At 38.9% G+C, this 65830-nt stretch overlaps 3 protein-coding genes and 1 pseudogene across 4 annotated transcripts; 2 read left to right on the top strand and 2 right to left on the bottom strand.

Annotated features, from left to right (window-relative positions):
• The first annotated feature begins 23785 nt into the window (after nucleotides 1-23785).
• Nucleotides 23786-28948, top strand: LOC130738048 (MA3 DOMAIN-CONTAINING TRANSLATION REGULATORY FACTOR 2). Of its 2 annotated transcripts, none has more exons than XM_057589953.1 (4): nucleotides 23786-23978; nucleotides 25312-25742; nucleotides 26705-26799; nucleotides 26929-28948. In XM_057589953.1, the coding sequence occupies exons 2-4, from the start codon at nucleotides 25505-25507 to the stop codon at nucleotides 28756-28758; spliced, it is 2163 nt and encodes a 720-aa protein (XP_057445936.1). In that variant the 5' UTR covers nucleotides 23786-23978; nucleotides 25312-25504; the 3' UTR covers nucleotides 28759-28948. The 2 variants fall into 2 exon arrangements, with proteins under 2 accessions (XP_057445936.1, XP_057445935.1); XM_057589952.1 differs by having other exon boundaries at nucleotides 25307-25742.
• Nucleotides 28949-31052: 2104 nt separating this feature from the next.
• Nucleotides 31053-33800, bottom strand: LOC130738049 (uncharacterized). The gene is made up of 2 exons (XM_057589954.1): nucleotides 33354-33800; nucleotides 31053-31536 (listed from the first exon to the last, which is right to left on the bottom strand). The coding sequence occupies exons 1-2, from the start codon at nucleotides 33699-33701 to the stop codon at nucleotides 31324-31326; spliced, it is 561 nt and encodes a 186-aa protein (XP_057445937.1). The 5' UTR covers nucleotides 33702-33800; the 3' UTR covers nucleotides 31053-31323.
• Nucleotides 33801-41366: 7566 nt separating this feature from the next.
• Nucleotides 41367-42464, top strand: LOC130736460 (uncharacterized). The gene is made up of 2 exons (XM_057588291.1): nucleotides 41367-41602; nucleotides 42161-42464. Exons 1-2 carry the CDS (start codon nucleotides 41367-41369, stop codon nucleotides 42462-42464), a joined length of 540 nt encoding a protein of 179 aa, XP_057444274.1.
• A 7608-nt stretch (nucleotides 42465-50072) lies between these two features.
• Nucleotides 50073-50658, bottom strand: LOC130736459 (uncharacterized; annotated as a pseudogene).
• Between the last annotated feature and the right edge of the window lie 15172 nt (nucleotides 50659-65830).

Raw genomic sequence — 65830 nt, 5'->3', positions numbered from 1 at the left:
TTTATAAAAAAAATCTATCATAAAATTTCGTGCAACGCACGAGTTATTGCACTAGTTATATTCCATTTTCAATATGAACAATAATATATCGTATTCTATTAAAACGTATAAATGGGGAGTGAACGACCCATTTTCACCATTTTCAAACCCACACCTTTCCCTCCCCAAATCGCACCCACTTGAAATCGCTCCCAATCGTTCGTTCCTGCACCAAAACTCCTTCTAAGCTTTGTTCTCATCATCATCAAATCTCCATCAAAGCTCCCTCTGTTCTCATTCCATTCAACACGTAAGTTTTGATTTTCACCATGTTTCATCATTTAAGTTTAAATTAGGAGAATTATTCAGCCTTAGGTAGTCGATTGATGATTAATTAGAGGTTATGTTGGCTGAAATGGTATTAAGTGTGTATGGGTATGAGTCTTAGTTCAGCCTAGGTCGTTAATGGAGGTTCCCTATAAATACAGTTTATCATTGTTCGTATTGACTATGAAATATCATTTTCGGTATTCAAAATGAAACTTTATTATCCGTATTCAAAATGAAACTTTATTAACCGTATTTAAAACGAAACTTTAAAAACCGTATTTAGTGAAAATAGATAATTTATTTAGAAAATATTAAAAATGCATAATTAATTAGTGGAATATAACTTAATTAACGGAATATAGATCATTTATTTAGTGAATTATTTAATATTGAGGTAATTTAGATAATCGAAATTACTTAGATAATTGAGATAAATTAGATAATGGAATATTGAATAGTTCATGTTGAGATAATTCATTAATAAGTCATTCATAATTGTTGTTAAGGCTATTAAATTTGTTTGCTTTGAATAGATAGCGAGAATGAAGAACAGAAAGAGGTCTCGAACTATCAGTGAGGATGTAGGGGTACAAAGGATCGACACAGGAGCTTACACGCTTCTAGTAGGCGCGGCGAGCATGGTGCAGACCCTCATGTGGTCGAGTCTTCTGCTCCGGTTGCTACTGTGTCGTCTCTCATGGAAGAGTCTTCATCTCCGGTTGTTACTGTGCCCATGGGAGAGTCTTCAGCTCCGGATGCTACTGTGTCGTCTCCCGTGGCCGAGTCTTCTGATCTGGTTCCTACCCTGCCGTTTCCCATGGTTGAGTTATCTCCCCACACCATTCCTCAGCGTTTCAGCGAGGAGACATCCGACCATGAGCATGAGACTAGTGAGGAGGAGAATATTCCTGAGGTTGATTCCGTGCCAGAGGAGGAGGCGATACAGGGTGCGGATGATGAACAAGATCAGGGTCTCTGTAGGAAACATACCTACCATGCTTCTCACACCCCAACATAACATATTCTTTTCTTCCCTTCGCACCATTATCTGACTTTGTGATCACCACAACATATCCATTTCTAATCGAAATTTCGTGAACCCAATTGAGAAAATCAACACGTGTAGGGAAAAGTTGTTTAATGATAAACAAGGCATAAACAAGGCATAAACAAAGCATAAACAAGACATAAGGCATGATATATAATATTTTTAAAAACATGCAAAAATCTGTTCAATGAATACCTGATCAGTTGCAAATAAATGCGAGATATCTATACTTATACACGGGGGTACAAATGGTGGTGGTTGCTCCCCTTTAATGGCCTCTTTAGCATGACCATTGTCAATTCAGCTTTAATCAATTGTGATTCACCAAAGCAAAATGAATCTGTCATCCCTGGAAGTGAATACGGGAGTTTAAATTTCATATTAAATACGATATTTTAATATTCGTATTCAATACGCCATTTTAAGTATCGTTTCAAATACAGAATATAAAGGTTCATATTCAGTATGAAATATTATTTTCCGTTTTTGTTCGCGATACAGAAGTTTTAAACTAACAACTTAACTACTTAAACTAACAACTAACTACTTAAACTAACTATCTAATAAATACACTACTAAAAACTTACAACACTTACCAGGAGATGGTGGTGATGGTGGTGGTGGTGGTGGTGATGGGAAGAAGAAATGTGGAGATGGTGGTGGTGGTGGGAAGAAGAAATGTGGGGGAGGAGAGGGTGGTCTGGAGGTTAATGGCTGTGTAATGAAGTTTTGGGGCCTGGTGGGGGTTGGTGGTGGAGGAGTAATGATGGAGGGGTTGGTGGAGGGAGGAATAATGAAGGAAAAGGTGATCAGATACAATATGGAATATAATATTCCGTATTGTATATAGAATACGGAATATAAAATTCTGTAGGGTAGTTCTGGGTTTAAAAAAAAAAAAGAGGAAAAGTGCCGAGTTCCATAGGTGGGGCGGCAAACCCAATTCCCCGCACTTCCTTGTCTTTAACGCACAACAGCTTCTTTTGGTTTTTTATAAGCCGCACAACAGCTTCTATCTTTAGTTCTTTACACAATGCATATCCAGGCTTCCAGCACATAATATTTTTCTTCATGAAAGCCCATTTCACAAATCTCCGCCACGGATCCAGTATATAACTTATTGCGTAAAAACTTAAGTGTTAGGGTCACAAAATTGATAATTTCTTTGACATGTGTGGGTGACAAAAACTGTTCAATCACCGTTTTTCCTGGTAACTCCTCCACCAGAGTGAAATTACGAAAGCAGACCTCCACCCATACTGAGAATTGAACTCCCCCAATCACCATTCTTTCTTTCTGGCGACACCTCCACCGAAACTCCTCGGACCAGCTCTATGGTTGATCCACAAATACCCTATCCACTAACTTTCTCTAGTTACAGACAAGCAAACAAGGACACAAGAAAAAGGCACAAAAAGGAACGAGTTGCATGCAAGTGAATGAGAGGCACTTGATGTATCTATCTATGTGAGTGAAGGTTTAGTTCACGTTTTATAAAAGACTTCGAAACTTTTTCTAAATCGCTCATGAGCGACCTAAGGTGAATGTATTATAAGATCAAGTTTTGATCTAGTAGTACAACTCTATGTTTTGATGATTACAAGTTAACCTTTTGATATGAACAATTATGGTACTCTAACGTGTTTTTCTGAGTGTGCTATTTACAGGCTCTGACCTCAATTCAATTCCACACAAATCAGAAGCACTGTGCATAAAGAGTGACCCAAGCAACGCTTTCGCATTGACCATGTTCAATATGAACAGTGGAAAAGCTTCAGTAGTTCTGAAGCTACACAAACTCTGATGTGGACTCAGTCACTAGAAGCTCTGAAGATCCAGAAGTTCTGATAACCAAGAAACACTGAAGGTTCAGATGTTCTGATGGTGTAGAAGACTCTGAAGATATAGAAGCTGAATAGTGGAAACTCTGAAGTCCAGAAGCAAGAAACTCTGAAGACCATGTACTTCCCTCTGAGTTTAGAATCAGAAGATACAACGGTCAGAGGATCTGTGCTTTCCCTCTGACTCTGATCAACTGGCTTCACAAGTTCCAACATGAAGCATTCCCCTGATCAGAAGTCTCCTAGGTTTAAAGGTCAAGTCGCTATCCAAGTACAAAAGCATATGTACTATCCTGACGACCTACCTAACATCCTCAGCCACAGCAGAAGCTGGAATTTCCAGAACTGCCCTCCAACGGTAGCATTTCCATGCAACGTTCAACCCTAATCCTTGGAGTATAAATAGTGACTGAAGATTGAAAGAAGCGGCTAGAAGCATTCACACACGCGCAAGAAATATTCAAATCCTTCTAAGCTTTCTTTCATCCTGAATTTCATTGTGTTTACTATAAGCTTTTTAGAAGCAATTTCTTTGTAAACAAGAACTTCATATACAGTTGTAAAGTTTTCCTTTAGGAGATCAAGGTTGATCAGATCCTAGAGAAGACTAAGAGAGTGAATCTTAGTGTGAGCTAAGTCAGTGTATTGTTAGTCACTTGTAGGTTTCAAGTGTAGTTGTAACACATACCTGATTAGTGGATTGCCTTCATTCTAAGAAGGAAGAAATCACCTTAACGGGTGGACTGGAGTAGCTTGAGTGATTTATCAAGTGAACCAGGATAAAATCCTTGTGTGCTTTTCTATCTCTCATCTTTAGCACTTAGTTCTCGAAAAGATTTGTTAAAATCTTTAAGGTGGAAGTTTTATCTTGAAAACGTTATTCAAACCCCCCCTTTCTACCGTTTTTCATACCTTCAATTGGTATCAGGGCGCAAGTTCTGATTACCACACCTAACAGTGTTCAGTGATCCGGGCCGGTGTGAAAAACAATGGCTACCACCAGTGAAACACAGAAAGATGGATACAACGCAAAGCCTCCTATGTTCGACGGTCAAAGGTTCGAGTATTGGAAAGATAGACTCGAAAGTTTCTTTCTGGGTTTTGATGCAGATCTCTGGGATATTATTGTGGATGGCTACGAGCGTCCAGTTGATGCAGATGGCAAGAAGATCCCAAGGTCAGAGATGACTGCAGATCAAAAGAAGCTGTACTCACAACATCACAAAGCAAGAGCAATTCTTCTAAGTGCTATTTCTTATGAAGAGTACTAGAAGATTACAGATCGTGAGTTTGCAAAAGGCATTTTTGAATCTCTGAAGATGTCTCATGAAGGAAACAAGAAAGTCAAAGAATCAAAGGCATTGTCTTTGATCCAAAAATATGAATCCTTCATCATGGAGCCAAATGAGTCCATTGAAGAAATGTTCTCCAGATTTCAGTTGCTTGTAGCTGGCATACGACCTCTCAACAAGAGCTACACAACAAAAGATCATGTCATAAGGGTCATCAGGTGTCTTCCTGAAAGCTGGATGCCTTTAGTGACATCAATTGAGCTCACAAGAGATGTCGAGAATATGAGTTTAGAAGAACTCATCAGCATTTTGAAATGCCATGAGCTAAAGCGTTCTGAGATGCAAGATCTGAGGAAAAAGTCTATAGCCTTGAAATCCAAATCTGAAAAGGCTAAGGCTGAGAAGTCAAAGGCTCTCCAAGCTGAAGCAGAAGAATCTGAAGAAGCATCAGAAGATTCTGATGAAGATGAGCTGACTCTGATCTCCAAGAGGCTCAACCGCATCTTGAAGCACAGGCAGAGCAAGTACAAATGCTCTAGAAAGGCAAAAGGAAAGTCTGAATCCTCAGGCCAGAAGAAGTCCTCACTTAAGGAAGTCACATGCTTTGAGTGCAAAGAATCAAGGCACTACAAAAGTGATTGTCCAAAGTTGAAGAAGGACAAGAAGCCAAAGAAGCACTTCAAGACGAAGAAGAGTCTGATGGTAACATTTGATGAATCAGAGTCAGAGGATGTTGACTCTGATGGTGAAGTCCAAGGACTCATGGCTATTGTCAAAGACAAAGGAGCAGAGTCAAAGGAAGCTGTTGACTCTGGCTCAGAATCAGAAGGAGATCCTAACTCAGACGATGAAAATGAGGTATTCGCTTCTTTCTCTACCTCTGAACTGAAACATGCCTTGTCTGATATCATGGATAAGTATAACTCTTTATTGTCTAAGCATAAGAAGTTGAAAAAGAACTTATCTGCTGTCTCTCAGACTCCTTCTGAACATGAGAAAATTATTTCTGATTTGAAAAATGATAATCATGCTTTGATCAATTCTAACTCTGTGCTTAAGAACCAGATCGCTAAGTTAGAAGAAATAGTTGCTTGTGATGCCTCTGATAGTAGAAACGAATCTAAGTATGAAAAGTCTTTTCAAAGATTCCTAGCTAAGAGCGTAGATAGAAGCTTGATGGCTTCAATGATCTATGGCGTAAGCAGAAATGGAATGCATGGCATTGGCTATTCTAAACCAATTAGAAATGAGCCCTCTGTGTCTAAAGCTAAATCTTTGTATGAATGCTTTGTTCCCTCTGGTACCATATTGCCTGATCCTTTACCTGCTGAAGTTGCAAAACCCCCTCTCAAAAAGGGATCTTTCTCTATGTCTAAATATCATGCAAAAATTCCTTTACATTATCATGTTGAGAAAACCAAGGTGATCAGAACCTCTGGGTAACTAACAAGAGAGGACCCAGAAAATGGGTACCTAAGGATAAGATTATCTATGTTGCAGATATCCTTGATAGCTCCACTGAAACACCAATCATGGTATCTGGACAGTGGATGCTCGCGTCACATGACGGGAGAAAGGCGTATGTTCCAAGAGCTAAAACTTAAGCCTGGAGGCGTAGTTGGCTTTGGAGGAAATGAAAAGGGTAAAATTGTTGGTACTGGTACTATTTGTGTAGATAGTAGTCCATGCATTGATAATGTGTTATTGGTAGACGGCTTAACTCATAACTTATTGTCTATAAGTCAATTAGCTGACAAGGGTTATGATGTTATATTCAATCAAAAGTCCTGCCGGGCTGTAAGTCAGATCGATGGCTCTGTTCTGTTTAACAGCAAGAGGAAGAACAACATTTATAAGATCAGATTATCTGATTTGGAGGCTCAGAATGTGAAGTGCCTTCTTTCTGTTAATGAAGAGCAGTGGGTATGGCATAGACGGTTAGGGCATGCCAGTATGAGAAAGATTTCTCAGTTGAGCAAGCTAAACCTTGTCAGGGGCTTACCCAATCTGAAGTTTGCTTCAGACGCTCTTTGTGAAGCATGTCAGAAAGGCAAATTCACTAAAGTCCCTTTCAAGGCAAAGAATGTTGTCTCAACCTCAAGGCCGTTGGAACTTCTGCATATCGACCTTTTTGGACCAGTGAAAACTGAGTCTATAGGTGGCAAGAGATATGGGATGGTTATCGTTGATGACTATAGCCGCTGGACATGGGTAAAGTTTCTAACCCGCAAGGATGAGTCTCATGCTGTGTTCTCTACCTTCATAGCCCAAATGCAAAACGAGAAGGCTTGTAGGATTGTGCGTGTCAGAAGTGACCATGGTGGAGAGTTTGAGAACGACAAGTTTGAGAGTCTGTTTGATTCCTATGGAATTGCACATGATTTCTCTTGTCCCAGAACTCCTCAACAAAATGGTGTTGTTGAGAGGAAGAACAGAACTCTTCAGGAGATGGCTAGAACCATGCTCCAAGAAACTGGCATGGCTAAGCACTTTTGGGCAGAGGCAGTAAATACAGCATGTTACATTCAGAACAGAATCTCTGTGAGACCAATTCTGAATAAGACTCCCTATGAATTGTGGAAGAACATAAAACCCAACATTTCCTATTTTCATCCTTTTGGTTGTGTTTGCTATGTTCTTAATACTAAGGATAGATTGCATAAATTTGATGCTAAGTCATCTAAATGTCTATTACTTGGTTATTCTGAAAGATCTAAAGGTTTTAGATTTTATAACACTGATGCTAAGACTATTGAAGAGTCTATTCATGTTAGATTTGACGATAAGCTTGACTCTGACCAGTCAAAGCTAGTTGAGAAGTTTGCAGATATAAGCATAAATGTTTCTGACAAAGGCAAAGCTCCAGAGGAAGCTGAGCCAGAGGAAGATGAACCAGAAGAAGAAGCTGGTCCCTCTGATTCACAAACTCTGAAGAAGAGCAGAATCACTGCAGCTTATCCTAAGGAATTGATTCTGGGCAACAAAGACGAACCAGTCAGAACCAGATCAGCCTTCAAACCCTCTGAAGAGACCTTGCTTAGTCTGAAAGGATTGATGTCCTTAATTGAACCCAAGTCCATAGATGAATCTCTTCAGGACAAGGATTGGATTCTGGCCATGGAAGAAGAATTGAATCAATTCTCCAAGAACGATGTTTGGAGCTTGGTGAAGAAGCCTGAGAGTGTCCATGTAATTGGAACAAAATGGGTGTTCAGAAACAAGTTGAATGAGAAAGGAGATGTAGTCAGAAACAAGGCGAGGCTAGTTGCTCAAGGCTACAGCCAGCAGGAAGGAATATACTACACTGAAACATTTGCTCCAGTAGCAAGACTAGAAGCAATCAGACTGTTGATCTCTTTCTCAGTGAATCACAACATAGTTCTTCATCAGATGGATGTGAAAAGTGCCTTCCTAAATGGTTATATTTCAGAGGAAGTCTATGTTCATCAACCCCCAGGTTTTGAAGATGAGAAGAAGCCAGACCATGTGTTCAAATTGAAGAAGTCACTCTATGGTCTGAAGGAAGCTCCCAGAGCATGGTATGAGAGACTCAGCTCATTCCTTCTGGAGAATGAGTTTGTAAGGGGTAAAGTAGATACAACTCTCTTTTGCAAAACTTACAAAGATGATATCTTAATTGTGCAAATCTATGTTGATGATATTATATTTGGCTCTGCTAATCAATCTCTATGCAAAGAATTTTCTAAGATGATGCAGGCTGAATTTGAGATGAGTATGATGGGAGAACTCAAGTACTTTCTGGGAATACAAGTTGATCAAACACCAGAAGGAACATATATCCATCAGAGCAAGTACACTAAAGAACTTCTGAAGAAGTTCAATATGCTGAAATCTACAGTGGCCAAGACTCCAATTCATCCTACATGCATTCTGGAGAAAGAAGATGCAAGTGGTAAAGTTTGTCAGAAGCTTTATCGTGGTATGATAGGTTCACTTCTATACTTAACTGCATCTAGGCCAGATATATTATTTAGTGTTCATTTATGTGCTCGTTTCCAATCAGATCCAAGGGAAACCCACTTAACTGTTGTTAAGAGGATCCTAAGGTATCTGAAAGGCACCACTAACCTTGGCTTGATGTATAAGAAAACATCAGAGTATAAGCTTTCAGGTTATTGTGATGCTGATTATGCTGGAGATAGAACAGAGAGAAAAAGTACTTCTGGAAATTGTCAATTTCTGGGAAGCAATTTAGTCTCATGGGCAAGCAAGAGGCAATCAACCATTGCACTATCCACTGCAGAGGCAGAATATATCTCAGCAGCAATTTGCAGCACCCAGATGCTCTGGATGAAACATCAGCTAGAGGATTATCAAATCCTTGAGAGCAATATCCCAATCTATTGTGATAACACTGCTGCAATATCTTTGAGTAAGAATCCTATCTTACATTCAAGGGCAAAGCACATTGAGGTAAAGTATCACTTTATTAGAGATTATGTACAAAAGGGGGTACTTCTTCTGAAGTTTGTTGATACTGACCATCAATGGGCAGATATCTTTACAAAGCCCTTAGCAGAGGATAGATTTAATTTTATTCTGAAAAATCTGAATATGGACTTTTGTCCAGAGTGAAGATGGATCAGAACCTCTGACTATGATACTTCTTGATCAGAAGATGTCTAGTCCAGAAGGTAACTCCATCAGAGTGTATGTACCCATTGGTGCTGACTCTGAAGCTGAGACAGTAACACGTGTGTCAGTATCTCTGATGCATAGTTCCTTGTGCCCCTGTGACAGTCTGTCGTGATAAGTGTAGATGTGCTTCTCTCTTGCGTGTGATATGTGTATTTACTGTTACTATCATGTCCTTAATTTTTAACCGTTGATCTTAAAATGCTTTTTGAATCAACAACGGTTATTTGATAAAACCCACTATACACACACGATCTCCTACACTTTCGGTTTTTACTCTCTCTCTCTCTTCTGTATTTTCAAAAACCGCTTACCCACGATCTATCTCTCGCTCTCTCTTCATCTTTCAACTTCATCTTCTACCCAAAACCTTCAACCGCTCAAAAAATGGTGAGACAAACCAGAAGAGATACTGCAGATGCAACCCAGTTCCCTCATATGGTAGTGGGTCAAGCTACAGGCCAAATGGGTCCTGAAGCTTCTGCTCAAGGTCAAGCTCAAGAGCAAGTTATTCCGATTGCAGAACGGGGCTGTGCCGTTCATTGTGTGTATGCTCCTGAGGAACTTCAAGTTTTGGCAGAATGGAGATTCGACCTCGACAATCTTGCTACAAATGGGTATGATCTTCGTCCTGAAGTCAGTGTTCAAGGCTGGGAAAATTACTTCAACAGGCTTCGAGGACCGGTGTACGACAAGTTGATCAAGGAATTCTGGAAACACGCTGACTTCGATGACACTCAGGTGGTATCCTACATTCTTGGAAGGAGGATCATAATTACAGAGAAGTCATTTGTGAACCTACTGGGTGCAGAGACTGCACATGGGTATCGATTTCAACTCACTGAATCGAAGCTGAAACCCAAGACGAAGGATGAGACCAACAAGGCCCTGTACACCACATACAAACCGGGCAAGACTGACTACAAGGTGCTGGACCTTCATCCCAAGCTCAGAATCTGGCACAAGATTCTGCTCAACTATATCAACCAGAGACCAAAGGGCAGTTCCCCAGATTACATCAATTTCAGCCAGAAGGCGATGCTGTTCTTCATCCAAGCCAAGCAAAAGATCTGCCTTCCCTACTTCCTGTTCTCTTACTTGAAGGAGTGTATCAGAAAGTCCAAAACTACTGCCTCCATCAAGTCAGCAATCAAGTATATCCCTTTTGGGAGATTGCTCTCAGATCTCTTCATTGAGAGCAACCTGGTGCAAGATCTGATCAATGCTGGATGCGTAGAGGATCTGACCACCATTGTCAGTGATGTCTTCACTGCAAATTCTCTGAAGAAGATGGGTCTGGTCCAGAAGAAAATTGCCCCAGCTCATGAAGACACATCTTCTGAAATCAGAAAGAGAAGGGTGCCTCTGAATGACTACCCTCTGTGGACACAGGCAGACAATCCTGAAGCTATTAGGTGCTATGTTGAAGACCTAAGGGCTCAAGGCTTTGAAATTGATCTCGATGAATTCTTCAGAAGACTGCCGCCAGCTCAAGAGTTTCCCTCTCCTACCAAGAGGAAAGTTCAGAGGAAGATGGTCTTAGAAGAATCCTCTGAGGAATCTGATGGTTCTCAGAAGAAGAAGAAGAAGGCTGACCAGCCAAAAAGGAAACATGATGAAACCATCAAGCCTGATGCTGGTGGTGATGGTAATGTTGGTCCTAATAAAGCTGGTCCTTCTCCTCCCAAGAAGAAGAAGAAACAAGTCAGACTTGTGGTGAGGCCTACAAGTGTGGAACCGGCTGCTCAAGTGATCAGAAGGATTGAGACTCCTGTCAGAGTGACTCGGTCTTCAGCACGATCATCAAGTAAGTCTGTTATTGCTTCTGATGATGATTTAGATACATTTGATGCACTCCCCATCTCTGCTATGCTGAAACATTCCTCCAACCCACTCACTCCTATCCCAGAGTCCCAACCAGCCACACAAACTACTTCACCACCCAATTCACCAAGGTCTTCATTTTTCCAACCTTCTCCAAATGAAACACCTCTCTGGAATATGCTTCAGAACCAACCCACCGGACCCTCTGATCTAACCTCACCTATCACCATCCAATACAACCCATTAACTTCTGAACCCATCATCCCTGATCAACCAGAAAATAACCAACCAGAACCTGAACCCAGAACTTCTGATCACTCTGTCCCCAGAGCATCAGAACGTCTGGTTGTCAGAACCACTGATACAGATTCATCAAGTGTCTATACACTTGTATCATTCCCAATCAATGTTGCTGACTCCTCCCCTTCCAACAACTCTGAATCCAATCGTAAATTCATGGAGGTCAGAAAAGAAAAAGTGTCTTCCCTAGAAGAGTATTACCTTACTTGTCCAAGCCCTAGGAGATATCCTGGCCCTAGACCTGAACGTCTAGTTGACCCAGATGAACCTATCTTGGCCAATCCCTTACATGAGGCAGACCCTTTAGCTCAACAAGCTCAACCTGACCCTATCCAACAAGAGCCAGTTCAACCAGACCCAGAACAATCTGTGTCTAACCACTCTTCGGTTAGATCACCCAATCCTCTGGTTGAAACTTCTGAACCACACCTTGGAGCCTCTGACCCTCATGTCCAAACCTGTGACATTGGCTCTCCTCAAGGTGTCTCTGAAGCTCATAGCAGCAATCACCCAACCTCTCCAGACCAATACCTCTCCATAGTTCCCTACACTCACCTCAGACCCACCTCTCTCTCCGAGTGCATCAATGTGTTTAATCAAGAAGCTTCTTTGATGCTACGCAACGTGCAAGGTCACACTGACCTGAGTGAGAATCCTGACTCTGTTGCTGAGGAATGGGATAATCTGAGTACTTGGTTAGTTGCTCAGGTTCTTGCTATGATGAGTCTTCTCATTGCTGAAAGAGATCAGAGGATAGCAGCTGCAAAGCAAAGGTTTGCCCGAAGAGTGGCTCTTCATGAACAACAACAGAGACATAAGCTTCTTGAAGCTATTGAAGAGGCCAGAAGAAAGAAAGAACAAGCAGAAGAAGCGGCACGTCAAGCAGCAGCTCAAGCTGAATAAGCCAGATTAGAGGCAGAGCGACTTGAAGCTGAAGCTGAATCCCGTAGACTGGCACCAGTGGTTTTTACTCCGGCTGTTTCCGCTTCCACTCCTGCTAATCAAGCTGCTCAGAATGTTCCTTCTAGTTCTACACAGTCCAGCTCGTCCAGACTCGACCTCATGGAACAACGTCTTGAAACTCATGAGTCTATGCTACAGGACATGAAGCAAATGATGATGGAACTTTTGCGTCGCACTGATAAACCTTAGCTTTAGGATCTCTTCGTTTTTCTTGCTAACTTTGTTTTCTTTTTAAAACTTTGGTTATTTTTTTTTTCCTTTAGCTTCTCTTGTTATTTTTTTTTTGCTCTGTTAATTACTATTTCTCTTTGCATATATATCTATATTTATTTGTCACATTGTGTTTGCAAAAATTTTCTTTATTCATAATCTGTTCATGTTTACATCATACATTCTTTATCTCTTTCCCTAAAGTCTAGAATGGAGGATCTCTCCTCATTCTTCTGCACTCTTGGCGCTGCTCTGACCTTTCCCTCTCCAGACGATCCAGTGAATACTGGATGTTGTTGAGATTGACGATCTGCTCATCCATCTCCAGAATTTCTTCTGAAGTCTTGAGCTTCTTTTCTATGATTTCTTTCTCTTCCAGCAGCTTCAGTTCCAGCTGGCTGAGTTCTTGTACTTCCTCCACGAAGGCAAGGAATTCCTCTAAGTCATTCTTCAACTCTGGACGCAGGTCTTCTTCTAGTAGTGACCTCGTCAGCTCCGATATGGTCTTTGTACCCTCTGGATGCCTTATATTAAGGAACAAGTCCTCCTCAAAGGCCTTCCTTCTGAGCTCTTCTAGTGCTACCATGTATGATGCCATTTTTTTTCCTTTAATGAAATTGCTCGAGTTGTGAAGCTTACCCCATTCTCCATCGCTTTATATAGGCTTCACTTTCTCTCTGAAAGTTAATGCTCCTACAGTTTCTCGAGGTTAAGTTCTTGGTAACTGACCCTTTTCTTTACTCCCTTGGCCGGTGGTAAACGTTCTTCCCGTGCATTAACTCTTCTATTTATTTCGCCTAACTCTGACTCATGCATCGTTTTAATCTTCTTAAAACTTAGACCTTCTCTAAGGGGGAGTACCTTGTACTTCAAGCTAAGTTTTTCACACCCCAAGCTTTTTGCTTATGACAAAAAGGGGGAGTACAACCCAGTTTTTGATGTGTAAGATGTGTTAGTGTGATTTATTTTTCTTTTGGAGAATTTAAGAGTTCCACCTTTATGACCATAGATGTGTCACTGGGCAAATACAAGGAATACATTTCACTTCTTCTGAAGTGATTTTAGTTTGACTCTGATACCCAAGACTCTGATACCTTGTCCGTTGACTCTGATTACTTATGCGCTCTGATTACTCTATTTTCATCTATGTCATAAGTTTTTCACTCTGAACTCTTATATTATTTAGCTCAGAATCTAGACTTTTCTAACGTTTTCATCAAGTATTAGATTCAGTGGGAGCTAAGCTCAGAATCAAGCAGTGACTTGAATTCAGAATGAGCAAGATAAACTATTCACACCAGGATAAGTCTTATTCTATATCTCTAAACTCTGAGTGAATTCAGTTTAATGTTTAAGAATTGTTCATCAAAAATCTTAGTTTTGTCATCATCAAAAAGGGGGAGATTGTAAGATCAAGTTTTGATCTAGTAGTACAACTCTATGTTTTGATGATTACAAGTTAACCTTTTGATATGAACAATTATGGTACTCTAACGTGTTTTTCTGAGTGTGCTATTTACAGGCTCTGACCTCAATTCAATTCCACACAAATCAGAAGCACTGTGCATAAAGAGTGACCCAAGCAACGCTTTCGCATTAACAATGTTCAATATGAATAGTGGAAAAGCTTCAGTAGTTCTGAAGCTACACAAACTCTGATGTGGACTCAGTCAATAAAGCTCTGAAGATCCAGAAGTTCTGATAACCAAGAAACACTGAAGGTTCAGATGTTCTGATGGTGTAGAAGACTCTGAAGATACATAAGCTGAATAGTGGAAACTCTGAAGTCCAGAAGCAAGAAACTCTGAAGACCATGTACTTCCCTCTGAGTTTAGAATCAGAAGATACAACGGTCAGAGGATCTGTGCTTTCCCTCTGACTCTGATCAACTGGCTTCACAAGTTCCAACATGAAGCATTCCCCTGATCAGAAGTCTCCTAGGTTTAAAGGTCAAGTCGCTATCCAAGTACAAAAGCATATGTACTATCTTGACGACCTACCTAACATCCTCAGCCACAGCAGAAGCTGGAATTTCCAGAACTGCCCTCCAACGGTAGCATTTCCATGCAACGTTCAACCCTAATCCTTGGAGTATAAATAATGACTGAAGATTGAAAGAAGCGGCTAGAAGCATTTACACACGCGCAAGAAATATTCAAATCCTTCTAAGCTTTCTTTCATCCTGAATTTCATTGTGTTTACTATAAGCTTTTTAGAAGCAATTTCTTTGTAAACAAGAACTTCATATACAGTTGTATAGTTTTCCTTTAGGAGATCAAGGTTGATCGGATCCTAGAGAAGACTAAGAGAGTGAATCTTAGTGTGAGCTAAGTCAGTGTATTGTTAGTCACTTGTAGGTTTCAAGTGCAGTTGTAACACATACCTGATTAGTGGATTGCCTTCATTCTAAGAAGGAAGAAATCACCTTAACGGGTGGACTAGAGTAGCTTGAGTGATTTATCAAGTGAACCAGGATAAAATCCTTGTGTGCTTTTCTATCTCTCATCTTTAGCACTTAGTTCTCGAAAAGATTTGTTAAAATCTTTAAGGTGGAAGTTTTATCTTGAAAACGTTATTCAAACCCCCCCCCCTTCTACCGTTTTTCATACCTTCATGTATAATAAAGGACAAAAATAATTAGCCTTTGTGTCGACGGAAGCTTTAATCACGCTGGCAAGTTTATGGGTTATGGTGGACTAGTTCGTGATCATCAGGGGCAGTGGGTATGCGGTTTCCATAGTTATCTTGCAGGTGGCAGTGTTCTGCTATCGGAAGCAAGGGCGTTGAAACTTGGCTTGCAGCTAGTGTGGGATCGCGGATTCAGGGAGGTATATTGCAGTGTGGATTGCAGTGAACTGATTCGGACGCTGGAGGATGAAGACAACCACAGATTCTTCCCCATTCTTAGCGACATCCGAGAGCTTATCAGTAGACAGTGGAAGATATCTATTTCTGATATTAGTCGGGACTGCAATCAACCGGTGGATTGGCTAGCCAGGAGAAGGGCATTCACTTCATCCATGGCGTTGTGTATCCTAGATACCCCGCCATCGGACTTAGAGATCCTTGTCTTGAGGGATCATTTGACTCTTCCTAAGTTTTTTCTCGTTTCGTTGTTAATTTTCCGATGTAGCAAAAAAAGACTTTACAATTTGAAGGTTAGATTTGTGATGTGGGGGTCATCTTGAGTTTGTTCAAGAGATATTCACTTAACGAACTTGAGGTGTTGTCTTACTTCACTACTACATGTGCTAATTCAATCCTCTTAACACTAGTAAGTAGCCCGTGCAATGTACTAGTATTTTTTTTTTGATATTTAATGTATCAAAGTTATTTATATAATGATATTTGTTTCAAAATTGTATGGAAGAAAAATAATTTAATAATTATCTTATTAATTAATTTAGTATTTATGTTTTATTATATATTGGATAAAAAAATTTATGCTCAATAGACCACATGATTAATTTTATATTTTTTGTGCAATGATTGAACATTTATAAGAATAAATTAATATATTGTTTGGTGCATCGAAAAACTAATATATTACTTATTTACCTAATATGAAAAAATAAATTTGAAGTTAGAAATCATCGGCTATCCTTGGAGTCCAGATTGTGGAGCACCCGTCGTCGGAGTTAGAAGTCTTGCTTCTGTAAGACTCTTTAGCTTTGTAATTTTTTCTCTAGTTTTGTTAGTTTTCCGAAGCACAAAAACAAATAAAAAAGTATTGTGAAATTTAACCAAACAAATATCAAATCCATCCTTCTGTTTCAAATAAATTCTTTTTTCCTCTCCTTTCATAAACCTCTTTTAATTGATTTTCGATAGTGGGGATTGTGAGATCATGACAACTCAATTATTAGTTTCTTTTCTGATCAGTTTTGGACCATTTTTTTTTAAAAGGGAGCCATTTTGTGAAAGCATAAAATATTAATAAAACTAATATTTAATTTAAGTATTGAATTAATATTCAATTTTAAATTAAAGTTACGTTCAAATAAAAAAATATAAAAATGTGGTGTTGTGAGACTAGAGGAATAGTTCTAAAACTCATTTTTTTTAAGGAGTTAAGAACTCAAAGTTAAGAACGTGTGGTTGAGGCAAAATCTGCAAAAGTTGTTTATGAATTGTTTAGAGCCTATGTGACGCTTCGAAGCCTAGTGAGCAGTGCTAAAAACTACTCCCTCCGTTCCAAAACTATTGTAGTTTTTGGGCCTGTTTGATTGTGTTTTCAATTTTTTTGTTTTCAAAACTGTTCTGTAAAATAATTTTAAAAAACTGTTTTTTAGAAAATATAAGAAAAAGACTTGTTTGGTAATTAGATTTTGAAAACAGTTTTGGAAATTAAAAAACAAAAAAACTTGTTTGACAAATTTGTTTTGAAAACATATTTTAGAAACAAAAGAATAGAAAACTCGTTTGTTTGCATCCTTGTGAAAAAAACTATTGATACAAATACATTGAATTAAACTATTTTTATTATAAGATTTATGGTTCTTTTCTTTATACATTTTTATTAAATTTTGATTCTAAAAAATATCCGACTGTTGTTAAACTAGTCATTTTGTTGTGCATACATCATATTTGCAATTCTCATTGCTACTTCATTGAATAACATTGATAAGTTATCATTGTTGGAGTTTGTCTTTTCTATGCCAGAACCTTCATTCATGACATCAATTTCTACAGGATCCTTTATGAGGCTTGATAGGGTAGACAAGACTACACTCTATGGCTAGTGAAAATCTCTTCCAACCAGCAAATCACCTTCCATGACAACCTTGATAACTTCAATGGCATTATCCACTAAGCACGTGTTTCCCTTGAGAGTAGGGACCCCCTTGTTCTTAAAATTGTCCATACTGTCTATGAATGTTTATCTCCACTGTTGTCTTAGGTAGTCATCTGCATAACACCACCATTAGTTAGTACTCACTAACATTTCCTCAGTCTCTATTTACTAAGCATATTCTTTGAGTGAAGGAGAAGGATGCAATAAGAGACATATAATCAAGCCAATTATATAAGTTGGCAAGGATGCTCTGTAACAAAATTATCATATTCACATGAAGACATGAAGTAATTAGATGAAGGATCTAATCACCTTACATAAACTTTATTGTAAACATTGAGACATATTAAAATACATGTCAAAAGTAATCAAGTGAAAAATCCCTATCAGCCAACTGCCATCTTTATTTTATAGTAATTCAAGACTTTGAACTGAAAAGGATTCCCTAAGGGCCTTAACACAGCTGCTCTTGAAGAATGATTTGGCGCATATATGATAGTGCTGACACCTTTAATGCACGCTTGCTTTTGTTTCTAAATGTCCCTCATCAGTTTAAATTCTCAATTTCTCACTCTTTTAAAATTAATCACTCCCAAAGCATGCGATTGCAGTAGGACCAAGTGGCATTTGTTAATGACAGTTGGCAAACACCAAACAGTACTCACTGATTAAAATTCCTACCAATTTCCTTAAAAGGTTTATATTTATCAGAGCTAATTTAGTGAAAAATATAAGTGATATGCTTCATGACTAGAACACTCAGTTATGAAATTTTCAAAACTCAGCTTCATGAGAATACCATATCTTAGAGCAGTCTAATTCACTTAAACAGTTTTGTTTTATGAAAAATCTGATGAACATTCAGTATAATGCCCCATCTCTTTTTTGGTTAAAGCTTAATGTCATATCTTAAAGCAGTCTAATTAAAGAAAAAGCAACCGCAGAACCAGATCTATGACTGACCCTGAAGCAAACATCAAACAACAAGGAAACCCCTTTTTTTCATAAATATGTAAACCCCATAACAACACCCTCAATAGACCAAATACTCCATACAGTTAAGTCGATCCCAGTAGACCCACCTAGGACACTTCCTTAACAATACTGTGAGACCCAAGTTTTTAAGTTTGGAATAAACCGAATAAACTTCCTTTCCACGATTAATTTGATGTAACGTGAAGGAAAACCTGAACAAGTGTTTGTTGAATGGAATAAATTTGTGAAGGAGAAAATTCAGGAAAAGATAAGGATTGTATCAAAGTCGATAAAAGTTATAGCACGATTAGTATTCGCTTAAACCTAGGTCAAGAACGCTAGTAAATAGCTAATTTACTCTTTAAGGCACGATGGAAACTAATTCCAAAAATCTTCAGAGAAATGTTAGAACTTCTTTTATTCGTCTATAAACGAGCGTTTCGATACGAAACCCTGGAATGTACGAACGACAAATTCCAATACTCGGAAGTTCGCCGAAACCGAAACCCTGATAGTTCAGAAACCCTAAAATCAACGGACGATGAAGACTTTTTCCATTCGGAGCTTCAAATAAAGATTTCATTCGCGTACGCCCACTCTAATCGACTTTCCAAATCTTTCTTCAGAAGGAAGTTTCTGCATCCGAGGTTAAAACCATAAAGTGCATTTTAAGCCGGTAAACATTAAAAACAAGCCTCGAAAACCAAAAATCATACTGATATTTCTTTGAAGAATTAGAAGATTCAGCGGGAAGATTATCGTATCTAAAATACGTTGGAATCAGTAGGAAAAATCGGAATCGCGAAATTTTCATTTTTCCGCATTTTCCAAAACCTATAAATAGCTTGAAAAAAAAAACAAAAAAAATCACAAAACACACACACACGGCCGTGGCTTTGGAGAGGAAAAGGAGGAAAAGTGATTTTTGCCAATTCTTGACCGATCGTCGTTCCGTTCGTTGCTACGCGTAGACCTCGAGGTACTGATGCAATTCCTTACTTCTGATCGTCAATTCTGTCGCTTTTCTCTATGTCTTTCTGTGCTCAAAGTTTTGAGCTTTTTGTAAAACTGTCCAAATAACTTGATTTCAGTGTCTAAACTTATTTCCTACGTGCTCTAGAGCATGAATATCCGGTTGTTTTCTGCTGAATCTCGCCGAATTGCCGCCGAGTTTCAATTCTGCTCAAAAACCCATTTTTATGCTGAGGTTCCGCTTTTTGGATCAAAAACTCTCGACTGAGCTTAGCTTTAGTATGATTAGTTGTTATAAATGTCGTTAGGATCGACCCCATCTAATTTGTTTTTCGAAATTCTGATTTTGAGTTTCCGAGCTAAAAATATTGACCAAAATACCCCTGCGACAGTTTTTGACCCGATAATTTTTCTGAGAGTTTCCTTGGCCTAGATATCGCCTAAGAATACCTAGGAATTGATTTAGATCGAAGAAAAAGTTCGAAAACCCTATTTTCCATAGTGGCCGAAACCTATTTGCTTGGGTACCGTGTCCAAAAATAATTTTTGGGTCTCTATGATCTGAACCATTACGTAGTTCTTTCAATTGTCGAAATTTTGGCGCCGGTTTCATGTCATTCCGAGTTCTGTAGCTCGAGTTATGCACGTTTTAGCGAATAAAGTGTTTTTGTACAAAACTTGAACCGAGTCAAAACTCATCCATTCGAGGAAAGCCCTTTCATACGTGCCTAAATGTGGTACTCTGAAGCTTCTTGAGCTTTGTCTAACTTTAGTTAGTATTGTTTCGAGTATATCGACTTAATTTGATTGATTTTTGCTTTGTTTGCTCTAAGGTTCGTTTGTGGAAACCTTGGGCTTGACTGAGCAAGCTTGTGAGCGAGACCTGCACCGCGAGACTAGAACAACTCGAGGTTAGGGCAACTTACTTACTAGCTATTTGTATTGTAGGCGTCGATAACTTCGACTTGAATATTGCTTGATATTGAATATTGCTTGGATATTGTTTATCGCTTTGAATTGGAAAATGCTTTCTGGAGGCTTCGGCCGAATGAACTTATATGAGACGTGTGTCTCCGTTTTCTGAGAGGCTTCGGCCGTTTACTGGTTTCTGTCTTATCGCTTTCTAGTGGATATGACAAGGTTATGTTTACAGCACTGCCTTATTGATTCATCGCTCGATAGAGCTTGATGTATTTGCGTTTATGATTAAATTGTGCTGACTATATTCGTGCATTTTGATGCCACTTTTGGAGTGTAGAATACACTTACCATCATCATGACAATGACGGGTTTGTTTTGGGAATGTTTGTTAGGTCGAACCAAGGTTCGAACCTTCATTGTTTTAGGGGATCTAGTGTTTTCTCGGGGAGTTGTTTGGGTTTGATGGGAACTTTGAACTTATAGAGTTTTGGACCGAAAATAATCATAATCTATTTTATGTAAATAAATCCATAATATATTAATTAAGGATATAATGCTTTTAAGTAATGATGATGATTCAACGGAAAAGACTTAGGGATGAAAGTGAGTTTGGAAAACGGGAATGGGTCGGTGATCCTAGCTTTGGGAACTTTATTTTGAAAGATGTTGGAAATGAAAACTGAACTTTGGAATTCACGACATAATGGACTAACTTACGATGGAACATTTTACCTAATAAGAGAACTATTGTTTTAAGGGAACTCATTTTATGGGAAAGAATTTGAAGACGGGCTTTAGCCAAGGGTCTAGGCGTTAGTAAGGTACCTAGTAGAGTAAACTTGGCACAACAGGAAGTGACGGTCAGCCGCGTAGAGTTGTATCGTGCCTGTTGATGTCTGGCGTAGCAAGCAGGATGGTTAAACCCGTGGGGTCATAACCGACTTGACTATAGCCTAGGTTTCTCGTTGTAGAAGCCTCTGGTCAATGAACCAATTTTTACCTGTGAGGACGAGTCGTGGTTTTGATAATCATATTGCACACATGCATATACTCGATGAAGTGCCAAGTGGAGTACTTCGGTATAGCAGGAAGCAACGATCAGCCGTGTAGAGTTGAATCGGTCCTGACTATACCTGGCACAGCAGGAAGTAACGATCATCCGTGTAGAGTTGTATCGCTCCTGTTGATGTCCGGCATAGCAAGCAGAAATGGTCGAACCATGTAGAGTTGGATCGTCTTGACTATAGCCAAAGGTGATAAGCGACGCCCGAGCAGAAATTGTTAAACACGAGGCCAGTGTTACGACCGTCTCGAGGTGCCCAGCCTTTAAGTGGCAATGCCGTTGGTTTGTCCCGTCGCCAAGCAGAGTGACGTCGTTGGTTTGTCCCGTCGCCAAGCAGAGTGACGTTATTCGGGTTTGTGTCAGCATATTCTGCATTGGCACACAATGCATCTTATTATGATTGACGTTGCATGATGTATCATGCACTCTAACTATAGTTGTTGAGATCTGATGATTTGATGTTGATAAACATCGTTATGTGTTTTGATGATTGAATTGTGTAAGAGCTCCGATAACATGCTATGTATACCTTAGGGTAGGCAATACATAATTTATATGTATATATACAACATATATATATATATATATATATATATATATATATACCCCCTTTATCGCATGTTGATTGTATATCTATTGTATTCTGTAAGTTGACCCTAGTGCCTTGGCTTTGTTTGTATGTTTGTGTTTGGGCGGTCGGCCTGCTGCCAGGCGTCCGTCAGCCGGTTCGTGATGATTTGTTGTGCGGGAAAGACCCGGAGCGGAACGACTATTACTGAAGCTTTCGACGAGGACCCGAACTTCATGACTGATCGAGGGAGGGTCGATGATAGTAGTGTGGGATATGGGTGGTTAGAGTCTTTTGAGTTGGTTGTTACTGTAATAGCTCTGATTCGTCATTCATATTTTGGGGCAGGGTAGGTCTCCGACACGTTACTTTCGTGTGGTTCTCCATAGTTGGGAATCCCATGGAGTAGTCGGTTGTAGAGGTCTAGAGGAGGCCATATGGGGCTGACTATTCCCTTCTGTCACTTGTATAATATTTCGAACTAATTATGCTTTCTGAAAACTTGTAAACCTTGCCGTCACTGGAGGATACTCGTGACGATGCTTTTAGTTACAGCAGGACTGTAATAGTATTGTACATTAGTTTATGTTTATCGCATTTCGGGGTTGAGTCTTTAGTTTAAAATGTTCTTTAGTCTAAAAGGAAACGAAAAAAAAAATACCTGCTTTTCCGCTTTATTTTTTTTTCAAGTTACTAAGTGACGCCACCGAAATCGGGGTGTTACAAATGCAAAGCACAACCAAAAACCAGATAACAGATGCGGAATAAAAAAAGAAGGGATTACATTCAGAGAAATAAAAGAAGAGGAGGAGAAGATGCATCACCATCAAGTTAACTTCACTGAATCAATAATATGAGAAGAGGAAATCCTTATGGCAAGAAATACAAGAAGAGGAAGGAGCAAATTTACCTTAAAGAAGAGAGAACTTGTACGGGACGGCCAACCACGGAGAACGTCGCCTTCAGAATTGGGAGCGGCTAAGAGGAAGATGTGGTGCATGTACTTTGAAAGCATTATTTTTCTAGTTGCTCGTAATTACAGTAGTGCCATTAATGAGAGGAAAGAAAACAAGGTGTTCTCCGTGTTTTTCACAATTCCGGAACAGAGATGCAAAACAGAAAACAAAAACAATTTTTTTCTGTTCTGATTTTTTTGTTTTAAAAACAATAATTAGGAAACATTTTTTAAATTCATTTTTTGAAAACAACTTTATCAAACAGGTTTTATTGTTTTTTAATTTTATAAAACAGAAAACTGTTTTTAAAAACAGAAATCAAACAGGCCCTTAGTTTTTTTGTTTTGTTCCAAAATCATTGTTGTTTTACATATCTAAAACACTTTATCTCATTATCTTCCATTCATGCCCTCATTTAATATTGTATCTCTCAAGTACCACATCTTATTTCCACCAATCACAATTCTCACAAATTATTTGACCAATGATTTTCATTCTCTCTCTTTCCTATAACTCATATTAAATAAGGGTGTTTCAGTCAAATTATAACATTAATTAATGAACTCTTAAATTTTGTGCATAACCCTTAAACTATAATAGTTTTGGAACGGAGGAAGTAAAAGTTAAGAACTTAATCAACTTATGGATGGAGATGCTCTAAGTGAGCAACCATATTGGGAGACAATAGTGGAAATGTGGACGAGGGAGCCAATGGAGGACGGCATTTTGCTAGGTAAAGGATGAGGGTTGAACCAGAAATTGCAGAAGATACAAGTGGTGGTTTATTTTATCGCAAGTTTCGTAATTTAAAATTAATTTTAAAGGTAAATTTGTCAATTTTCAATAGAGAACACTGAACACATGCATACCAAAAATAAAATGTGCTTTTTATTAAATAGAAAAAGGGACAATTAGTTTGTGATTTGCATAAATGGTCGTTGTTACATTCACTTGGTCTTCTAGGCTTTTTTATGTCCCGCTTCTATAGGTAGACTATGTGACGCTGTAGCATCCTAGACGTGACAAACTTGGTTCAAGATCCGTATTGAATTCCTACCACACATACAAACACCTAAATTTGCCACTACCTTTGAACACTGTCTATTCTCTCCTTTTTTCATTGCCAAACAAAGGAAAGAAAAAGAAAACTGTCACTGATTGCAACTTCCATGTTAGAAACTTGATTGAAATACGTTTTCACAGGGTAGAAACTCAAATCCATACCCTGCCACCGTATGATCATGCCCCTCGTATAAACTTCATCTCTTTGAAGTTATAGCTAAAGGTAATCTTTTATGATTTTCAAACAAGTGTGGTTTGGATAAAATTTATTGTTCGAAATGTTTGTGATGTCTAATTACAAATTCAATCGCAGTGAAATCTCTCGTACTTGACCAGTAATTTTTTGTTTTGTTTTGGAAAAAACCCCTTTCTCTAACAAATTAAATGGCATATATTAGAGAAATTCTGAGATACTACTATAATAATATTCTGGCAATTTTAGAACTATCTATATGTGATATTATAATCTATTATATATTTAATTCAAAGACATGATATGTAATGCTGTGTTACAATTTTAGTAATGTAATGCAGTAATGCAGGACTTCTTTTGTTTTGGGCAATTTGCAGTACTTCTTTGAAAGTATAAGAATCTCCCCACACATTTGTATTGGACAGGATTTGTTTTATTATGCTATGCTTCAGGGGGGTTTACTCGCTTGTAATGAACCCAAACATAATGTATGTTTGAATTTCCAAAAATGTTAAATGTCGATCCACATTTAAGTCAATGTAGCAAAATCTTGATTCTCCATTAATGAGTTAGGATGTGTTTCTCCCCGTTTGTGTTAACGGGAAACTAAATAGACAATTCATGGGCATGGTCGGAATGCTTTTCCATCAAAATAAAGAAACAAAATGGCAGAAGAAATATACCCATCAAGGTGTAACATTCTACAGCCTTTAGCTATTCAGCATTTAAACATTAATTGGCTTATCTATAATTTACTTACTCATATTTGTCTCAATAGGGCTGCTATAGTAATAGTTGAGCTTCGTAGTGTAAAATGAAAATGATTCTCAGACATGTAGTTCTGGCGACATAATGCTAACAACGGTTTTTAATTGCCGCTAATGTTTGAAGCTGTTAAAAACCACTGCTAATGTAATGTGTGAGCCGATTGGATGTCGCCATAATCTGTGTGTTTGCATATATTAAGCATATCAAAAGGGTAGAGAGAGACGGGAAAGTTTGTTACAAGCATATGCTTCTTTGGAATACAGTGTACTAAGAGTCAAATTTGATTAGAGAAAATTTTATATAAGTTGTTGATCATGTGCACTGCACAAGTATAAAGTTCACTTTCTTTATTCCATTCCATCCTTGTGCAAGAAGCACTTCATTCGCTGGTTCACTTTTTTCTATATTTTTTTCAGTTTCACTTCTAACCAGGTACTGCTGGGTTGCTACCAAAAGTATTAATGACTATTACAGAAAAGAAGAATTGGGTTTTCACTAATAATATTGAGTATTTTCATTGAGTATTTTCATCAATCTATTTCATTTGTGGACATGCAAACTAATCTTCAAGTTTGGTATGATCATTGTAGGACAGAAGGGAAATGGAACAAAATCATCTATGGAGTAATACAAAAAGAAGAGAAGACTGACCCAAGAAGCAGATTAGAGATTCAAGTCATCTTTGATGTGCCATTGACTGGAGTTACCGAATTATTCTGAGCCTGACACTCTGTTTTGAGTATTTATGATTTGTGTGAGTTAAGAGTGGAAGTTTTGAGATAAGTACAATGGATTTCGGTGAGGGTTATGTATCAAATGAGCATCGTGAGCTTCATCGATCAGTAACCGAAAGTGCAGATCCTTTATCTGTTTCTCCATTGCAACTTGCTCCTAAGTCACCAAGATGTCCTAAATCTCCTAGGTCTCCTAAATCTCCAAGGTCCCCAAAGTTGCAAGGAAAGTGCAGCAATCTAAGTCCAAAGAATAGGCAACCACATTCTTCAAAAGATGGACGTCCAAAGAAAGGTGAAGTCTTTAACCATTGAAGATTCATTACCACTTTCCACTTTTAATGCCTGATAACTTCTTCTAGTATGGGTGGGTGCATCCGGGTACATAGATAAATTAAGCACGCTTATGACAATAAACACTTATTGCATAAGCTAATTTAAGAAACCAATTTATATAAGCTCAAATTAGGTTATAAGTAAGTATAATCACTTATTCACGAGCTAATCTAAACAGACTATGATATAAGTTCAGCAGGTCATAAGCTATTTCCATTAGTTTTCTCAAACACCAGCATAAGCGCTAATACTATAAGATAAGCTAAAATAAGCTCTTCCAAACAAGGCCTAAGTAGCTACATTAAAATTTGTGTGATGAGTGATATTCATAGACTTATGTTGCCACTTTTCCTCATTTAGTCTTAAGAGATCATTAGTGTTGGACATCCTTATAATCTAAATACTTGAAATTGTATATTTAAAACACTCAAATATGAGGTAGATACAAAAAATTCAAGGTCCTCATGTGTGATATGTCATGACTGATATCATAGTCTTAAACTGTTCATATGACTTACAAGTTTCAGTCATAAAAATATTTCTATGTACTTGGAATAGCATAATACCCATATAATGTTTAGCTTTGCCACAAGGTATAGACATTGAATTGAAGGAAATGAATTCCCTGTACTCAGAAATTCTTATATTCACTCTATCTGAGTCATTCAATCAAGATTAATCGGATTATCTGAAGTCAAATCTTGATGAAATATATGAAACTATGATATTGATCTGATAGCTCGGATTGCATCAATGCAAGTATCTCTGACTGCAACTCGAATACATGAATTGAATGGTCTAGCAACTTGATCACTGGAGATTCTTTTGTTTTGGTGTTTCTTGACTTATCAAATTATACGATAAATACTTGTGTTCCCTAAATTGCAAGAAGCAACCATTTTACCCTACTCTCATGTGCAGGTGGTTCTGGTGGTAAAGGTACCTGGGGTGGATTGCTTGACACAGATGATATGGACTGTCTTGACCCCAGTGATCCAAACTATGATAGCACTGAGGTAGAAAGTTAATATTTAATCATTCTTTTGTAATAGAGACTTACATGGATCAAATCTGTTTTTACTTATTTCGTTCTGTGTATATTTCTGTAACACCAAAAACTATGCATTTTATATATGGTTTTGTAGGAAGTTGACCATTCAAATGAAAACAAAATAACAACTGATCTGGACAACTACAAGAAAAAAGCTACAATTATAGTGGAAGAATACTTTGCCACTGATGATGTTGTTGCAGCAATAAATGAACTTCGAGAGCTAGGAAAACCAGAATACAGCTACTACTTTGTCAAAAAACTTGTGTCCATGTCAATGGATAGACATGACAAGGAAAAAGAAATGGCGGCGATTCTGTTATCTGCACTCTATGCTGACATAATTCACCCTTCACAAGTTTACAAAGGCTTCAGCAAATTAGTTGAATCAGCAGATGACCTGATAGTAGATATACCAGACACAGTTGATATTCTCGCACTTTTCTTAGCTCGAGCCGTGGTTGATGACATCCTTCCTCCTGCATTTTTGAAGAAACAGACAGCATACTTGCCCAAAGATTCTAAAGGTGCTGAGGTCTTGAAGAAAGCTGAGAAAAGCTACCTAGCAGCCCCTCTGCACGCAGAAATCATCGAGCGGCGCTGGGGAGGTAGTAAGAATACAACAGTTGATGATGTCAAGACAAGAATAAACAATTTCTTGAAGGAGTATGTAGTGAGTGGTGACAAGAAAGAAGCCTTTAGATGTATCAAGGATTTGAAAGTTCCTTTCTTCCATCATGAAATAGTGAAACGGGCTCTTATAATGGCGATGGAAAGGCGCCAAGCAGAAACTCCGCTACTAGACCTGTTGAAGGAGGCAGCTGAAGAAGGTTTTATTAACACCAGCCAAATGTCTAAAGGGTTCAGTAGATTGATTGACACTGTTGATGACTTATCACTCGACATACCGAATGCGCACGGAATACTGCAGGAACTAATGTCTAAAGCAGCATCTGAGGGTTGGTTGTGTGTGTCATCTTTGAAACCACTTACAGTGGAGCCTGAAAAGAATTCAATCAAAGACAGTGCTGCTAGAAGTTTTAAGCTAAAGACTCAGTCCATCATTCAAGAGTACTTTTTATCAGGTGACATATTGGAGGTAACTAGTTGTCTAGAACAAGAGAACAACAAAAACTGTGCTGAACTCAATGCAATCTTTGTTAAGAAACTAATAACTTTAGCAATGGATAGAAAGAATAGGGAGAAGGAAATGGCCTCTGTGTTGCTTTCATCATTGTGTTTCCCAGCTGATGATGTTGTGAGTGGTTTTGTGATGTTGATAGAGTCAGCAGATGACACTGCTCTTGACAACCCTGTAGTTGTTGAGGATCTGGCTATGTTTCTAGCTAGAGCAGTGGTAGATGAAGTCCTGGCTCCACAACACCTTGAAGAGATTGGAACACAATTTTTAGGGCCAGACTCAGTTGGCAGCAAAGTTCTTCGAATGGCAAAGTCATTACTAAAGGCTAGACTTGCCGGCGAGCGAATTTTGAGGTGTTGGGGAGGCGGCGGAAGCAGCAGGCCAGGATGGGCAGTTGAGGATGTCAAGGACATGATCGGAAAGCTTTTGGAGGAGTATGACTCTGGAGGTGACATACGCGAGGCTTGTCGCTGCATGAAAGAGTTAGGTATGCCGTTTTTCCACCACGAGGTTGTTAAGAAAGCTCTGGTGACAATCTTTGAAAAAAAGAATGAGCGGTTATGGGGTCTGCTCAAGGAGTGTTTCGAATCAGGGTTAATAACCATGAATCAGATGGCGAAGGGTTTTGAAAGGGTTTCAGAGTCTCTTGATGACTTGGCTTTGGATGTCCCAGATGCTAAAAAACAGTTTGCACACTATGTTGAAAGAGCAAAGACTGAAGGATGGTTGGACAGTTCATTTTGTTCCAGCAATTTGGAACATTCCACAGAGAATGGCACTTGATAGTTATAATATGGGTAATCAGTAATACTAGTTTTGCTTATCTACTTTTTCTAAATCTACACTTACATCAAATGTATACACATGCAGGTATAAATTGTTAAGCCTATGCATGCATAACTTAAAATGTAGTCTTCTATCAAATGTAGTCTCAAATAATCCCATACAATACTTTTTTATCAAGACAAAGTTTGTAGACAAATTCTTGGAAGTTTTAATAGATCAGCAACCTCCAAACCAGACTTCAGCTGGGAACTTTGCCCTATTCAAGTTATTAAATAAACAAAATAAAGTGACCCAACCACATCCTAAAGTTGAGATCAACACAGTTTCTTTAACCATTGGTGTAAACAGTAGAAACAAAAAAGGAAAGAAACACAGAAAAGCATGAGTTGAATTACCAACAGCAAGGTAATCAAACTCGAGAGTTTAGGTAAACTCGTGGAGGGTACCGCCGCATGCAAAAAATACATATAAAAAACACTATTATGGTGATGAACGCACACTAACAACATTAAAAATGAACCAAATCACCAACAATAGTGATAAGAACAAGTTCAAACCATAAATTAAATTACTAACAAGTTTAAGTTCATACATAAAAGCACTAAATAATCCAAATAACCTTGGCCAACACAAACGACATGGAGAGCAGAGGAGATAACAACAGAAGAACAGCCAATGTCTAATTTCTAAACTCCATGGTTCTAATTTCTAACAAAATCAGCATAGCAACAGCCAAGAATCAACATAGCAACAGCCAAGTGCCAACAGCCATGGTTCTAATTTCTAAACTCGCGATTACAAAAGCAACAGCAGAGGAGCAGAACAGAACGTGGACTCACCTCAAGCAGAAGCAGAACGTGACTGAGCACTCGAGCAGAGGAAGGAACTGGAACGCAGAGAGCAGAGGAAGGAACGTGACCGAGCAGAGGAAGGAACTAGGACGGAACTCGAGCAGAATTGAACGCAGGAGCAGTCATGGAAGTCGAGCAGAATTGAACTAGGACGGAACTCGCGTTTCTATTTCTGAACCCTGGTCAAAATTATAAAATAACCCCCCCCAAAACGACATCGTTTTGATTAAAAACAGGGGAAAAAAATCTTTTGAACTCGCTATACTCGTTATAAAATCGCGATTTTACACGAGTTTAACGAGTTTATCTCGATTTTACCCGAGTTTACCTGAAAACGATTTTACACTCGATTTAACTCGAATTTACTACCTAAAAACGTAAAATCGTACGATTTTACGATTTAAATCGCGAGTTTAATAACCTTGACCAACAGTAAATTGGAGTTTTGAAAAAATCAAATAATCTCAGATTTTTATACTACCTACAACAATCATTGGTAACATCCCACCTTTGCAGAATTAAAAAATAAAATAAAAATTGATTTCATTCTCATTCAGTTACTCCATATTGTTCATAACACACGTTTTATAAATTTTCTTAGGGGCATTTGGTATCTTCCAAACAAAGAAAAATGAAAGAGAAAAGAATGAAAAACGTGAAAAAAAAAAAAAACTTTCTTTATTTCTAGCCTTACATTAATTGATTTAACTCATGAGAAGTGTGCAAAAAAGTGTATAATTATAATTGAAAATTCAATGCAATAAATTTTAACTTCATATATTATCACAAAATCTCAATAATTTCATTTTCAATCAACAATATTAACTCCACATATCACTCTCTAAAGTACTCTCTAAAGAAACCAAATATTGAGTAAAGTAGTAATTATGCACAGGCAAAAGAAAAACTAGTATAACATTGAGTAAAAATAAGAACATGGAACAAAAAAACATTTGGAGATGATTATATAGACTTACAAGTCCAAATACTTTATCAATTTTCACTATTTTCTTAAAAACAAAAATTACCTTCCTATTTCCACGCATGAAACATCAATTCACTTTCAATAACAGAGAACACGTCCAAAAAACATTTGCAAAGTTATAAAAAAATAAACAGCTGTAGGAGGTTACTGAAGATGAAAGATATTTGTCTCAGTTGCAGCAATAGTTCAATTTTTTACCTCCTGATATTCTTTTTGTCCTTAGGCAACTATTGATCATATTTGCTATTTCTCCCCACTCCATACAAAATTATGGTATCATTAATAGAGGGGGAAGCAAGTAATGAAAATCTTCAGTTCAATTATTTATTTTTAAGTACAAATTATAGTATCAACATTAATACTTCTTAAAGATTATTAAATTATAAATTGTTGCCGAATAATACGTATCAACTCGTCTATGAAGATAACTATCTAATCCTAGCTAGCTAAGAAGATTAACAATGAAACTGTGAACATGATATAAATTTTATGGTTACACTGTAATCACATATGCTTTTGAGCAGGAACGATAAAATGAAAAGGAGAAATACTATGTTGATAGATAGCCTATACACAGGCAATATCATCAAATGTACCACCACTTATTATTAGCCTATATCATTATAAATGATATAACTAATTGCCAAAATTGTCAGCTTAGACAAAACTTGAAAGCCATTAGAGAAGTGCAAAAAACCATACCGAAAAGCATCAACCCAAGTCCATTCACCAACCACGCCTCTTCAGAAAATCTTTAGTTCTCTTCCTCATGCGGGTGAAGACAATAACTACACAAGCTAAGATCCATGGAGGGAAGTTTACAGAAGAAACGTTTAATTTCTTCATCCATTCTGGGGTATCCCTTGAAAGTATTGTTATCATGAGGGTTACAACAGCAACCCCAATTAAAATCCTAGTCACTGGTTGAACTAGTGAGTCCTGCAAAAGAAAACTTTCACCATATGAGGTGCTTAAACAAAGAAGAAACTCAATCCCACAACAGCTAAGATAAGAGGTGCTTATTAAAAACTGAACAATTTCAAGCCAATTACATAGCATTCTAGACTTCAACACAAGCTTTTAAACTGCAACTTTAAATCCCTCAAAAAACATGAAAAACAAGTTGAAAAAGATTGCCCCAATTTCCTGAGAATGGCTATTACCCATAACGAGACAAACTCTAGAAAATGTTCCCCTCCTTGACCTAAGACAAACAATTTAGAGTGTCATTACAATACAGAGTTCGATATACTTATTATGGCACCTAATTTAATTCCACATCATTGAAATTTCCCCTTGCAGTAAAAGATAATCGGGACTTTTCTTTACACCTATTTTTCTAATAGAATACAAATTTATTGCACATTCTTTTCTCAGTATGGGAAGCAAAAAGCAAAAAAAAAACTTGTACAGAATATTCCCCTCCCAAATTTATGCACTAAAACTGTCTATCTCTATTCAACAAGACCACACAGAGCATTCTTTTCATTATATTACAACAAGCAACTTAAATCAAACCATTAAATCTCCTTGCTTTCAACAATTACAGGAGGTCAAACAAAATCTCAAATTCTCCTTTTCATTCAGACCATAAAGTCCGCTCAGCTCATCTAGAACACTTGAGCTGCACTCACTGAACCAGTACAAAATCAAGAAAAAGAGAAACTAATAGTAAATTGAAAAAATAGATATATTTCTCCGGTCTCCATTCCCCAATATTTTTTTCCTCATCTTAATCTTGGGCAAACATACAAATTGACAAGCAAAAAGAAGAGGATTAGGATAAGGCAGGGTAGATGAAACTTTAGGTATTATTCTTGAGACAGAAAACTACCACTCAAGCTAATGAAAAAACATTACCACATAGCTATGGGACCAGCAATGTTATATTATATGGGACTAAATATTAGACAATAAAGAGCTAACAAGAAATAAACAAACAAAAAATTAAGCCCAATGTGGAAAAAAGAAGAATGTTCTATGAATGACTAGGCAGTATGCACAATCAAGATAAGGTTAGAAATGAATGAATTACCAAGGTGAGGCAGTACCTATGACCATAATCTCTCATCTTAGGCACTAAAACGGCTAGAGGTAGAGATAGACCTAAAGACTATAGGCAAGTGGATTTAGACTTAAGGGCAAAGTATGTTATAGTCTCAGTAATATGGTCAATTATCAATAGCCCTTTGATTGGGCGTTTCTCTGGTACCCATTTAAATCAGGAGGGTATAGAACCCCTCAGTGCATTTTTAGAATACAAATGACTAAATTGCAAGTTAAAAAAATTCATCATGGAGGAAAGCGTATGGCACCCCTTCATTTCTAGATGGGTACTAGAGAAATTGCCTATTTGATTTTAGTCTCAAATTTTTAAAACCCCTCACACTAGTTCATCATTTTCTGAGATTGCCTCTTATTCACCCATGATGTTAATAAAATGGTTATTCAAACTTCAAACCAAATAAGTAAAGGTACTAAAACAACACTTGTGATACACACTTGTGCATCACAAAATTGTCCAACAAGTATCACTAGTAATTTTTCTTCTGAAAGTAACTACAATGATTTTTCTAAAGAATACCTACCGGAAAAAGGCGATTATTATTTTGGTACATCGGAAAGATAAATTGCACCCACGGACCTCCCCCTGGCCAACCCATGCCCAACCCATATGTCCCCCAGCTCTTATCTCTAGGAAAAGGCGAATAGAACAAGATAAAATTGCAAAATTTAAAAAGAAAAAAAAAACAGACCTTAGGTTCACCATCAAGATAAACAACAACACCATCCCTATAAGTCAATAGCGACCTTCCATTGCGAGGGTTGAACCGAACAGGAACACCGCGACTACGAAATTGAGGGTTGAAGGCGTAGAGGGACTTAAATCCATGTTTATCGAGAATATCACGAACCTCAAGCTGGTCCTGTTCCCAACCACCGAGATTCATTTTGAACACCGCCACCGGACCCTTACCCTGCCGGAACAAGTGGATCTCCACCTCCGGTACCTTCGTCCGAACATGCCTCTCGCTCTCGGTGGTGTTGGAAACTTGGCTTGTTTCTTCGATTTCTCCGATTAAGGGTGCTTTTTCCTCCTCCATGTTTTGCTACTCCTTGGATTCACTTCTCACAACTTGTTGTTGCGGTGACTTGGAGTTTTGCTGGGTTTTTTCCTTTTTGCGAATGAAATGTTTTTGTTGGTTTTCAATTCGTTTTAAATTATATATATTCTTCGTTATTTTTTAAGTCTTTCTTTTTTTTTTTAGTTAAAATCATTAGATGGTAAAAACAAAAACAAAATTAAATCAAAATATGATAAATCAATAAGGTCGGGCAGAATTCCGATTTTCGAGATAATTGAGTTTCTTAGGTTGTGTTTGGATGGGAGAATATTTGAGGGGAATGTAATTTTAGATGGTATTTCAAATTCTTTTAATTAAAATACCCTGTTTGGATATCTAATGTGGGGAATTCTCAAATTACTAGTAATTAGATGAGGTATTTTACTCAATAGAATTTAGGGTAATTGAAATCACCTCAAAATATTAAAGAATTTCAAATTCTTCATCTCCCCTTAACCCTATCTAAATTCAGTTAAAAAAATTAATCTCGGCTTAAAACCCTAAAATCGGTCATAATCTCGAAAGTCAGCCAAAAACTCAAAAATCGGGCCAAAGCCCTTAAAATTGGCCCGACACTCGAAAATCGGCCGTGTGAGACCCAAGTTTTTAAGCTTAGAATAAATTAATTAAATTCATATTCACGATTGGGTTTCGATGTATCGTGACGGAAACCTGAACAAGTGTTTATCAAATGGACTAAATTTATGAAGGAGAAAGTTCAGGAAAAGACTAAGAATAGTATTAAAGTCGATATAAGTTATAGTGCGAGTCTTATTCGCTTACGCCAAGGGCAAGAGCGTTAGTAAACGATTAATTTACTCTTAAAGCGCGATAGAAACTAATTCCAAAAATCTTCAGAGGAATGTTAGAATTTCTCTTAATCCTTTCCATGACAAGCGTTTCGATACGAAACCCTGAGATGTACGAACGTCCAATTCCAATTCTCGGAGGTTTGCCGAAACTAAAACCCTGATAGTTCAAGAACCCTAAAATCAACCGACGATGAAGACTTTTTCTATTCGGAGCTTTAAACGAAGATTCCACACGCGTACACCTATTTCTTTCGATGTTTCTAATCTTTCTTCAGAGAGAAGTTTTCTCATCCGACATCAACTGCAAAAAGTAGTTTTTCGGGTAAAATCGATTTACACCGACTTTGGATCGTTTGTTTAAATTCCAAAAAATCTGTTTCGAGTTCTGGAATTCTGTCGCCAGAATCTATCTTAGAATTAACAGAGGAACGCGCAGGAAAAATCGGAATTGCGAAATAATCATTTTCCCGCATTTTCCCTTTCCTATAAATAGGTGGAAAGATGAAAAAAAATCAAAAATCCACCCAAAAACCCCATGGGAGGCCGCGAGCTTGGAGGAGGAAGAGGAGAAGTGATTTTCGCCGTTTCTTGCTTGATCGCTTTATCGTTCGTTGCTACGCGTAGACCTCGAGGTATAGATGCTAATCCTTACTTCTGGTCGTCAATTCTGTCGTTTTTCTCTATGTCTTTCTGTGCTCAAAGTTTTGAGCTTTTTGTAAAACTGTCCAAATAACTTCATCTTTCTATCTAAACTTCTTCCCTACGTGCCCAAGAGCATGTTTAGCGGATTACATTTTGCCGAATGTCGCCGAAATGCCGCCGAGTTTCAATTCTGCTTGAAATACCCATTTTTGGCCAAAGCTTCGCCCTTTAGGCTTAAAACTCTCGACTGAGCTTAGCGCCAATAGGGTTAGTTGTCATAAACGTCGATGGTGACGTCCCCATCCAATTTTTTTTTCAAAATTCCAATTTTGAAATTCTGAGCTAAAAATATTGACCAAAATACCCCTGCGACAGTTTTCGATCCGATAATTTTTCCGAGCTTTAATTCGCCTTAGTTACGACTAATGATATCCTAGGAACCAAGTTTGATCGAAGAAATATCGGCGCACACAATTAGTGTGTGTGGCCGAGAGCACCCTCCAAGGGGGAGGAAAATTTCTTTTTCGAAAACTTGTCTTAACGCGTTAGATTATCGTACTTCGGAGTCTATGATGCTTCGTGTAACCTTAGAAATTATTGTTTGCTGAGTTTCTGACTGATTGGGATTGAATTATGTGGTTTTCGCTCAAAGGTTCAATTGTGGAAACTTTGGGGTTGACTGAACAAGCTTGTGAGGGAGACCTACACCGCGAGACTGGAACAACTCGAGGTTAGGGCAACTTACTTACTAGCTATTATATTGTAGGCGTCGATAAATTCGACTTGAATATTGCTTGGATATTGTTTATCGCTTGGAACTGAGAAATGTTTTCTGGAGGCTTCGGCCGAGTGAACTTATATGAGACGTGTGTCTCCGTTTTCTGAGAGGCTTCGGCCGTTTACTGGTTTCTGTCTTACGATTCCTGCACCGTATTATTGTTGCATCGCTCTTAGAGCTGAATATTGTTGAATTGATATCGAATTGTGCGTGTTGACGCGATTGCGGAGCGTAGGACATTTGAGTTGATTTTGTTGATCTTTCGGGTTGAGAGGAAACCCTAGGCAGGTCCTGACCTGAGGTCTGAGATCTAGCCCTCTTTGAAATACTTAGACTTTTCCCGAGGTTTACACTTGGGGGATTTTGGGGACTTTGATTAGTTAGAACATGGAACTTGATAATTCATGAAACTTAGATTTTGACAATAAACCTCATAATTGAATTAACTCAACTTGAAATGCTTTGATTAATTAACGAGACCTTTAGGAAAATTTAAGAGTTGGAAATGCTTGTGAAAAACGTGAAATAGTCGAAAAGCCTTGAACTTGAGATGATTTGATGGTCGTCACGGGGATGAACCATAGTTACCATGGAAATGTCACTGAGTGCAATATGTACTCCGTCTTTTCACAGCCTTGTCGCAAAGACGACTTTGACCTTCGGGTACTTTTAAAAATTGAGATTTGTAGTTAAACACGTACGAGCGAGGACGATTCGGTGTTTGACTAACCCTATTGCATCATGCATACGTTCGGGGTTTTGGGACGGTCGAAAGACTGGGCCTTCACGAAGAACACCAAGAATGTATCTTCGACATTGCGGCGCGAATCCGTATGTCCAAACCCGACGGGTTGGGCCGATTCGGCAATAATTGTTGATATGCGCGGATCCGTATATTCAATCCGATGGATTGGATCAATTCGGCGGTAGTCACTCAGGCACGCGTGAGTCCGTATGTTCAATCCGAGGGATTGGATCGATTCAGTGATTGCCATTTTAACTCGCGTGAATCCGTATGTTCAATCCGAAGGATTGGATCGATTCAGCGATAACTCTTCGACACGCGCGGATCCGTATGTTCAATCGATGGATTAGATCGATTCGGCGATAGTCATTGGACGCGCGCAACGTCCGTATGTTCGACTCTATTGAGTGAACCGACTTGGCGTTGTCATTTGTTGCGTGTGCGAGTCTGTATGTTCAACCCAATGGGTTGGATCGACTTGACATGCCTATTTGTTGGGATCATCTTGTGAATTGACATTGCATGCATACATGCACCCTTATTGAATTGTTGAGTCATTGTTGAGTCATTGTTTATTGAACTGTTGAGGTAGCAGATATCGAATTGTTTATTAGAGCCTTGATAACATGCTATATGTATATCTTAGGGTAAGCAATACATAAATTATATGTATATATACAACCTATATATAAACCCCCTTTATCACATGTTGTTTGTACATCTATTGTATTCCGTAAGTTGACCCTAGCGCCTTGGCTTTGGTTGCATGTCTGTGTTTGGGCGGTCGGCCTGCTGCCAGACGTTCTACAGCTAGTTCGTGATGATTCGTCACTTGGGGAGGACCAGGAGCGTAATGACCATTACTGAAGTTTCGACGAGGACCCGGACTGAATGCATGACCAGATGAGGGTCGATGATGGAAGTATAGGGTATGGGTGTTTAGAGCATACTAAGGTTGGGTGTTAGTGTCATAGCTCTGATTGTCATTTCTCATTTTGGAGCAGGGTAGGTCCCCGACTATTAGCTTTTTGTGTGATTCCCTTCCATGAGGATCACAGGGAGTTGTCGGATGTAGGAGGTTTTTTGGAAGCCGTTATGGGCTAACTTACTTTCTTGGAGGACTGCAATTATAAAAACTTATGACTCTATCTATGGGTCGCACTTGTTTTCCGTTGGGCAATACTTTTAGTTACTTGATGTTACTTTCCGTCACTTGAGGACACTCGTGACGATGTTTTTAGTTGCAGCGAGGGCTGTACTCATATTGTATGTTAGTCGCTGTTAATCGTGATTGGGTTGAGTCCTTAATTTCGACAAGTCTTTTCATTTAAAAAGAAAACGAAAAAAAAATACCTGCTTTTCCGCTTTATTTTATTTTGGTTACTAAAGTGACGCCACCGGAAATCGGGGTGTTACATTGTGGTATCAGAGCTGAGAGTACCGTGTGGGCATTGAACTATGTTTTTCGTTTTCAGTTGGGATATTTTCACTTGATGTAATTTACTTGAAGTTTTCTTCTGGATATTTATATCATACTCTTTTCAATGATTAATAAATTTTGAGGTTTACGTTGATGATTATTTCCGCGAGTTTAAAATGGTTAAGTTTCAAGAATTCCGTAAAATTGAACTTTTGCCACTAATTGAAGATTAATTAATTAAACGACGAAAATTATTTATGAAAATTGGATTATTTGGTTACTGTGTGACACTCGAGAAATCGGAGCGTTGCATTAGGCGTCGATAAATTCGACTTGCTATTTGTTTATGCTTATTATTGATTAAGCTGATCTCGAAAATGTTTTATGAGGCTTAGACCGTTGTAAATCAATAGAGACGTGTGTCTCCGATTTCTAGGGCTTCGTCCGACATTGGTGTATTGCTTGATTATTGCTATTTATTGATTCACATGTTATACGTTTTAAGTGGTTAATCATAGGATGTGTTGATATATGTGTCATGTTTTGTTGGATTGTACTAACTATGTTGTGCAATTATACATATATCTGTTGAACGTCAGAGTGTGGGGAAACGGGAAGTTATGTCATGCTAGTGATGAGATTTTGACAGAATGTTTGATGGGACGAGCCGAAGTTCGGCCCCTTATTGTTTTTGGTGAATCGAGACCTTCTCAAGGGGTTACTTGGGTTGATGAGATCTTTTAAACTTATAGAGTTAGAGGAAAAAGAAATGGAAACTATTTTACAAAAGAAAATTCATAATACACTGAACAACATCCGAATACTTTAAATAATGATAATAATACCCGAAGAAAGCTTAGGGCTTGGAAATAAGTTTTGAAAAAAGAGAACTGTCGGTGATCCAAGTTTTGGGGAAACCCTGTGTGCTTAGGCAATTTGCTCGATGAGCAGTTTTGTTGTTTGGCTATCTAAAAGATAAGCCGGGAAACTAATAAGTTTCCAAGTACATTGGTACTCTTTTGCTCGCTGAGCGGTTTTGACCGTTCGATGGATGAGTCGGATGACTCGAGTAGTCATCAAGGGTGTTTGCACTATTTTGTTATTTGATTTCATTTTTGTCGCAGAATCAACATTTACCTAGGGTATTTTTAGAGACAATATATTAGCTAGAACATGATGTCGGGTGAGGCGATACGTTGTTTGGCTAACCATATTGCATCATTCATAAATTTTGAGGTTAAATGCGATGGGATGTCGGACCTTGGTGAATCCAAAAATGATCATAAGATCGGGTATTCACATAAGAACATCGATAGTGTTTCTTAGTAGCAGACGGAAATGGCAGACCTGCGGGTTATGGCTGATCTGATCACATTTTGTTTGGTGTAAGAGACGCCCGAGCGGAAATGGTTACACGCTATGCCAGCGTTAGGAATGACTCAATGGTGCCCATCTATCTGGAGCATTTCTTGTAGCATGTCATTGCATATCATCATGCATTTATGACTTCATTATTTGACGTTAATAAACATCATTATATTATTTGATAACTTGTTGAGTTGACAACAAATGTTTATTGTTATTGCACTTTGAGAATATGATACTTACATGCTATGATAAGCCTATTGAACCTAAGTATATATCCCTGTCCACTTTATCTGTTGTTTGTATAATATACACTATTCTGCGAGTTGACCCTCGCGCCTTGGCTTTGTGTGTATGTTTGTGTTTGGGCGGTCGGCCTACTACCAGATGTCGATGGCGGATTGGTTTACGTTGGTTCACCCCTCGGGGGGGACCAGGTATGAGATGTTGGACCCGACTAGCCCCGCTGCATGGATGACTGACCCCGCCAGTCACCGAGCAATCTATATGGGGAGGATCATGGAGGACAAGATTGATGAGTTTGGGCGTTTGACCAAAGGAGTTTTGCAACGCTACTCTGTGAGCTTTAACCTGCCACCCACTGTGCATTGTGGACCTAGTACTAGAGCACCACCACCACCGTCGTCTAACGATGAGGATCCTTCTGAGGATGAGGTTGCTGGTGGAGCATCATCTGGATTGAGCGCTCTCGCCGCCGCTGATCGTTCTGATGCCGCATCTTCTTCTAGGCCGGTTGAGCCGAAGGAGGAGCCTTACACTGCTACCCTTGGTCCACGTGATGGAGGGGGATGTGCTCATCAGCGTGGTGGATGCAGAGACGGGGGTGGTTTCTACGTCGGTGACTCGGACTGTGAAGAGAGAGGTCATAGATGTGGACAGAGAGTTGATCGTTCTGGATTCTGACTCTGAGGATGACTATGCTAGCGAGGAGGAGGAGGAGGAGTGTTGAGAGACACGCTTCCTTGGGGGGTTAGAGTAGGTGTTGTGTCGTAGCTCTAATTGTCATTTCTCATTTTAGGCAGGGTAGGTCCCCGACTATTAGCTTTTTGTGTGGTTCTCTTCCATGAGGATCACAGGGAGTTTGTCGAACATAGGGGGTCTCATGGAGGCTGACTTACTTTCTTTTGGAGGACTGTATTTATAAACCTATCACTCTTACTTTGGTTCTGTACTTATTTGCCTTAGGGCATTACTTTCTGGACGAGACTTTTATTACAGTAGGGCTGTAAATATATTGGACATTACTTTATGTATTTGTGTTGAGTCTTTACTTTAGAAAGTCTTTTATTTTAAAAAGAAAAACGAAAAACAATACCTACTTTTCCGCTTTATTTTTATTTTCAGTTACTAAAGTGACACCCTGAAAATCGGGATGTTACATCTATAACACCATAGCCAATATCTACAACACCTTTGTGTGTGGTGCTCTGCGTGTGGGAAGCGGTGGACGGGATCAGCAACGACGATTTATTTTAGGAGTTAATGGTGCGGTGGTCTTCGTGGCAAGCACCAATTTTTTAGGCGGAGGTGGTGGTGGGGTTTGCTATTTTCCTTGCCTTTTTGGGTTTGTTGTTTCCTCTTTACTTTGTTTCTTGTATCGGATTTTAGATCTGGATTGGTGGTGGTTGGTCCGGCGTTGGTGGTGGTGTGGAGAGGTTGATGGCGGTGGGTTCTGAGTTCCTCTTTGTTCTTCTTAGCTTCTAGGTTTCGGTTGAAGCTGAGATTGGAATTTTAGTTGGTAATTTTACTATCATTAGATATTGTAGTGTTGATAGTGTTCTCGGTCGTTTATTTGAATGTGTTTTGGGTCTTCAATTTAGTATTTGCATGCCTTGAGCTATATCTATGGGTTGGGATGTTCATGTCTGAATGGAAAATTGGAGATTTTCATGAGAATAGTTTTGTTTTTTTTCAAGATGGTGTTGTGAGTTTTTTTAAAGCAATTTTGGTGTGCCATGGCTGGGTGATGATTGGAGATGTTCATGAGGATAGTTTTGTTGGAGGTGATGATTCATGGCTGTGTGAAAACGACATGATGATGGTAGTGACTAGTGAGTGGGGAATATGTGGGGAACGATTTGAGAATTGGGGTAATTTGTGAGGAATTAGGAAAATATTGGGGGGAATTAGATTAAGTTAATTAATTTAGGGTTAGAATTAGAACAACTTAATTTATGTTAATTAAACGTTAATATTTTAATATTTTATATTTTTTAAAGCCACATCAGCATCATTAATACAGTCATCATGTCATTTCATCATTCGCCGGAGCTCCGGGCTCCGGCGAGGATTGACTCCACACATTTTGCATTCATGAGGACCTTTTCCACAAATTTTTCTGGGAGGAACCTAGTTCAGACGGCGAAACAAAGACAGAGACCAATTTGACGATTAAGTCAATTTAATACTAAGGTAGTGTTTGGCCCGACTTTTTTTTGTCTTAAAAGTTACTTTTAAGTAAAAGTGGAAAATAAGATCTTTTAGAAAAAAGTAAAAGTTGTTTGTCAGTTTTTTAATTTTTTATAACTTAAAAATTGCTTTTAATTTAAAATATATTAGTTAGTTATTAAATTCACAACATTAGGTGGTTGAGGTGACATGATGGTGGAGGGTCAGGTAGCGCTGGTGTTGGATATCGGTGTTACCTATTGGTAGTGGTCGCGGTGGCGGTGGTGGAGGTGGTTGCAGTGGTGGTGATGGTGGAGACGATGGTAGAAGGGGTTATGAAGGAAGAGTAGGCGAAAATGGCGGTGGTAGTGGTTCAGAGGCGGCAGTGGTGGTGACGGTGCATGTTTATGGCGGTAGTAACGGTGGTGGCGGTGAACGTTTGTGGTGGATGATGGTAGAGGTGGAGGGTGGTGGTAACAATGGAGGTGATATTCGTGGTAGCAATGAAAGTGGTGGTGTTGGTGGCAATGGAGGTGATGGCGGTGATAATGGTGGTGGTGAACGGTTTTGATAATAGAGATGGTGGTGGTGGTGATGACGTTGGAGGGTGGCGGCAGCGATGGTGGTGGTGAACGGTTGTGGTGGAGTTGATACTAGATGTGGTGATGATGATGGTGGTGGAGGATAGATGGTGGTGGTAACAGTGAGGTGATTGTGGTAGTGGCAATGAAGATCGTGGTGGTGATGTCAATGGAAGTGGTGGCGGCGGTGGTGAGGGTTGTCGTGGAGGTGACAACGATGGTGGTGGTGGACAGTTATGATGGAGGTGATGGTAGATATGGTGGTGGTGGAGGGTGGCGGTAGTAGTGGATGTGATGGTGGTGGTGACAATGGCGGCGGCGGCGGTGGTGGTGGTGATGGAGGTCGTGGCGGTGGTGGACGGTTGTGGTGGAGGTGATGGTAGAAGTGGTGGTTGTGGTAGAGGGTGGAGGTGATCTCTCTACAACTTATTTGAAAAAAGCTCCCTCATTTAACTTTTTACTTAAAAGTCACTTTTTCATATTTTCTTTGTAAAAGAATAAGTAACTTATTTTTTAAGAGCTTATTATCAAGTGTGTTTAGCCCAACTTTTTTTTAAAAAGTAACTTAAAAGTCAAAAATAAGTCGGGCCAAACGCTACCTAAAATAAAAATATAATATATTTTGGGTCGTTACCCCAACGATGAAAATATGAGATGTTATACTGTTTAATTTATGTTACACAAGGCGTTCTGGGCATGAGATTGTCCAGGTGGCACACGGGCGTTGGTTGATATAGATGCAAGGTGTGTGGTGATAGCGTGCGGGCATTGGTTGGCATTGATGCAAGGTATGTGGTTATGTCGATGGCTGATGAACTTTCGGAGAAAGCCAACATGGAAGTTGCACCATAAATTTTCGGCATGTGGAAATTCTTGGAATGGTTTAGTTCCAAGTGAAGAAAATTCTTGGGATGGTTTAGTTCCAAGTTTAGTGTACTCTTTTATGGTGGAGTATGATAATTTAATTTGTCGGTATATAGACAATAAGAATTATGTTTGTCGATGAAGACAATGATTGTCGGTATAGACAATGAAAACTGAAGACCATTACAATCAAGGTGGAGATTGTTGGGGTTGATTGCAATGTAAGTCCCACATTGCTAATGAAGGAGAAAAAAGATCAAGTTATGCATCTTGGAGAAGTCTCACATCGCTTAGATTAGTGATGGGTGGGAGGGTCCAAGACTATATATAGGGATCTCAGGCTCCTTGTTTCAACACACCAAAACACCAAAGATGTAGCACCTGAAAACACTTTAAGTTTATATTTGTGTTTTCTTTTTCTCTTATGCTCTTGTTTTAGAGTATTGTGAGATGTAGTTCAAATATTTACTTTGGAGAGTGTGGGTGTACTGGGGTTATGGGGTGGTTGAGAGTGAAGTCTATGTGTTGTAACAATTTTCACATAGTGTTTATTCTCTGGTTGTCGGTTTTGACAACGGCCGTAGTTTTTTCTCCGGTTTTGGAGTTTCCACGTTATATTCTTGTGTTGTTGATTGGGCTCCTGGTTTATTTTACTTCTTCAGCTGTGTTATTTCCTAACACTTCTTCTGTAATTTTTATGGTCATGTTTGGCTAACTCCTCTCTTTAGCACTTGAGATGTGAATCATTTTTATTTATATGTCTTGATATTTCAATTCTTTGTATGACTATTGAGTTTTTAATTTATGTATTCGTTTCAGTTAATTTGTGCTTGAATCGATGCGAGCTTTTTACTAATTCTTTTAGGAACGAAAGTTATATTAAGAATTATGGAATCACGGGAGCGAATTTATTGGACTTTCCCTACTGCTTAGAAATAAGAGTAGAATCTAATAGGGTGGCTAGTATATGAAATTTTAATCTTCAATTCAAGGGTCTAGGTGCTCGTAACACAGACGTAGTAATTGAATTCAAAGTCTTGCTTTGCTATTAATTTAGTAAGTAAGAACATAGGCTAAATCACCATAGAGAGAACTCTCAATTTTATACAAACACTGTTTTGTTTAAGGCATTGATTAAATTGGTGAAACTATACTCAAGTGCTATCTTTCTCATACAAATTAAAAAATCTTTTTTAATTGCTTTATTTTATTTCTGCGAAATTGAACAATTGAATCACCCCCAACTTTGGCCCTTGGTAAACGCATGGGGATGGTATACATTTGTTATGATGAGGAGGCCCTCAATGGCATTGCTGATAATATAAGGTCTCGGAGCTTGTGGCATAGTTGATTGGGTTGTTTATTTGGGGTTGCTCGGGTAGAGGTTTTTTTGTGGGTTTAGCTTGAGTCTTTTTCCTTAGGGTTGCTTATATTTTATTGTTGGTTAGCTTTTTGATGTACTAACCTTCACTCCCCCTAATTGTATTTTTTTTTTTTGCTTGGCTTGCCAAGTAGCTTATAGGCTTAATTTCACTTTTGGTCCCCCAACTATTGCCTTCCTGCAAAAATCGTTCCCAAACTTCAAAATTAGCAAAAAAACGTCATCCAACTATACATGTTGTTGCACTTTTGGTTTGCCGTTTGCCTTCCGTGAGAAAACTAACGTGAGAAGCTGATGTGGCTCCCTCACACGTGTCTCACGTGACTTTCTTTAGAGAGCTTGATGACTGGACAAGTCACATACTTTTCACGTGACTCTAAAACGCTCCAACGGTCATCTCCCTCCTCCATCGTCTTCTTTACCATGGAACCCTTAAAAGAGTGACGTGAGAAGCATGTGACTTGTCCAGTCATCAAGCTCTCTGAAGAAAGTCACGTGAGACACGCGTGAGGGAGCCACATCAGCTTTTCACGTTAGTTTTCTCACGGAAGGCAAACGACAGACTAAAAGTGCAACTACATGTATAGTTGGAGGACTTTTTTGCGAATTTTAAAGTATGAGGACGATTTTCGCAGGAAGACAATAGTTGGGGGACCAAAAGTGCAATTAAGCCTAGCTTATAATATCATTCCCTATTGCTGTCAAAAAAAACGTTATATACTAACATTGATTGAAGGAGTTCAAGGGGAATATCGAACGACTGATATTTAAAGTCTGCTGAATATCGAACGGTTTTGAAAAATCACATATGAAATAATACGTATAATTACTTAAAAGCTCATAGGTAAAAAAAATGAAACATTGTTTATTGATAGACTATTGTACCCTCGAGGTTGCTAAACTTCTCAATATATAAATAAATATAAATATGTTTTTGAATTTCATAACTCATATGAAATAAGTAATAATAAATTTATTTATTTCAATTAATAGTAGAAGTCTATAGAATGGCATTGATGAAGGAAGTTAAAGAGGAATGGATATGAGAGTTTTTATTTATTTATTTAGTGGCCTTTAACTTTTAAGATTTATTATTAATATTAATTATTAATTGATTGATACTTCAACAAACCTAAACTAATGATATGTGTCTTATGAAATTCATAACTAAATACTAATATCATTTTTAATATTAATTTTGACCTAAGACATTCCATAACTCATATAAATTAAATAATAATAAATTCATTTAAAATAATTTTGACCTTATTAGTAGAAAGTTATATGCTAACATTGATGAAAGAAGTTCAAGGGGAATATCGTACGACTGAGATTTAAAGTCTGCTGAATATCGAACGGGTTCTGAAAAATCACATATGAAATAATATGTATAATTAATTACTTAAAGTCTCATAGGTAAAAACAAATATATGAAACTTTTTTTATTTTAAGGATTTGCTTCCAATAGAAAAATAAACAAAAATGAAATATAACTCATCAAATAGTCTTGATAGATAAAAGGAATAAGAAGGAAAAACAAAACCGAAAACTGAAAAAATAATGTAAAATTAGTGACCACATTCATAGTGTAAATAACACCTAAAATGACATAAATTGAATGAAACTTAAGGTAGACGATGAAGATGACAACACCACACCAAGTTGTAAAATAAAATAAAGATGACTCATTTAATCGACTAAATTCATAATGAATCAATAAAAATTACGAAAAATGCAAGAAACTTACATGTTTTCAAGATGTAACATTGGAAGAATGGAAAACAGCAATGGGAAAATCTGAAAAAATGAACAAATTGAAACTAAATCAATGAAATGTAAAAGAGAAAAAGAGGCTTCATTGTACCGGATTAGAAGAAAAGATTATCATTTGGTCAACTAAGTTGATAATAAATTAATCAAAATTAAAAAAAAAACAAGAAACTTACATTAGTTGAAGATTAAACTGTCAAAGAAATGGAAGCAAACATCATAAAATTGTGCAAGAAAAATAATGAAACACAATTAGAGAAATAATCAAGTAGATGACTTGAATAGTTTATGAAGAAAAAAGGCTTGTTGGCACAGTCTTGGGTCTAGAGTTTGAGGGAAAGGGCATAGATGTCATACGAGGCCTGGGAAAGGTATATGAGAAACATTTCAAGTCTTGATTTTTGTATGTTTCTCTCGGGCTGTTTTTGTATTGGTTTTGGGGTTTCTTTCTAGTTGTTCCCCTTGGCATCATGGTTGTTTGTTTAGCCCTGCGTTTGGTCTTGTTTCAAGGTCTTGGTCGAGGGCCTTTAGGTTTAGTGGGGTTTCCTTTTGTTCGTCAAGTTGCTCCTTTTTTTGGGCTTTCCTCGTTCCCTAAAGGTTTTATCCTTGGGGGTTTTTTGTGGATAATAATACATAATCTTTTATCTTTCAAAAAAAATGTTTTTTTAAACGAAATAGAAGTTACAAACAGATCATAATAATATTGATAGTCAACAGCAAAGAACAAAACATGCATAAATTACAATAGTAAAATAAAATGTGTAAGTTCCATCTATTGAATAAGATGCATATTGCGAAGAAAGACTGAATCTTACATGAGTGTGAGATGAAGAATAAGAAGAATGAATGAGAAAAAATAAGACCGTTTGGGAAGAATATAACATGAAAAAAAAAATCTGAAGAAGAAATTATGGCAAAATTAGAACAGATAAATTAAAAAGGATAAACAAGACGAAAAAAGAAGAGCTCTTACCGGATGGAAGATGATGATGGAGAAAAACATCAATGTCTGAGAATGAAAAATGATGAAGAAGAAGTGACCGGTGGAGAAGAAAAGACGCAATAGTAAATTTTCTAACCTGATGGAAGATCATCTTGTGCTGGAGTGATGCTATTGGAGAATCCAAATTGAAGAGATATCCTACACATGAATGAAGATGTTGAAGAGCAAAATGAGAGATATGAAAATAAGTTGAAAGGGGAATAAAAAAATGTTTTATATATGGGAGAAGAAGGAAGAGACTCTTGGTGATTTTGTAACCATAATCCATAACTAGGAGTTACAAGGCAACAAATAAAACGACCAAGAATATGAAAAAGTTGTACAAAAGGTTTCATAAGAAAATGTTCAACGGTAAGGATTAGAAGCAATGAATGGCCAAGATTGATAACATATTGAATTACTCACAAACTTGCGTATATGACCATGGAAAATTTCCACCCATGCGTATTAAAGTATTAAATTACAATTTTACCCTCAAGGTTGCAAAAACTTCCCCTTTAAATAGATTATAGATTATAGATATTTATATACTATATTATAGAAAATTCTGTAATTTTTTTAGGGGACTTGCCCCTATGTTCCTTCATAGTTACGCCACTGTTTTAACCCTCTAAAATCAGGAGTATTTGGGGTGCCAATACTATTGAGGTATTTACAAATCATTTTCAAGATCTAATAATAAGAGTACAAGTTTTGAAAAAGATATTTGTTGATGACATACAACATTTTCAACATAATTTTCTTTACCAAAAGAAATCTCATAAGGGAGAGGCATTAGCAGGGGTTGTCTATGGTACACGACTTTTTTGTTGTTGTTCTTGAAAAGAGCTCAAAGACTAAGTAAGCGTTGAGTAAAACAGGATCTGAAAGTGGTATATTGATAAAAGTTGAGTTACAGTCAGTACGGTGAGCCTCCTTTATATAACAGATAGGTTAACCATGCTAAATGTCTAGATACATTGAATGAATATGGTTACATGTAACAGAAAGGTAACAACATGATAGCAAAACTGACAAGCTTAAATTGGAAGTTAGTAAAGACTTGGTAAGATCATCGCTTTTCACAATCTTACATGGAAAGTTAGCCACATCCCCATATTCTCTCGAGATCTTTGGTGGGTTGTTCCTATTGGGCCGCCTTTGATATGTTCCCGGAGTCCAATACTAATATCATGGTAAGCTGGCCCAAAATCCTGAGCGGTACAGTTGTGCAAAGTTGCACAAGGGAATCTTGTTTTACCCTCCAAACAAGACTTAATTTTCAAATCTTGCCCTCCCCTCTTTCTTTCTTCTGCACACCCGCCGCAGCCCACCAACCACCATCACCAACCACCTCTCTCCACGCCACCCCTAATGGACCCCACCACCAACCTCTCCATGCCACCCCCAACCCATCCACCACCATCACCACTCTCAGAGTTTTGAAGTGAAAATTTTGTGCAAAGGAGGAGGAATATTTTGATGCATCTTATTCACACAATATTTTGTGTGATGTGCAGGGTTATGGAAGAAGAAACAATGAACACAAAATAGAGACACTGAAACAACTAATTCAATAACTAACATAAATTATGCATTAAATTGAGCCTCAATTCTTACAATGCAGAAACTTAATTACAAAAAAGGACAAACCCAACTCCTCGTTGTCGCGTATCGCAAGCGTTGGACTCCACTCCTTCGTCCAGTCGATAGTGATCACTGTGGCTCTGATGTGGCATTCTGAGTGTCGATCTCTACTTCTCCTTTTTTTATCTCTCTATGTTGTCTTTTTAGGGTTTGCAAGATAAATGGATTTTTTGGTTCATGGGTTTGTGGAAAATCAGATCTGGATGGAGGTTTGGTTCGTGGGTAAGAAAAATCATATATGGATGAGGAAAATGCTCGGGTGTGGAGGAAACTCGTGGTTCTGGGAAGAAGATCTAGGTCGGGAGATGAGGGAGTCGTAGAGGTTGATAGAGGCCTCTAGGTGATGGGCTTTGGGTTGAGGGTGGCGTGGAGAGGTGGTGATGGTGGTAGGGTGGCGTGGAGAGAGGTTGGTTGGTGATGGTGGTGGGTGGGTTGTGGTCAATGCACATAAAATCAGTTTGTACGGAGGATGGTGCGGTGGTGGCTTCAGGTTGAGGGAAAAGGAAAACAGTGGGTTAAAAGGGTTGAACAGAGGGAGCAATGAGGAGGGAGGAGGACCATGGTGGATAAAGGGTAAGTTTCTTTTTGAATTTCTTTTAATTAAATTAATTTAGGCTAAATTTAAGTAAATCTTTTTAAAATAAAAATACTTAACCTGCTTTATTTGGCATAGAAAGAGAAATGAGGTTGTGCACATTTGCATAACTTTCTCCTAGTGTACCATATGGCGACCCGCATTGACAAATATGTATTATATTTTTTTATAAGTAAATGTTAATTATTAGTAAATTAGTACAAATTATCCATCTTCAGAATTTGAATTCACCTACAATTACTCTTAGATTGTGTTTGGATGGAGGATTGTAGATTAGCACTTGCATGACGGAGATTGAACGACTCCTTGTAGTTTTGAGGGGTGTTTCCAATCCACTCATTGAGATGATATCTAGTCCCTCAATAAGGTGCTAAAAATCCTGGGCCATTTGTATATCCTGCGTCGACCAGAAAGTATTTACCTGCGATGGTTTTTTTCCAAGAAAACAAAAATCATATGATTGTATTTAATATAGTAAAAAAAGTATCAAGGTTGAGAATATTACCATTCAGAATTTGAAGGTGATTTTGACGACGTAAAGCATCTCGCAATACTCATGAATCTCCTGCCGAGCCTTCCCAACCAGGTAACACGTAAATAAACTTTAAATCTGGACCACAAACCCCTAACACATTCGTAGAGATGTCACCCTTTCTATTACGGTATCTAGGTTTATCTTCTGCTGCCACTGTTACTGGAATATGTGTCCCATCAAGTGCTCCAATCGAATTCTAAAAAAGTTTAAAAATCATAAATAAGTTGTAATGACTAGAAATCTCATATAATTACTCAAGCTTGTGATAAGTTTACCTGAAACCATCTCCATTTGTATGCCTCAGAGCCCTCTAGATTATTATGGTCTTGAAACTTCAAATATTCCCCACTCACTTTCGTCACAGCTCGTAGGACATTGTTGAATTGCCTACTTATTGTTTCATTGTTGAAAAGTTTGCAGATATGAGTATTAATGTTTCTGACAAAAGCAAAGCTCCAGAGGAAGCTGAACCAGAGGAAGACTCTCCAGAGGAAGTCGGTCCCTCTGATTCACAGCTTCAGAAGAAGAGCAGAATTGTTGCCTCTCACCCTAAGGAGTTGATTCTGGGAAACAAAGATGAACCAGTCAGAACCAGATCTGCATTCAGACCCTCTGAAGAGACTCTACTTAGTTTGAAGGGATTGGTATCCTTAATTGAACCAAAATCAATTGATGAAGCTCTTCAAGACAAAGACTGGATTCTGGCAATGGAAGAAGAACTGAATCAATTCTCCAAGAATGATGTTTGGAACCTTGTCAAGAAACCTCAAGGTGCTCATATCATTGGAACCAAATGGGTGTTCAGAAACAAGCTGAATGAAAAGGGAGATGTAGTCAGAAACAAAGCAAGGCTAGTTGCTCAAGGCTACAGTCAGCAAGAAGGAATAGACTATACTGAAACATTTGCTTCAGTAGCAAGATTGGAAGCAATCAGACTGCTGATTTCATTTTCAGTGAATCACAACATAATTCTTCATCAGATGGACGTTAAGAGTGCCTTCCTGAATGGATACATCTCAGAGGAAGTGTATGTGCACTAACCTCCTGGTTTTGAAGATGAGAAGAACCCTGACCATGTTTTCAAATTGAAGAAATCTCTCTATGGTCTGAAGCAAGCTCCCAGAGCATGGTATGAGAGACTCAGCTCATTCCTTCTGGAAAATGAGTTTGTAAGGGGTAAAGTAGATACAACTCTCTGTTAAGTTCAAACGTGTTACAACGTGTTTCAATCTTATTTTGATCCTAACAATTTTTATAAATACTTTTCTCTACTAAATCTAATTCCAGATGTTAATGACATTTTTCAGGAAATATATATTATAAGGTCACATGCTTCAACGAATATGTCTAAGCCTTATAAGGAAAAAGAAGTTTACGCAAGATATGACCGCATCGTCCAGTAAACGAGGAAGACACTTATTCTGTATCGTTTCATGCCACGTCATACCTCAGAATTTCAGAAGAAGCCTTTGAGCGGGAAAGTCAAAATTGTATCTCAACTATTTGCCCCATGGCTTAGTCAGAAGGAAACTAATCCGGTCACGTGCAAACTGATTTACCTTTGAAGAGAGAAGTCTCGATGACCAATGAAAAGGAAAAAGAACAACACATCAACATCACATTTCCAAAATGTCTCTCTTCTGCAAAGTAGCCCAAAGCTATCACCACCTACTAGCTGACAAAGTACACCTTTTTGGCTAAAGGATAGCTTTGAACAGCAGCATGCATTTAATGAAGCTACCAACCGGAGATTTGAATCAACGGTTAGATGACACTCACAACGGCTACAAACAACGGCCAGATTTTGTGTCTCAACGACTACACAACTAGCAAGATCATATATAAAGGACATATCTGAAGATTGAAGAAAGGAGAAGAGAAAAAGTTATTGCAAGAAAAGAAAGAACTCAGAGCAATTACTCCAAACATTCTTCAAAGCATTAAAAGCTCACAGCAGATTTCCTAAGAGTCAAATCCGATCTCATACCTCTGCTAAATCAAGAGAGAATACCAAACCTTAAAAGAGTCAAATCTCTTCTCTTACTTCTCTCTTAGATTCTGAACTCTTGTGTGTTCCAACGTCCTTTCAGAACCCAAAACACTTGAGAGTTCCAGTGCCATAAATTGTCTACACTAACTCTTTTGAGAAGAGATTTCTTGTAGAGCCAAACAATCTTGTTGATTGTAGGAGGAGTCCTGTACAATACTTGGAGAAGTCCGTGATAATACTAGGAGGAGTCCTGTACAATACTTGGAGAAGTCCGTGATAATACTTGGAGAAGTCCTGTCTAATACTTGTATTGGAGAAGTCCTTGATACTTGCTAGTGAAAATCTTGGTGGTGGCCAAGTACTGGACGTAGCCCAATCGTTTAGGGTGAACCAGTATAAATTCCTGTGTGCTGATCGTTCTGCTTTATTTACTTACTTCCGCTGCACTAAACGGTTTTTGAAAAGTCACCAGAACAGTTTTCTTAAGAACTTATCTTCTTTTCATAAACTAAAGTTTTGACAAGTAATTTTTTAAGAACACAATTCAAACCCCCCTTTCTTGTGTTACTTATTTACATATCACTCTCTTCTGCAAAACTTACAAAGATGATATCTTAATTGTGCAAATTTATGTTGATGATATTATATTTGGATATGCTAATCCATCTCTTTTCAAATAATTTTCTGAGATGATGCAGGCTGAATTTGAAATGAGTATGATGGGAGAACTCAAGTACTTTCTGGGAATACAAGTTGATCAAAAACCAGAAGCTGCTTACATCCATCAAAGCAAGTACACAAAGGAACTTCTGAAGAAGTTCAATATGACAGAATCAATAATTGCTAAGACTCCTATGCATCCTACATGCATTCTGGAGAAAGAAGATGCCAGTGGGAAAGTATGTCAGAAGCTCTATCGTGGAATGATAGGTTCACTTCTATACTTAACTGCATCTAGGCCAGATATTCTGTTTAGTGTACACTTATGTGCTCGATTCCAATCAGATCCTGGAGAAACTCACTTAACTGTTGTTAAGAGAATTCTCAGATATCTGAAAGGTACCACTTACCTTGGCTTGATGTATAAGAAAACATCAGATTATAAGCTTTCAGGTTATTGTGATGCTGATTATGCTGGAGATAGAATTGAAAGAAAGAGTACTTCTGGAAATTGTCAATTTCTGGGAAGTAACTTAGTCTCATGGGCAAGCAAGAGGCAATCTACTATTGCACTATCCACTGTAGAGGCATACTATATCTCAGCAGCTATATGCAGCACTCAGATGCTCTGGATGAAACATCAGCTAGAGGATTATCAAATCCTTGAGAGCAACATTCCAATTTATTGTGATAACACTGCTGCAATCTTACTTAGTAAGAATCCAATCTTACACTCAAGGTCTAAACACATTGAGGTAAAGTATCACTTTATTAGAGATTATGTTCATAAGGGCGTACTTCTTCTGAAGTTTATTGATACTGACCATCAATGGACAGATATCTTCACAAAACCCTTAGCATAGGATAGATTTAAATTCATACTGAAAAATCTGAATATGGACTTTTGTCCGGTATGAAGATGAATCAGAACCTCTGACTATGATGCTTCCTCATCAGAAGATGTCTAGTTCAGAAGGTAACTCAGTCAGAAGATAAGTACCCATTGGTGCTTACTCTGAGACGAGACAGTAAGCGTGTGTCAGTTACTTTGATACATCGTTCCTTGTGCCAGTGCTGACAATCTGTTGTAATGAGTGTTGATGTGCTTTTTCTCCACCGTGTGATTTGTGTATTAACTGTTCATAATGATGTTCTTAATTTTCAACCGTTGATTTTACTTTTGCTTTTACAATTAACAACGGTTACTTTCTAAAACCACTACGCACACACGTTCTCCATCATTCACGTCTTTTGCTTCTCTCTCCTGTTTGCAAAACCCTCATTCTCTTCGAATCTCTCTCGCTCTCACTCATCTCTCTTCTACCCAAACCTCCTACCTCCAACAATGGCGAATTCTAAAAGAGCTGACTCCGGTGAAAGGTCCGATTCCGCCGATGGAAGAGTATTTCCTAGAATGGTTGTGGGTCTTCCAACAGGGCAAGTGGGTCCTATTATGCGTCCTAGATCGACTGAGGGTGCTCAAGCACAAGTCCAAGACGCGGAAGATGTTGTTCCCTTATCTCAGAGAGGATGTGCAGTTACCTGCGTTTTCCCTCCAGAAGATCTCCAAGTTCTTGCTGAATGGAGAATTGACCTCGACAACATTGCTGAAAATGGAGTTGATCTTCGTCCTGAAGCTCAAGCTCAAGGCTGGGAAGGGTATTTCCAAAGACTTCATGGTCCAGTTTATGATAAACTCGTGAAGGAATTCTGGAAGCACGCTGACTGCAATGAACATCAAGTTGTGTCATTTGTTCTGGGGAAGAGGATCATCATTTCTGAGAAGTCGTTTGCAAGGCTTCTGGGTGCAGAAACAAGCAATGGATACAGATTCCAGTTGCAGGAATCAAAAGTCAAACCAAAAACCAAAGAGGCAGTCAACATGGCTCTTTATTCTACATGGAAGCCAGGGAAAAATGACTGCAAGACCAAGGATCTTCATCCTGAATTGAGAATCTGGCACAAGATTCTGCTAAACTGCATAAATCAAAGGCCAAAGGGAAGCTCTCCAGATTACATCAACTTCACTCAGAAGGTGTTTCTCTTCTTTATCAAGGAGCACCGCAAAGTCTGCCTGCCCTACTTTCTCTTCTCCTATCTGAAGGAGTGCATCAAGAAGTCAAGAACCACTGCTTCACCCAAGTCTGCAATCAAATACATACCATTTGGCAGACTACTTTCTGACTTCTTCATAGAGAGCAAACTGATAAAGGCTCTACAAAAATTAGGATGCACAGAAGACTTGACAATAATTACTGGGGATGTCTTCACTCCTACTTCCATGAAGAGAATGGGCCTGATAGAAACAAAGGCTGAAGTCAAAATTGCTGATGCAAGACCAAGAAGAAGAACCCATCTGAAGGACTACCCCCTCTGGTCCAAGGCTGATGACCCAGAGGCAATCAGAATCTATCTTGCTGATCTAAGGCAGCAAGGTTATGAGATTGATATGGATGAATTCTTCAGGAATCTTCCAGATCCTCCTGACTTTGAGTCTCCTAGGAAGAGGAAGACTAAGAGAAAGCAAGTTGAAGCCTCTGAGGAGAATGATCCCTCTGATAGTGATGACAATGATGATGATGAACCACCGCCTCAGAAGAAGGCCAAGAAGGTCGGGATTATGACTCAAGTCACTCATCTGCAACCAACTCAGGAGCCTGCTAGAACTGCACCTTCTACCAGAATCACAAGATCTACAACTAGAGCTTCAAGTAAGTTTGTTGTTCTTTCAGATGATGATTTAAATTTTCTTGATGCAATTAATGATGAAACCAATCCTGAACCCACACCAATCAATCAACCAACTTCTCATCCTTCACCCCCTAGGGCCTCATTCTTCCAACCTTCCATTGAGGAAGAACCCCTCTGGAAAATGCTCCAAGCAAGCAAACCCTCTGCTTCAACCTCACCCATCATTCTTCCTTACAATCCACAACCCTCTGAACCAATAATCTCTGAGACACAAGCTCATGAGATGCCAAACCCTGAGAAATCCAACTCTGAGCCTCAACCCTCTGATCACTCAGATGAGGAACACTCTGAAAGAGAAGATCTCTCCCACTATTTCCAATCGTACCAATGTACTTTTTTCTTCTCCTTCCAATAAATCTGAAGCTTCTCGACGATTCTTTCAACTTGTCAGAGAAAGAGTTTCAGAAAATCCTGCACATTTTCTAAATGTTCCAAGTCCAAACCGCTCCTCTGACCCAGGCTAGAACCTCTGGTTGCTCCAGATTTCCCAATCCAAGCGGTCCCTCTGGCTTCAATGCCTCCTCCACCTCCTCCTCCTCATTCTCCTCTTCCAGAGAATGATGAATCAGTCTCAAACCATCCCCCAGACAAATCACCAAACCTTGAGACTGAAACCTCCCATCAAAACCCTGAGACCAACACATCTGCACATCAGACTCTGCAGATTGGTTCTCCCTCTGAGGTTGCAAGTAGCAATCACTCTTCATCACCTGAACCAAACCTCTCCCTTGTTCCCTACACCTACTCTGGGCCAAACACCCTCCTTGATTGCATCAACTCATTTAATCATGAAGCATCTTTAAGGGTTCGCAATGTGCATGGTCGCACTGACCTCAGTGAGAATCCAGACATAGTTGTTGAGGACTGGGATCGTCTGTGTTCTTGGATGGTTGACCAAGTTCCAGTGATGGTTGGGTTTCTAAATGCTGAAAAGAATAAGTGTGTTGAAGATGCAAATCAACGCCTCAGAAGAAGAAAAGCCTTGAATGAACAGCTGATGAGAGAACAGCTCTATACTGTTATTGAAGAAACTAGAAAGAAGAAGGAACAAGAAGAAGAAGCTGCACGGATTGAAGCAGAACAACGTGAAGCTGCAAGGTTGCAAGCTCTGGAACAAGCAGCTAAATTACAAGCTGAAGCTGAGGCACTCAGAAATCAAGCACTTAGAATTGTTCTAGTTACTGATGTTGCCTCCACATCTGCTCAAGTTCCTCACTCTGATCAAGCTACAACGTCTGCTCCACCTCAGTCAGATTCAAGGATTGATATCATTGAACAAAGGCTTGATTCTCATGAAGTTCTTCTTCAGAGTTTGAAAGAAATGTGCACCGAGCTTCTAAGGAGGACACCTAAACCCTAGCTTTAGGAACTCTCTTTTCTTCTGTTTTTCCTTACAATGCTTATGTGTTTTCTTCTTGACCTATGTTTCTTTATCTATGCTTATGTGTTTTCTCTTTGAACTATGTTCCTTTATCTATTTTCTGTTTATTAAATTATCATTTTCATTATGTGGTGCATAATTACTTATTTATCATACAATCAATTTTCACTCATACACATTAACTAACAAACAAAATTTTTATTCATTAATAAGAAACTGCATACAATGGTTGATACACTTAAAAGGAAGGATTTTTCCTTAACTCTCTACATTGCCTACGAATTGCTGCCTTCTCAAGCTCCAAACGATGCTGCCTATTGTAACACCCCGATTTCCAGGTGTCACTTTAGTAACTCAAAAATAAACTTTACGCGGAAAACAGGTATATTTTTTGTTTTTGTTTGATTCCTTAACCCAGCAACTAAACTAACCGATGTACAAACATATATACATGTACAGCCTCAGCTGCACGTCAACGTCACGCGCACTTGCAGTGACCCCAAAGTAGTGTACCCGTAGGCAAATATGTACAGAACCAGTAGTGTAAGTAAAAAGTTTTACGTACAGTCATCCAAGAGAAAGTCGGCCCCAAAATGGCCTAAACAAAAGACCCATATAGTCCGACAGACTCTCTGTGATTCCTCATCAAGAGAACCACACAAAAAGCCATGCATCGGGAACCTACCCTGTCACAAAAGTAAGACGAATCAGAGCTCTACACAAAATATGACGCCTGCCTAACCTACCCTCCCAGTACCGCTCATAGCTCCTCCTCCTCTCCCTCGTCGCTCGGCGAGTAGCTGTCCACGTCGGTGTCGAAGTCAGAGTCGGAAGCCACCGTGATCATCTCCGTGTCTAAGTCCACGACCTCCCTCCTAACTGTCCTGCGCACAACCCTAGTCGAGCCCATCTCAACATCTACCTCCTCAGTAAGAACATCATCCTCCACCACCCGGACCAGGGGTTCCACACGGTAGCCGCGCGGTGGAGTAAAAGGAAAACGGCGAGAGGCAGACGGAACAACAGACTCCCTCTTCGGCTGCACGAGCCTCGAGGACGACGCCACGTCGGTAGGGTCAACAACAGTAGTAGGAGGTGGCACAACAGGTGCATCAACATCAGCCTCGATCTCGGATGGGTCCTCGTCATCGGAAGAAGATGAAGTCGGAGGTGGTGCAGGTGGTCCTCGACCAGTACCTGGTCCACAGCGAACTGAAGGCGGCAAGTCAAAGCTCAGCTCCATGCGTCGTAGCACTCCCCTCGTCAAACGTCCACGCTCGTCTGTCCGGTCCTCCATGACCCTTCCCCGGTACGTCGCTCGATTATCCACAGCATCGATCACCCAAGCGGTGGGGGCATGACGGTGCACCAACTCAAACCTGACCCCCCCCCCCCGAGGGAGAGACCATCGAAAACCAGTCCGCCATCGACATCTGGCAGTAGGCCGACCGCCCAAACACAAACATGAAACCAAAGCCAAGGCGCTAGGGTCAACTCACGGAATAAAGTAATTATACACTCAACATGTGATTGGGGTATAGATATATATGTTGATATATATATATATATAAATAATCCTAGCATGTTATCGGCTCTAACAATGCTTCGATAATTCAAATAGCATACAATTCCAGTCAGGGTGAATGTATGCGTGAAATGCAATTCAATATGATCCGGATAATTCAATTTGGGATGGGCACCACGAGTCCGCTCGACACAGGCCTAGTGTCGACAACTCTGCTCGGGTGTCGCTTACAAACCCATGCATAGTCGGATCAGCCCCAACCACCCAAGGTCGTGCCACTCTGCCCGCTATGTCGAAGATACACCCAGGTGTTCTTCGATGAAGGCATTCCCCAACTTTCTGTGAAGCTTTCCCGTTCTTCACCGAGGCCCAATCTTTCGATCGTACAAACCTCGAATGATGCATGATGCAATATGATTAGCCAAACATCGAATCGTCCTCCCAACGCAAGTGTTTTGTAAGACCCAAGATTTTAAGCTTAGAATAAGTGGAAGAGATTTCTATTCACGATTAGGTTTGACGTATTGAGAAGGGAAACCTGAACAAGAGTTTATTTAATGCAATAAATTTATGAAGGAGAAAGTTCAGGAAAAGTCTAAGGATTGTACCAGAGTCGCTAAAAGTTATAGCACGATCGTTATACGCTTAAACCTAGGTCAGAAACCCTAGTATATAGCTAGTTTTCACTTTTAGGCACGATGGAAGTTAATTCCAAAAATCTTCAGAGAAATGTTAGAACTTCTCTTTTTCAATATATCACAATCGTTTCGAGGCGAAACTCTAGGATCTACGAACGTCCGATTCCAATCATCGGAAGTTTGCCGAAACCGAAACCCTGGTATTTCAAAACCCTAGAATCAACCGACTATGAAGACTTTTTCTATTCAGAGCTTCAAATGAAGATTCTACACGCGCACACCCATTTCTCTTGATGATTTCAATCTTTCTTCAGAAGGAAGTTTTCCATTCCGACATCCGATGCAAAAAGCAACTTATCGGGTAAAATAGTTTTATACCGACTATGCATTAGTCGCTAAAAATACAAGGAGACCTCATTTTAGTTTTGGAATTCTTTTGCCAAAACATATCTTAGAATTCACGGAGAATGACGCCGGAAAAATCAGATTCGCGAAACTTTCATTTTACCGCGTTTTGCCAACCTCTATATATAGCCAAGAAATGAGAAAAAAACACAAAAACTACCCATTTCTCTCAAGGAGGCCGCGAGCTTTGGAGGAGGAGGAGAAGAAGAGCTTTTATTCAATTCTTGCTTGATCGTCGATCAATCAGTTGCTGCTTCAAGGTTTCGAGGTATAGTCGCTAATCCTTACCTCTGATCGCTTTTTCCATAGCTTTTCTGTAGACTTTTCTGAGCTGATAGTTTTGAGGTTTTCGCAAAACTATCCTGAATATTTCATTTTTGATTCTAAACATCTTCCTTACATGCCCAAGATCACTTCTGCCGGATTAGATTTTCCGTAATGTCGCCGGATTTCCGCCGGAATCAATTTTAGCCTTAAATACCCATTTTTTGAGTAAAGCTTCAACCTTTAGGCTGAAAACTATCGCCTTAGCTTAGTGCTAGTAGGATTAGTTGTCATAAACGTCGTTGGTGACGTCCCTGTCAAATTTGGTTTTTGGGATTTCAGTTTTGAAATTCTAAGTTAAAAATCATGACCAAAATACCCCTGCGACAGTTTTTGATCCGATAATTTTTCCGAGTTCAGAATACCCTTAGTTACGGCTAATGATAGCATAGGAACCAAGTTTGATCGAAGAAAAATCGAATCCCACAATTGTGAAAAGTGGCCGAGCCTATAGGGGAGGAGGAGGAAAATTCCTTTTGTACTTTACTTACGTACGTTGTTTTTCTGTTTATGAAAATAGATGACGTTTGTTTATCAGAGCCAACCTCTCCCAGTACGGTGTGGTTCGAGGACGAACCAAGCGGAAGCTGGTGGGCCTGTGACACCCGGGGCTGACGAGGGCGGGGAGTGATTGCCGGTGCAGTGAGGCACGGACAAGGAGCGGCTCCTGGCAGGCTTCTAGGCGGAGGGTCACGGGAATGAGCCGATCTCACACTCGAACAAGAGGTATTCCGAGACTGTATAGGGATGGACTATACAGTTGAGGAGGGCATAAGAGATTTGATTGGTACTACTCATAACAACAAGATGCATCTTCTTTTCGGGAGCCCGACTGATAAGAACTCCATGGTTAAGTGTGCTTGCCTTGGAGCAATATCGTGATGGGTGACCTCCTGGGAAGTTTTCTCGGGAAGTGCGCGAGTGAGGACAAAGCGCACTGAAAAGACTCGTGTTGTTACCGTGAGGCCAGTCGTCAGATCGGGATGTTACATGTTTAGCTCAATTCTCAAATTCAAAACCCAAGAGTTTAATGCCGACCCTACGACATAACTCCAACAACAAGAGTACCCAAGTACTCGGTGACTTTCACTCATCACCGTGGCTCACCCCCGTGATGTCCACCAATTCTCCAAAACCCACGACAAAATCGACTTTTCCCCGTCTTTCGCAATCATTTTCCCATTGAGATTCCCTATGGTTTATTCGTTAATAAAAACGTTTTGAAGTGAATTAGTCAAGTTATGAGTTTATTTCTCGAAGTCTAAGTTTCCTAAAGTCTCTAGTTTTCAAAATTCTATTTTCTTTCTAAGTTTTCCAAAAACCCACCAAATGTAAATCCCGGGGAAAGTCTAAGTATACCAACGAATGGCTAAGTCTCAAACCCCTGTTTGTACTTGCCTAGGGTTGTTTCCCCAACCCGAAAGATCAAAAGTAACTAGTTCAGTGATTCTCCACTCCGAAGTCGCGTCAAAACGCACAATTCAATAACATCTCAATATCATAAGTCAAGAAAAACATAATAACATTAATCCATCATCATAATCAATATCAAAATAAAACATAAATCGAATTTATCGACGCCTATCATGCAGTCTTAGCTAATAGGTAAGTTGCCCTAACCTCGAGTTGCTTCAGTCTCTTGGTCTAGGTTCTCTTCACACAAATGCTCTGAAAAACCCAAAGTTCCTTCAACAGAACCTCGGAGAAAACAAAGCAGAAATCCAAACAAAATCGATTAGCTCGATCACAATACAGCTAATTAACGATAGACAAAGCATTAAAGCTTCAGAGTACAACAATCGAGCACGAAAGAACAAGTTTTCGCAAACGAAAAACTCCCCCCCCCACTAAAACATGCTCTCGGCCACAAGAGGAAAAAGGCTCCTGCGCTTTTTCTTCGATCTAATTTAATTACAAGGTAGTTTTAGGGTAAAACTAGGGTAATGAAACTGTCGGAAAAATTTTAGAACAACCGGGTCAAAATACGGCTATTCAGGGGCGTTTTAGTCCAAAATAAAAGCTCAAAAACTCAAAGTTAAAACTTCGGAAAACAAATTTGATAGCGATGTTCCTAACGACATTTGTAGCAAATAATCCTAAAGGCACTAAGTCGGATTGCGACTTTTCGACATTAAAGTTTCAATAAGTGCGCAAAAAGGGTTTTTACACAGTATTTCAGATCTCTGACAACTCGATCGAAATCGGCGAACAACGGCGAGTGTTCTAGGCTGTTGGGCAAGTGTAGAAGATATCCCAACAGAAAAATCAGGAAAAACAGACAGTTTTACGAAAAGCTCGAAACTTTGAGCACAGAAATAGCTAAAGAAACGCAGTAAAAAGAACGATCAGAGGTAAGAATCAAGCTAGTTACCTCGATACCTTGAAGTAGGGACAAACAGCTCGAAGATCGGTCAAGTTTCGGCGAAATTCTCCTCTCCTCCTTTCTCTCTCAAACTCGCGGCTTCAAAGGGAGTAATGGGAAGATATTTTGATTTTTTTTACTATTTATAGGAAGGTGAAATCGCGGGAAAATAAAAATTTCGCAATTCCGATTTTTGCAGCACGTTCATCGGTGAATTCTAAGCGAGATTCTGGCGACAGAATTCCAGAACTCAAAACAAATCTCTAGAATTAGGGAAAAACGATCCAAAAAGCGGTGTAAGTTAAATTGCCTCGAAAAACTACTTTTTGCTGTGAAGGTCAGACGACAAAACTTCGTTCTGAAGAAAGATTGGAAACGTCGAAAGAAATCTGGCAACGCGGACGGAAACTTCGTTAAAAGCTCCGAATAGAAAAAGTCCACATTCAGTGATTGAATTTAGGGTTTTTGAAGCAAAGAAATTAGCGTTGTCGGACTTCCGAGAAGTGAATCATATCGTGCGTACAGTCCAGGGTTCCGAAATGAAACACTGGTCGAAGGAAAAATAAAGAGAACTTCTTATTTTTCCAAGGATTTGAAATTTCGCTTAGACATTGTTTTAAGAGCGGAATTAGCCTATTCTGGACACTCTCGCCATAAGGCAGGTGTGTAGACGACTCGCACTAACTCCTGAAACGACTATGGTACTATCCTCAAGCAATTCCTGAACTTTCTTCTTCATTGAACTTTCCCAAACAGAAAACTCCTGTCACGCTTACATTGATCCTACGCGTGAGTCGGAAAAATAACTAGTTCTGTAAATCCAGGTCTTACACCTATGCTCTAAGAGGACTAAGCTCTGGCGCAGCTCCTGCCTCTCAGGACCCTCCGCCAACGTCTCCAGAGCCGCCTCTGTTGCTCTGATTTCCTCATATAGTTCTAGCTCCTTCTGGAAGCAAAATTGCATCTCTTCCATGAATTTGAGGAAGCGTTTGAGGATGTTGTCCATTTCTGGACTCAGGCTCATGCCTAACAGCCGGTTTGTCAGGGTATAGACGCTCGATTCCTCTGGATGGCGTACATTGATGAAGAGATCTTCATCAAATGCTTTCTTCCTCAACTGCTCGATGCATGCTATGAAGGATGCCATTGCAATTTTAAGTTCAAGTGAAAATGAGATGTGAAGACTGATATGGTTTAACCGCTATTTATAAGCTAAGTTCAGTCTACAGAAGTTAATGCTGAAGGAGTTTCTCGAGGATTATTTATTGGTAACAGAAGTTTACCTTAACTCCTTGGCCGGTGGTAAACGTTCAACCTTTTTCATTTAATCTTCTGCATATGCATTAATCAAAAACGTTCTTCTTTAAATTTTTCTTTAATTTCTTTTTCTTTTCTCCATCTGTTTACACTTAGACCTTTCCTAAGGGAGAGTACCTAGTACTTCAAGCTAAGTTTTTCACACCCCGTGCTTTTTGCTTATGACAAAAAGGGGGAGTATAACCCAGTTTTTGATGTGTAAGCTGTGCTAGTGCGATTTCTTTTATTTGGAGAATTTAAGAGTTCCACTCTTATGACCATAGATGTGTCACTGGGAAAATACAAGGAATACATTTTCACTTCCTCTGAAGTGATACTAGTTGACTCTGATACCTTTACTCTGATATGGATTCAGCTCACTAGAAGCTCTGAAGGATCAGACGCTCTGAAGGATCAGAAGCTGAGTAGTGAAGATTCTGAAGTCCAAGAGTAAGATGGCTCTGAAGACCAAGTACTTCTCCTCTGAGTCCAGAAGCAGAAGGTACAAACGTCAGAGGATCCAAGCTTTCCCTCTGACTCTGATCATCAAGCTTCACAAGTTCCAAGATGAAGCATCACTCTGATCAGAAGTCAACATGGTTGAAGGTCATGTCGTTATCCAAAGTACAAAAGCAATTGTACCATTCCTGACGACCTTACCTAACTGATTCATCCACAGCAGAACCTGGAAATTCCAGATCTGCATCTCCTTGCAACGTTCAAAACCTAATCCTTGGAGTATATAAAGAGGCTGAAGATTGAAAGATGCCGCCTAAGAAACTTGTTCACGCGCAAGCAAAATTCAAATATCTTCTTAGCAATCTTTCTTCAAATAGAACTAAGTGTGTTTACTATCAGCTTTCCAAGAAGCATTTATTTGTAAACCCTAAACCTTCAAACAGTTGTTTGATTTACCTTTAGGAGATCAAGGTTGATCGGATCCTAGAGAAGACTAAGAGAGTGAATCTTAGTGTTAGATAAGTCAGTGTATTGTTAGTCACTTTGCAGGTAGCAAGTGCAGTTGTAACAAAACTCTAATTAGTGGATTTCCTTCATTCTAAGAAGGAAGAAATCACCTTAACGGGTGGACTGGATTAGCTTGAGGGATTTATCAAGTGAACTAGGATAAAATCATTTGTGTGCTTTTCTTATCTCTTATCTCTGCACTTTTATCATTGGTGACTGAAGAGATTTATTTAAATCTCAAGTGGGTTGAGCTTTTAGTTTTAAAACGCTATTCAAACCCCCCGTTCTATCGTTTTTCATACCTTCATCTATCATATCCTATCAATATCTTGTCCACCTAAAAACGCAGGGTAGGATAAGAGTTTATCCTGGTCTTATCATATCCTGTCCTTATCTAATCATTTATCATATCCTGCTCTTATATTATATGAGTGTGTGCGTGGATACATGTATATAGTAATCCATCTATGTTGTTCCTTTGTTATGTCGTCTGCATTTTAGCTAAGTTAAGTTTTTCGCCAACATGTCGGACCCGATGTCACAACATCTTGCCTCTGATATCTGTCCCTGCAAAACCTGCAATGAGTTGGCTATGTTTTCTGTGAAGCTTCGTTTTGATTACTTGGTGATCAAGCTAGGGTATTTCTAGAAGCTTCTATGCGCCGTTCAAGGATTATATTCTATGTGATCAAATCGGTTTCAATGATTTGATCTGAGGATTTTGTGGGAGTTTTATTTCTGGAAAAGGAAAATTTTTATTGAAGACTTTTCTGTAGATTTGTTTCCTGGTAACTCCCTGCGTGTTGTGTGAACCTTTGCTCGTCCATGTAAGGCCTGGATTTGCAGAACAAGTTAAGTTCCGACTCACGCGTAGAATCAGTGTAAACGTGACAGGAGTTTGTTGTTTGAGAAAGATCAATGAAGAAGAAAGTTCAGGAATTGCTTGAGGAATGTTGCGTAGTCACTGTAGGAATTAGTGCGAGTTGTCTGCACACCTGCTTTATGGCGAGCGTGTCAAGAATAGGCTAATTTCTCTTTAAAGCAACGTTTTAAGTGAGATTTTGAATCCTTGGAAAATTTAAAGATTCTCTTTATTTTTCCTTCGACCAACGTTTCATTTCGGAACTCTGGACTGTACGCATGATAGTATTCACTTTTCGGAAGTCCGCCGACGCTAATTTCTTTGCTTCGAAACCCTAGTTTCGAGCGATGGATGAAGACTTTTTCTATTCGGGACTTCTAAAGGAGTTTCCGTCTGCGTTGCCAGATTTGTTTCGACATTTC

The sequence above is a fragment of the Lotus japonicus genome, chromosome 2, assembly GCF_012489685.1.
Source record: "Lotus japonicus ecotype B-129 chromosome 2, LjGifu_v1.2".
NCBI classification, from domain to species: domain Eukaryota; kingdom Viridiplantae; phylum Streptophyta; class Magnoliopsida; order Fabales; family Fabaceae; genus Lotus; species Lotus japonicus.
Note: the sequence above shows the minus strand (reverse complement) of the source record. Positions and strands in the feature narration are given on the sequence as shown.

Coding starts and splice junctions, on each gene's coding strand:
- LOC130738049 (XM_057589954.1), bottom strand. CDS start 33,701: ATGGAGGAGGAAAAAGCACCCTTAATCGGAGAAATCGAAGAAACAAGC. Junction 31,537..33,353: donor ATCTTGATGGTGAACCTAAG/GTCTGTTTTTTT, acceptor TTTCTTTTGCAG/GACTCACTAGTTCAACCAGT.
- LOC130738048 (XM_057589953.1), top strand. CDS start 25,505: ATGGATTTCGGTGAGGGTTATGTATCAAATGAGCATCGTGAGCTTCAT. Junction 25,743..26,704: donor AGATGGACGTCCAAAGAAAG/GTGAAGTCTTTA, acceptor TCTCATGTGCAG/GTGGTTCTGGTGGTAAAGGT. Junction 26,800..26,928: donor CAAACTATGATAGCACTGAG/GTAGAAAGTTAA, acceptor ATGGTTTTGTAG/GAAGTTGACCATTCAAATGA.
- LOC130736460 (XM_057588291.1), top strand. CDS start 41,367: ATGTCTGAATGGAAAATTGGAGATTTTCATGAGAATAGTTTTGTTTTT. Junction 41,603..42,160: donor TTTGAGAATTGGGGTAATTT/GTGAGGAATTAG, acceptor ACCTATTGGTAG/TGGTCGCGGTGGCGGTGGTG.